The sequence below is a fragment of the Coturnix japonica genome, chromosome 31 (assembly GCF_054131305.1).
Source record: "Coturnix japonica strain WE chromosome 31, WE-NBRP24, whole genome shotgun sequence".
Taxonomy (NCBI): domain Eukaryota; kingdom Metazoa; phylum Chordata; class Aves; order Galliformes; family Phasianidae; genus Coturnix; species Coturnix japonica.
Genome location: NC_140693.1, coordinates 3,867,819 through 3,937,925, shown reverse-complemented (window position 1 = coordinate 3,937,925; position 70,107 = coordinate 3,867,819). Strand labels below are relative to the sequence as shown.

The following is a 70,107-nucleotide window of genomic DNA, read 5'->3' as shown; positions in this document are numbered from 1 at the left end:
GAGATGATGGAAGTGAACTGGACAGGAAGGGCTTGTGCTGTGTTAGAAGCAAAGAGGGCTTCACATAGGCAGGACTTGGTGTATGGCAAGAGCTGGAGATGCTGTGTTCCTTCAGGGTGTGTCTCGAGGTCCAGGCCTGGTGTAGGGTTAGGCTGGAATAGGGCTGGCTGGGACTGGAGAGGGAGGAGGTGACGTAGCCCCATGGTCAGGCTTCTCCTTGGGTCTGACTGGAGGCTGAGTGACTGATTGCTAAGCGGAAATCCTGGGCACTGGGGTTTCATTTTGGGGTGTGGGTGGGGTAATAAATAGAAGCCGAGTCCTTTTGTACGCAATAAACTTGAAGCGAACTTTCTAAACCTGGTGCTGCCTCTTTCAGTAGCTGGTCAGAACGTCCCTCGCTCGGGCTGGCAATCGCAGGGTGATGAAGCGGTCAGCTTCACGTCTCTCCCTTGACACTGTGAACGTTTTCCTACGTTTCCTTGTCTGTCTTCCTAACCTGTGGCCTTTCAGCCAACCCGTAAGTGCTGGTGACAGGCTGTGAGCATCTCCTTACTCTCTGAGGTCCGACAGAAAGAAACCAGAGGAGGGGAAGCAGCCCGGCAGGAAGAAGGGTGTCCCGTGCTCAGCCCCTTGAGTTGGCCTCTCTTCCCTGAGGGCTCCTTCAGCTTCTGATGCACCGTGTGTTGCTGTTTGCCCTGGGAAGCCCAGCTGCACGCTGGCAGCCGTGGCCTGTGCATCAGCCTCCCGTTGAGGCCCAAGGAGTTGTTTGTTTTTATGTATTCAGTATTGGTGTGGCATTTTGTTGTTTTGTTCTGCTTTGAGATCAGGGGTAATTTAACACCGCTGGAAGTAACTGGGGTTCAGGAGTAGCATATGTAGAATGTTGATCATGCAGCAAGTTGTGATTCCTACTGTGTTAAAGAACTGGCACACACATATACGCCTGCAGCCGGAGCTTGATTGACTCTCGTCAATACGGCCTTCCAAAGCCCGGCCCTGGGGAGTTGTCCAAAAATTTTCCAACCTTTTGTATTACCTAAGTTTATTTTAAACAGACAAGGAGGAGTAATCTCTTAAAGGCTTTTTATAAGGCATTGGACTAGGTTTTGATTATCACATCTCAGGAAGCTTCTGCATTCCACCTAGTGCTAATGTGATAAATCAAGAGCAGATTACACAAGAGATTCAGGCCTTGCTGCCAGTCTTTTATGAATCCGAACTTTGTTTCATGTTGCCAGATATTCTGGTTTCCTTTTCAGGAGATTCCTTTGCTGTATAATAAGAAGGCCAACTGCATCCTGGCCTGCATCAGAAACAGTGTTGCCAGCAGGAGCAGAGAGGTGATTGTCCCCCTGTTGTCAGCACTGATGAGGCCGCAGCTCGGGTGCTGTGTTCAGTTTTGGGCCCCTCACTGCAAGGAAGACATGGAGGCCCTGGAACGTGTTCAGAGGAGGGCAACAAAGCTGGTGAGGGGTCTGGAGCACAGGCCGTATGAGGAGCGGCTGAGGGAGCTGGGATTGTTCAGCCTGGAGAAGAGGAGGCTCAGGGGAGACCTCATTGCTCTCTATAACTTCCTGAAGGGAGGCTGTAGTGAGCTGGGGCTCGGCCTCTTCTCTCGTCATTAATGATAGGACCAGAGGGAATGGCTTCAAGCTGCGACAGGGGAGATTCAGGCTGGACACTACGAGGTATTACTGGTCAGAACGGGTGGCCAGGCACTGGAATGGACACAGGGAGGTGGTGAAGGGAAGGGGACGAGGGCGAGGAAGGAAGGAAGGGAATGGGAATGTAAAGGAGGGAAAGCGAGAGGAAAGACATGGAACGAGACGTGAATTTTGGGTCCTTGTCCAGCAGCCACCCCCCCCAACAGGCCCCAGCCCGGCCTGAGCCACGTGACAGTGCCAGTGACAGGAAGTGCTTCCTGCAGGCGGCGGAGAGCACTTCCGGGCCATGGCGGCCATGAGCGGGGCCGGGAGGAGCGGGCTCTGTGCTGTGAACGGGGTCGGGCCTCGGTGCGGGGGCACGGAGGGGCTGTCGGGGGAGGAGCTCGCGGCGCTGCCGGCACCCAGAGGCGGCTCCCGGGCGGCTCCATGGTCTTGCTGTGCTGCGGAGTCACCCGGCCGGCCCCAAAAGCCTGGAGGCAGAGCCTGAGCCAGCCCCGGCCCGGATCGTGTGGTGCGGCTCCGGCCGTGCTGGGCTGTGCGGCAGGAAGATGACTTGCGGAATCAAACTCTATAATGCAGAGATTGGTTATAAAGCAGGTATGTTTATTCCAGCGTTGCGCAGCGCCGGGTGCAAGGGGGATAGCTCCTCCAAACATGCACAGCGTAAGGAGAAAAGTGTGTTACAGATATAGGTTAAGCTAATACATAATCAATAGTCTCCTCCTCAGTTTGATTACATATTCATTACATTCCCTATGACCCCATTCCCTCATTCCCTCTGACCCAATTCCCCGCGACCCTTGCTGTTGTTTTCGGGTGAAATTCTTCTTCTGTTTTCTTCTTGGTGTTATCTGCTGTTATCGTTCTCCCATGTCAGCATCATCTTGCCCGGGGGTATCTAATCCTTCTTCTTGTCAGAGGTCTCCGGACAATTTCTTCTTATCTTTAGTGCCCTCTTCTCTGGTTTTATTTTGACTAAGTGTCTGTAATTCCCCCTATCCCTGCACTTTTATGTGTAAACTATCTGCAGTTACCCTTTGTCTTGGTTTCTGTGAAGTTCCCCTTTCCCTTTCTATAGCAAAGTGTTACCTTGCCTCCATTTAAGTCTTTGGGTCCCCAGGAGGCTCTCCCTGGGGGTGTCCCGATTCGAAGGCAGGATTCAATCCCGCTGCAGCCCGTCCATGGCAGGCAAACGCTTTTCTCATCTTCTCTTGGGACTCAGCAGTGCCAGGGGTTTCACAGCGCACGTGTTGCAGTGGCTGGCAGCCTCCGTGTGCTTTTCTATTGCATAGAGGATCCCATGGTGGAGCCGCGTTAGAAGCAGACGTTGGTGTCTTGTGGCAGGAGCAAGGGCAGTGGAAGCGCTGCCCAGGGCAGGGCGGTGGTGACTGCCATGAGAGCGGAGGTCTGATGCCATCTGTGAGGGATGGGATTTGCATCCGGTGGCTTTTCCGTTGCAGAATGTCCAGCAGCAGAGCGTGAGTGGCCGTGAAATGAAGCTGGGCCTCAGGAGAGCAGTCTGGAGCTGCGTCATGAGCTTCGTGCGTGGCCAGCGCAAGGTAGGTGTGCCTTACTGTAAGCGTGCGCTGAGGCAGTGTTGGTTAAGTACGGCTCACTCCTCTGTCTGCAACAGATGGGCTTTCTGCGCGCTTTATTGCTGTGGCCGTAGAATTCCCTCTTTCTTACCATCTGATCTGTGAAGGCTTTTGTGTGGGAAGGGTTTGAGGAATGAGGGAGTAGAAATTGCTTTAGTCACGAGTCATCTGGAAAGGTTTCACAGAAACGGCGACATTTGCAGAAGGAACGTATTGGCATTGGCAGTTGTGCCAAATACTCATTGGGATAGAGAGGAGGGAGTACCTGCAGAAGATCGTTCTCTTCTTGTTTTGAGGAAGCCGGGGAGGGCTCAGATTGCAGCTTAAGCAATGTTCTTTTGTCACACTCTGTGTCCTGTGTTGCATTCCCCAGAGTTTCATCTCTGCTTTTGATTCCAGTTCTCCTGACAGGTTAGGCTTGAATTCAGCATAATATCTGCTTCTCCCTGGGTTAAGGTTCTTTGGGTCTCCTGCCTGCTTTTTTCCCTTTTCTTAATGGAGAGTGGAGTTTCTACCACAGAGCAAAGTTTCGTGATTAACAGAAACAAATATGGAACATATTAGATGAATACAGCTCTGCATTTTTTTCTTCCTCCGGCTAGCAAGGGAATCCTGTGCTCTCATTAATATCAACAGTGAGTAGATGCTGCCTCCTGTTGGAGCCTAAAATGCTTTCCATAGTTGAGTGGTTGGAAACATAGGGTTTTAACTTAAAATTGTTTGTGCAGGGTGAAGGTTGGGAACACAATTTGAATACAGTTACACACTGCTCTATCCCCAGAACTTTCCATCATTTTTCTTAACACAGCTTACGGTTCATTTCGAAACAAACTAACAAAGATGAACTTGGGTTAGCGTAGCCCATTTTAAATGATCCTTCTGTGTCTTTTCCAGGCTGGTAGCAGAATGGAGACTTTCCTGAGGCGCTGAGGAACAGACACAAGCTTCTTTTGAAGGCTTCAATGAAATTCTGCCCCAGCAGTATCTGCGGTCCTTTGATGCTAAGGAGCTGGAGGTAAAGGATTCTTTGACTATTGCCAGATCCAGGCTGCTACACGTAATACTTGAATTTCAGTCAGAGTCTGAAGAGCAGAGTTCATTAAGGCTAGTGGTTCTGCTTTCAGGATGTGTGAGAGAAGCCTTATGTATCAGGTAGTATTTGGTTACTGTGTTGTTCTTCATTTTCTTCTTTGCAACCAACTTAGACACATTTCTAACGTTAAGATTCTGCCAGCATAAATTTTTTGGCTGACAGTGTTTTTGTAGTCCTTGACAATGTGATTTGCGTGTGCCTAAAGAGTGAGTGACTGGAAAGCAAGGGAGATAAGAACCAAATATCAGCGGATGGTCAAATTACAGAGTGGACCAGGTTATAGCTGCTTTTGGTCTCTCCAAATTATACTCTGCAGCAGAACATCGTATTTCTAGCACAGAATGGTACGGTTCGGCAATGAGAAAGTATGGTTTATATGTCTAAATGCATTCGTTTTCATGACTGGTGTATCTTCTTTGTTGCCACGGATGTTATTATTTGCTGTGGAAGTTTAAGAGTTTAATATTAAAACCAAGCGTTCTGTGATTGTGGGTGCTTTGAAGTACAGTAGTATTTCAGTACAATAGTCTTGCTGTAGAAGCAAAGTAGTAGCTTGTAGTTTCCATGTTTATGAAATTTTTCTTCCCTAAAGGTGCTCCTGTGTGGAATTCAAGAAATTGATCTGAATGACTGGCAGAGGCAATACCATCTTCCGGCATGATAGCAGAACCTGCAGACAGATATTGTGGTTCTGGCAGGTTTGTAGACTTCTTTTTTCCACACAAGAACACAGCAACAGCTTAATGAGCAACAGTCAGAATTACTCAACAGATAAGTAGCATGTAAATGTAAATGATAACTGCTAATCCAGCTGCCCCATGGGGGATGGGGAAGTGAACATTTCAATATTAAACTTGACATCAATGTTAATTATTATTTTTCAGTTTGGGAAATAAATAGATAATGAGAAGAGAATGAGATTTCTACAGTTTGTTACTGGAACGTGCAGATTACCAGTAGGAGGATTTGCTCACCTCACGGGTAACGAGCCCTCTTTAATGCATTTTATGCTCATGTTATTTCCTTTTTTCTTAATAAGGACCAAGCTGTGTGTTTAAGGGTATTTTTTAATGAATTTATATGGAATCTGAGTCTTGCATATTGGTAGAGCTGTGATAGAAAAAGGGATGGATGGAATGTGAACACGCCTTGCATCAGTGACTTGATCCATGGTTTGGATGTGGTCCTGGCAGGGCAGCCTGCTCTGGGTATCCTTGGTTGATCAGAGTGGCAGGACTAGATAAACTCCAGAGATTCCTTCCAGTACCAAACCAACGATGTGATTCAGTGGTTGAGTTTCTTTGAAAACCGCTTCATATTTATGCATTTCACTACGTGGATTTCTTCAGAGGGATGTAGTGAGAGACAAATGTCTTTGTGCTCTGCAAGTAGTTATAGTCTTGTTTTCACGCGCTGTTGTCATGTATTACCTACTGGTATACACGGGCAGTTAGACCTAAGAATTCATTGTTTGATTTTTGTACAGGGAGCAACAGACCCCAAAAATTTTGCATTGAGAAAGTTGGGAAGGAAAACTGGTTACCTGGAAGTCACACCTGGTAAGTATGAAGGATCAAACTCTGCTGTGGGTCTGTTCTTATGGATGGAAATCTACTTTGAGATTTTAGGAAGTGGGTGTGATATGGAAGTGTCTGAGACTGTGTGAAAGCAAAGCACTGGGCTATGGCAGTAAGCTCTGCTGAGTAATAGCTGAACTTCTGAAAAGCAGTTTTGTTGTGGAGCTGATTCCATTGTAAATGCCATGGATCTGCACACCACTAAAAACGTAAAGCTACTTTTAGTACTTAAGGTTGTCCTTTTTTTAAAGAGTTTGGGATTGATCTTTCATTATCACCACACTCGATCTTGGCAATGAAAATAAATAGCCACGCTCATGCTCCCTCTTGGCTGGAGAAAATGTAGCTTCTGCTCAGTTTCTCAGTTACGCTGGTGCTTTGTGAAGATGCTCAGATTTTAAGTTTCAGATACAGAAGAGAGATTAGGTGAGACTTGTTACTAAATACATTGCCAGTTATGGAAAGTTATCGCTGCTCAGGTGCTTGTTGTGCTTTAACTCTCACTTTCATAGACAAGTGCATGTCAAGATACAGGTGTTTTAGAGGGTACAAATGCAGTTTTCCTTCTCAACAGGACAGTTCATATGCCTGTGTTCTTAATGGATATTTGGTGGTTTAAACTGTTGTTCAATACTTAAGGTTTCTCTTTGTTTTCAGTTTCAATCGCTTGGACCTTCCAGCCTATAAGAATTATGAGCAGCTGAAGGAAAAGCTGTTATTTGCAACTGAAGAAACAGAAGGTTTTGGGCAGGAATAGCTGGGATTTGCACCTTGAAGAATGTGAACTCAGCGTGATGTTCTTCTTCGCTTTTTCTGCTTGTTGCACACTTCATAGTAAAGTAGACTTGACTTGGATTATTTAACAATAGTTGCGTGTAAGTAAATGGATGTTATCCTGAGGTTTTATCCATGTAAACTCTGGATTTCTATCAAGCACTTTCAGAAACCTTCTCGCTGGCGGTGAAAGCTATCCTTGCTTCACAGTTTTACTAGGAGGAAGATCTGCCTATTCCAAAGCACTGGATGGGTATTTTACCGTATACAGCTCAGAAGGAGAAGAAAAAAGCCTTATGAATATTCTGTTTATGTTAATTCTGACAGTGAAATCTAGTTATCTAACATATTTACAGGAGAGGTGAAATTAAACAGGATAATGCAAGATTAAGCTAAGACAACTAGTTTGTGTTCTGCATAATGATTTATGATTCACGTAGGGAACCTAGACATGCCGTGGATGTATAAATATCACCCAAAAGGCTTTCAGCCCTGTATTTATAAAACACAAAGCAGTTCTAATTGAAATAGCCTTAGCCCTAGTTCTATAGGGTACAGCTGTTGAATATTTTTATGGTTGAAATGTTTAGTTCAGGAAAAAGGCAGATGCTTGTATATATTTTTGCAGTCTCGGATTCCACTTACTCCATGTTTTCTTTCTTTAATTTAAGTGGCGTGTTTGTGTCTTTCCTGCTGTATTGGATGGGGAAAGTGGGCTGGATATCCCAAGCACCAGAACTTACTTTAATGTACCGCAAACTAAGAGTCAGCTGGGAAAAGCAGTCTGTGAAATGCTGCATTTGGCCAAACAGGAAAGTAAACCTGCCAGTGTGTTCAATTGGCGACGTTCTTGAAGTCTGAAATAATGTTTACTTACACGTTTTGCTTTGTAAGCCAACAAGTCTGTTGGTTTTTCTACATCATGTTCTATAGAAATAAAATGTTGTTCCTATGAACCATTGGTGCACTTTGCTGTTCTTTATGGGGATGTGGAGGAAACATCCCGTGGATGCTGTGGATAACCCCACAGCATCTGCTACCCCAGGTAATATTGGACTTCCAGCTGAGATGAATGACTTTACTGCTCCCAGCACTGCTTGAGCAACCTGGTCTGTGTGAATTCATACTGCATAACAAATACATACTCGTATGTAGCTGCCAACTAATCCCAGTTCTCAAACATGAAAGTAACTTCTGTTTCGTTGATTGCCTTATGAAAATGACATGAAAAACTGAATGAGATGCTGAGCTGCTGATGGACGAATTAACAAAGCCTTATTGCTCCAGGTAGCTCAGGTGTTCCTATATGAAGCTGCACAGTAAATGCGTCATGTCTTCATCTGATCAAGCAGCGGGAGCTGATATTTTAATGTGTTTCTATTCCAGAAAAAGAAAAAAAAAACTTGAAAAAGAAAAGCCTGTTAAAGTTGTCTTGTTTGCATCATTCTGACATGCTGTGCTCTGTCTGTGAATTCAGCTCTTGGTTCTGTTGGTATCTCCAGCCCCTGATTCTTGTGGTGTCTTCATTTTCTTCCAGCATCACTGTTTGTGTATTGCTCTATTGAACAAGGACATGAACAGGGATCAGCAGCACTGGATGGTAAAATACTGTATGAAGTTAATTGTGGAAATTTCCTTGTATTGTAATTTCCAGTACTCAGGAAACTGTAACAGTATCTCTGTAAGTCAAATACTTTTATAAAATGACTCAAAGAGATGCTCGTCCTGTCGTTATTGGTTTGGTGTTACGAAGCACAAGTGTAGAAATGAAGGATTGAACTGCTGCTGGGGGTTGCAGGTAGGCTGGGTTTCTGTCATGTGCTATTTCTGCCTGCTGGGGATGTGAGCAGGCGTTGGGCCCGAGCCCCGCTCGTGTTGGTCACAGCACAGGGGCTGCGGGAAACACTGGGAGAGCAGAGCAGGGAGAGCCGGGCTGTGTGCAGGCTGGGGCATGACATGGAACCTCGGCAGCTGCGCAGCTGCTGAGCTTTTCCCCCAAGTCTTCAGAGTCTCAGGTGATAAGGCTGTGCAGCAAAGCCAGCTGGGCACTGCTGATACTGTGGGCTTAGGGGATGAAGCCCTGCAGCACCTGCATGGCACTCCCTGTAGTCTGCCATCTTTATGTGCACAGCTGCTGTAGGTGTTGTTGGAGCAGTGGAGCGGCAGTGCGGTGCTGCAGGGCAGCTACACACCCCAGGGGCTCTCCATAGGCTGCAGTGATGTGACCCAAGTCCCACACTCACTTTCTTTCCCGTCCCCAAGAATGACATACCAGTAGCAAAATGTTTTCCCCTTTTCCCAGTGTCCAAAGACAAAGATGAGGTGTCTTAGCAAGTGCACCAGCAATGTGTGGAGCAGAACCGCCTTGGGAGCCACTGTCACACCTGAGTTGATCCGTTTTAGGCTTCCCATGGAAATGTAGCATTTTGACTCTTCGTTAGTAAATCTTTGAGGTTGCATTTGACCTGCTGTTGCAATGTCTGCTGCTTGCTCTTCATGCAGCTAGTCCATGTATTTGTTTATGTAGTCAGTGCTAGGGTTTGATCTAGACAGCTCCGTCATCTTTTCAAGAGCTGCACCATGGTCGGCTGTGGAGAGAGGGTGAGTGGGAGGGGACACCTGTGTCCCACAGTGGCTCCTCCAGTCAGTGAAGGTCCTGAAATTGGTCTCTTCAGCTAATAGGGAGCTTTCCTCAGCTACCGTGTGTCTGGAGAGAGGAAGAGCAGTCCCAGGACCTTCAGCTGTGAGACTCTTCAGACGGACCTTGTGGAGACATCTGCAGGTGTAGTCTGGGATGGAATGGCTCCTGTTTGGCTCTTGTTACCCACGTGCAGCATGTGGTTATTGAGCTTATAAGGGAGCAACATAGGAAAGAATCCTGTTCTCATTTACTACCTAATGCTAAGTCATTCCTCCTCACGGGGAAGTGACTAAGCATTGGTCCTGGGTGCTAGGAGAGGAATGTCAGATCTGAAACCAGTGTGAATGATGGACAGCCTTGTTAAACACAGGGCTGCTCTGCAGTGCAGAGGTGCTTGTGAGTTCAGAAGATACCTGCTGAAGGAGAACTGCTTTGCTGTTGGATGTCATCAAGCTGCAATCTGCCCGGGCAACAGCAAAACAGGCAGAGGTGTGTGCTCCAGACTGTGCCAGCCTTTGATTCTGTTCCTGAGGTGAGCTGCGCTTTGCTCGCTGCAAATTCCAACTATATTTGTAGGAATTATTACTATGAATAACACAATGGTGGTGTTTGAGTCGCAGACAGATGCAGCAGAGCCCTTTGCTCTGATCTTTTCAGGAACTCAAGCAGCTTTTTGCCATCCCCACCTGGAGCCATTGAAGCGTGCAGCCAAGAGCTGGACTCAGTGGTCCTCGCAGGGACCCTCCAGCTCAGGAATTCTATCATTAACAATCACTGAGCTTGGCAGACTTGCAAAGAGTGTGGATGTGACAGCAAGCAATTAGCATGGCCAGCATCAGGAACCCATGGTTATGAGCTTAGGGCTGGTTTAGGTTTGCCAAGCGGGGGGACTAATGCTGGGATCCTTCTCTCCGGCCTGGAGGCTCTCACACAGCAGCATGGTTCTGTGTTTGGCAGGTGGGTTGGACCCAGGCTGTGCAGGAATCAACTGGGCTCTGCTTCAGCTGCAGTCTGAGGGCCTTTGGCTGCAGCCAGCTGCTGTTCACACAGGGTACAGAAAGCTCCAGAGCCACACAAGGGCCTTCGGGCTCCAAGTGAAACCCCACAAGCTGAGGGGAAGGAAGTGAACATCACCAGAGGTGGGGACTGCACAGCACTGATGTGTGGTGACAGACTGGGGTGGGCGGTGAAGTTGGGAAGACCAAGAATGAAAGATGAGAAAAGCAGCTGAATTTAAAGGAAGAGATGTGAAACCAACAGGATCATCACCCTGTAATTGCCAGCCCAAACAAGGGACGTTTTCACCAGTGACTGCTCTGATCCACTTAACAAAAGCCACAAAACCACTCCATAAACTTAGAAGAACTGCTCAAAGCCACAAGCTACAGGTTCTGGAGGAGAGCAGGACCTTTGCCCTGCAGTCAGCAGCAGTTTCAGACACACCAAAGCTGACACTGGTTTGCTTCCGTATCTCTTGTGGGACGGCCCCAGCCAAATCATCCCTTCTGGTCTGAGGATGAGGAGGGTCAGATCCTTTCAGAGCACCAAACCTGGCAGCCAACCTCATCACCAAACAAGCAGCCAGGATCCAAACTCCAGCACTCTCCATTCATCATCCCACTTCCTCGCTGCAGTCAGTCCGATGCTTCATGAGATTCAGAAGCAAACAAAATCAATACAGTCATCTTGATCCCTGCAGGAACACGCTGTGAGCAACAGAACACCTTCCTGGAAGAACTACCTCCATGAACAGAGGCAGCGACCACCTCCTCCCCTCCTACAGCCTCATTGCTTTCTCCTTAAGTATCACCACACGGAGCCTTGACCCTCCCTGGCACCCAGGCATCAAAGGGCTCTTTTCATGTTCTTTACAGCAGGCTGGGAAAGAATCTTGGCTTCAAAACTTCCAGAGCAGCAAGAAGGAAGTATTGGTTCTTTTCACAGACAGCCTTGGCTCTTCCGCTGCTGCCAGTGGGGAACATCAGCAGAGAGCATCTCTAAAGCAGAGAGAAGCACATGTATGAGAATGAAAGAAAATTACATAGATTATTCTATGTAGTATTTGAATGAAGAGGTGAGAAAGAAGATGGCAGTGTCAAGCATGAGCTGATGAGAAGGATTAATTCTCATTCAGTAATATAAAAATGCAGCAGACACTGATGATGCTGTTGGATCAGGGAGCAATGGAAGAGCTGCATAATTTGATAGTCAGGCTTGATTTGCCATTTGAAAGTTAGGTGGAAGATACTACTTTACTCCAGAAAGGATGTAATACAGAAGAATATAAGGCTACAACTCTTCTAAAGTCTGGAAACTAGAGAAGCAACTTGGAATGAGAATTTGATCTTACAATTCAGGATCTATGGAACTGAACCGTGCATGTTCCTCTTTTTATGTTTTAATAAAAAGAGGAAATATTTAATAAAAATAAAAGTTTTGTTAATTATCTATAAAATATATTTTTATGCAGTCCAAGACAGTTGCGCTTCACTCAGCATGGCCCAGGCAAGCCAAAAGGTTGGACACCTACGAAAGATGCATGATGGGAATGAAACAGACCAAAAATGAACATTCAAAACAATCCAGTAGTCCAAGTAAAAGAGAAAAACCAACAGTATTTGTATGGTTGGCAGTAATTCAACAAAATAGAGAGCAAGAAATCAGAGCAAATAAACTCATTGGGATTACCTTATTTCTTGCATATCAAATACAGGTCATTGCGAAAGTAATTTCATCTCTTTACAAAACACAAACAGAAGGGTTGGGGGATGGTTAGAATATACTCTGAAATGTTTACTCCAGACTGGAACACTTCAAACAGTATATTAACATTCATGGATATTAGAATTCCCCCTAAATGTATTTGGCTTATTTTTCTAAGTTTATTAATTTAAAGCTGAATTCACACAAGTGAGGGAAAGCATCTTTCTTCCACACAGAGGAATTGGCACCATCTTTTCTCCAAAGAAAATTCTTTAAAAAGATCCAAAAATTAAGTATACACAAATGTATATTCAATACATTTGATTTAATACACAAATGTGTATTCATGCTCTTCTCTCTGCCAGAGTTCTGCTAAGTACACCAGTCACGTGAAAAAAGCAAGCCAGGCCATCCTGAACAAGTACAGTTATTACTGCACAATGGGTAAATAGCAATCAGTCCCAGAGATACTGTTCCTATACAGGGGAGGCAAGACAAAAATAAATAAACCCTTAACCACAATAAAATCCAAACCCAGTTTAAGAAAGCTTGTATTTATTTCAGCCTCAATGGAGTCAGTTTGAAACTGTCAGAGAGACACTGTACACCTATATACAAATTTAAGAACACAACGGAGTAACTGTTACTGTTTATTAACAACCAGTTTTAATAATACGATAAAAGTATGTCCTGAGAAAGGGGAACAAACACGCTTCTTCAAGGTTTTTTAGCTGTTCTGGATCTCAGCCGTCGCTTGATGATCAGATGATCACTTTCCTTCTTTTGTTCCTCAGATTCCTGAAGAAAACATTTCAAAAGTTACTCATCTTTTCACACAAGACTGACAAGCTCTTCCTGACCCACGCAAACATATTTCTTCCCCTAAATGGATTTCAGAATAGCATCTGCTTATTATATTTTATTCAGAAAACTATGGGATACCGAGATCATTTTAATGCAGCTTAATCACAAGGAACAAATATGGAGAATGTACAAAATCCTGTACTGTAAGCCAGCCAAACAAAGAGATCTTTGAGGACAAACTAAAACAGAACAACAGGAAGACCAACAAGAATGACTTGGTAGAATAAAGAAATACCTCAGTACTTTCAACCTCCTCCTGCAAATAGATGAAACCTCCAGTCTGTTTGGACTCCTTAGTAGTTTATTTTAAGCCAAGACTACAGTATAATCGCTTACCGAAGAAGCAGGTATATCTAGAGGGCCAGAAACGACAGTGGAATACAGCTTCCTTTTGCATCGTTTTGGCTTGGTCTCTCCTTCTTCGAGACTTTCAGGTTCGTTTGATTTAGGAGAACTTACTGCTGACATCAGCTTCTTGGCTAGAAGAAATTTGTTTTGATACATAAACCAATCAACTTACTGGTTTTGTGAGTCTTTAAATCACTGAATGCAAAGAAAGCTTCGTAACAAACTTGGTTTATAAATGACACGTAAAATTTAAGTGAAAATACTCAGAAATTGTATTTGTTCATCGAGGTTCTTTATTGCTTCTATAGCTGAAACTGTTTATAGGTTCAGGTACGGCAGCTTAAAGCACACATTAAAATGGAGTATGAAAGACAATCATGGCTCAGAAGTCGCTGGAAGTCAGAAACTTCAGCAGGAGTTAAACAACAGGCCTAACTTTCGTGCTGACAGAAGCACAAGACAGAACCAACTTTCTCTGTATACTTGTAGGTTTTCACAAATGTAATAATGAATCTCTGAAGAGACGAATAAATGCATTTACTTCATAAATCAAAGGACAACTTAACATGGCAGACAAGTCCTCTAAGAACACATACATTAATAGCCTACAGCAGAAACAAGCCATTCTACAATGTCTAGAAAACATGGAATAAAACTTATTCTACACCAACCTTTAGAGTGTATAATAGAAGGAGAGCTTTGAATAAAATCTCCAACTTTTTGCAGTGTTTCATCCTTCTTTTTAGTCAGTCTTGAAGCATGTACTCGCTTTCTCAGGAAGTAGTCTTTTCCGGATTTCTGTTCAACAGAGATGTGAACATGTGAAACAAGAGCATTGTTTAAACTTCATTTTAGTTCAACGTTATTTTAAGTTGACATTTTGAGCTTTACTACTGACACCTCTGTTCATTATGCTGATGATACCACAACGGCAAGTAATGTAGACAATTTTATACCCTTTAGGGAGTTGTCAAAATCTCAGCTATTTCAAGGCATACGTTTCTTAAAGTTTCTTAATAAGGCAGTAGTTTCTTCAAAAGTAGCTCCCAAGCTCTGGAGTTGTTTCTTACATAAGCTGTTCTAATTACATAAAACAAACAAACATACAAAACAGAAGACAACAGATGGGAAAAATCTACTACTCATACTCTGACCATGCCAAGGATACTGCTATCACATGTGAACATCTGTTTTTAATAACTGCCATGCATATTAATGATATGAACCTTAGTTTAATACAAGGGCTTCACTTACAAAAGCACACGATAATACACTAAAGCTTCTCTTCCCAACTATTCAGTGTGCAATATCCTTCCCTCCAAATCATTACACAGTACAGCCATTACACGCTCTGGGGACAGACTGACTTGCCCTTTGGTTAGCTTATGGAATTTAATAGGAAGAGCTCATAAGCATGTAAGATTCCCATTCAGGTATACACATAAGGATAAGACACTGCTTCTTTCGTGTGACCACACAATTACAGGAAGTCCCAAGCTAGCTTCAAAACTAGAACAAAAACCAACCATTTTCTCGTCACTTGCAGAGGGTGAATTAAAAGCCATGACAGATTTTGTATTTTTCGTGTTCTCACTTTTCACAAAATCCTGGGAAAATAAGACAAGTTTCAGCCATGATTCTTTTGGAAAGAACAACAGATGTCACAAAAGTGAACACTTTAAACACTTTTGCTAATAGTAGGGAAGTATCTGCTAGTGGTAACTATTCCACTGTAAATCAAATAATAAATAAGCATTCAATTATAAAAACAGGACATTAAGATATCAGTATTAGACATCTCATGATGTCTAAAAAGCTGATTTATGTTTACAGGTTTCAAAGAAAATACACAATGAAGTTAAGAGAAATTCCCTTCTCTTAAACCATTATCACTGAGCTTGGCTATTAGTTTTGTTCATTAAAGCCGTTCATTGATTAAATTCTTCAACTACTTTACTGAGGTAGAAATAGCATTTTTTTAATGCTTAAATGAGAATGGTAAAAAGGCATCAGATATTTTGTTTTCTGTTGGGTCTAGGTCATACCTCATCCATGTCATCACTTCTTTTCTTTTTTGCCTTAGGCATTTTCACTCCTAAAGGTATCATGCTGCCGTGCTGCTTTATCTCCATCTTATCAGGTTGCAGAGGTGTCAGTGGGATTTCCAGCTCCGGTTTTGGGAACCGACTAGTTTTGCCATTTTCTGCGGACACTCCAGAAGAGTCGAGGACAGTTTCCAAATGCTCCTGATAGCACAGAAGAATTTTAAGTGCAAGTGTTAAGGTAGCCATGAGATTAAAAAGCTATAAAGCATCTGGAAAAGGATATGTAAGCATTCGATTTTCCTGCTGTAAGAACACTTGTAATAGAAGGAGTCTATTTCAGTTACAGCAGAGTTTTACCTTCTTTCCTAGAACTTGTTACATTTAAAATTATTTCCAATCTATGATCACAAAAAAAGTTCTCCATGTTAAACTGAGCCTGATACTTTACAAGTCATTTTTTCTCAAGGGCACAGACAACTATACTTTTTTTTTAATAGAGAATGGTGGTAGAACTGACACGATTTTCTTCATCTCAACTCTGCTGCGTCAGAACTGGGCAGGAACAGGAGCATTTGATTCAAGTGTTCGATTAACTTCCAGCTTAATCTTAGGGAATTTGCCCTTCCTCTTCTACACTAGAGATGTTATTTACATAAGTAAGGTCCAGCTGGCAAGGTGCAAGCCCAGTACAAGTCATTAAAGAACTCCATTGCTATCTTTTCCCTGGAGAGAATACAGACATTCAAGCAATGACACCGTACTTAAGCTGAAGGCTATCATGTACCTGCTCATGGTCAAATGGCAGCAAATGCACAGCTAAGTGACAGGGAAATGTCAGTATGCATTTCCCCAGCAGCACTTACTGTCCACAATCCACCCAATCCTGTTTTTCTCAACAGGAACAACAAAGTCAGAACTGAGATCACCTGGACTCCTCCTTCTCTATGGCAGGAATTCAGCTAGCATATCAAAAATGAGTTCAGATGCTGGTTGAACACATGGAAGACAGGCTGCTGGGGGCATCAGAAAATGGTAGATGGCTGCTTCTACCGCTGCTAGTAACTAGCAAACTCCAGTGTCCCAAACACAGACTAGCAGCTTTTACTACTTACACTGTTCCAACCCCCTGAGGGGAGTCTTCTTCCTCTCAAAAAGTTACCGAAGATTGTAGAAAGACAAAAAGTAGTCAGAGCCACTTTATCAGGCTCTGCTAAGAATCTGAATGGAGTATCACCACCCACTGTATTTCCAAGAGTTAAGTTGGTTAATAAATACTTTGTTTTTAAAATATATGTAACTGCTATTTTATGAAAGTTAGCAATTAAAAACTTATATAGGAATGATTAACATCATCTGCTAACAAAACAATATCCAGAAATCCTGCAGAGGAAGAAAATAAGTTCAATTTGCTGTGCCCGTTTCAGTGGCTCCATGAATTTTTTCCAAGTAACTTATCTAATCATGAGCCACAACATGAACAAAAAGGGGTTAACAAGATGTTAAGTACTGACTTTCTATAAATATAATCATACCTTTTCATTTACAGAGTCATTCCTTCTACTTTGTCTTTCTTCAAGTAAAGGTATTTCTGGCAAAGTCTGGGGGCTACTGTGGTTAATGCGTTGTTTTAATTCCTTTATAAAGTCATCTTTGTCAGCCAGTTCTTTTCTTAACTCTTCTATCACAGTTGCATTATCCTAATAAACAGTAAAAACTGCTGAGTTGTGGGAATGGCAAAAGGAATTAACACACACAAGCAGTATTGCAATTACTTAGTAGCATCAGCTTTAGAATTGCAGGCTAGAACACTTAACTATTCAAGAACAGTAACATTTCACGGATTTGTACGGTCACTGTTACAAGTGCAGTAGTCACAGAATTGCCTGGGAAGTTGTAATACAATATATATTGATTCTTCTATTTTACCTATGCGCTTCAGCCTTCATCTCTCTTAAGATATAATAACCCGAGCCTTTATTTGTTCCCAAATCCTCGGTACTGTGAGAAAGTCGGCAGTTGTAGGGGAAGTTTTGCTATGAGAACATCTTTCTTCTCAGAGAAAGTGAATCCAAACATTCTCAAAAGAGCACAACTCATTTAGTCTTCTGTTTAGCTTCTGAAATTCTATGCTACGGCTTAGATTGGCTATCCTGATTAAAAGCTGGATGTTGAAATAAGAAATGCAACTTCCAGAGATCATCCCCCCTCTGCTTTTTGATGCTTCCCTTAATCTCTCTCCACGTCCCCTTCTGTCTTTTCATGCCATTGTAGATACTACCTCAGAGAAAGCAAAGAAAGTAAGAAACCTGAGACAGAACTACTGTCTGAGTATTGAGCCTAGCTTGGGATCCGGAAATGCTGTGAATTATCGGAAAAAGCTACAGATGTCCAGTATGATTGTAGGATCATAAGCATCAAACTGACATCTGCTTATCTGAACTACTGAAAAAATTGAAATTCTAGTAATTAACAGAAATTCTGTTTCTGAAGAACAAAAATAAAAGCTGGTGCTTTTTTTGGTTAGTTGCACATGATGTCAATACGACAGTGTTCAAGAACAGAACCACACCCAGAATACAAAGAGCAGGTACAGGAGTTTTACAGAATTTATGGGTAGCTAATCAGGTAGGAGGAAAGGAGAGCTGACCTTGCTTGAATCCTTTAAGGCAGATTGTCTCAGTTCTGCTATTTCTGTCTCTTTTTGTATGACATTAGAAGCCAAAGTTTTGAGCTGTTCTTTCAAAGCTTCTACTAACTGATCTCTCTCCTCACGCCACTTTTGAAGATTATGGTCCTTTTCCTCCAGCTCCTATATTTCATGATGAAAGAAAAGCATACACAGTAGAAACAAGCAGAATCTTTAAGACAGCCTAGAATTAATAAGTTTTTCATATAGCATAAATAAGGACTCAAGCTGATAAAAAGAGTTTATGGTAAGACATTTCAATTAACATATCGTGATGTCACTCAACAAGATCAGGTTATATGTATGTATTATATATGTATTTACTATGCAGATTATTGTATTTAAAGCAATCTGCCAGTGCACTGTAGTGATTAATTATTTGAATATCTTTCATGGTCTACCGCTAATTTCAGTTGGCCACTTTCATTTTGCTCCAATTTTTTTTTTTCTTCACCTTTTTCCTGTTGCTTGGAAAACCTGCATCATTCATTTAATAAAAATTAAGAGCAAGAAAAATACCCGTTTAAGTTGTTGGATATAGAAGTCTTTATAATCCAGCTCATCCTTAAACTGGTTATTAATCCTTTCAAGTACATCCATCCTGTTCCTGAGGGATTCCTCCACAGAACGCATCGTGGACACCTGTAATGTAAGCACAGCTCACGGTTCATTAAAAGACTTCTGTAATCCAACCTGGCCAAATACTTCTTTGTTAAATAAAGAGGAATTCACAAACAAGTGCTGAGTAGGAAAACGACAGCAAGTGCAAGGTTACCAAGGAAGACATGAATTCATTTTTAAGCTTCAATTTTCCACCCCAAGCACACCCAATAAACTTTCAGACTAAGATCCTGCAAAATGGGTTTTAAAATATCTACTTGTTTAATAATTAAATTTTAACTATTAACATCACTGAAGCTGAAATTGAAGAAAAAAAATATACATGCTTATATTAAAGAGCCTCTGGAAATTAGTCTATTTCTCTTCAAGTAAATAGCATTCTTCTTCCCAGTTATCAGCGTTTTTTCACAAGACTTAGGTTTTAGGCTTTGGAGTTACAAACCTCGCTTTGTACTTGCTGAATTTGTTTCTCGGCATCAGAATGTTTGTCCTTTAGATCTGCATACTCTTCTTCTTTCCTCTGCAAATCTTTTTTCAAATTCAGTACAAGGGCAGAACTCTCAGAAAGAATATTTTCTAGCCTTATGTTAAAAATAAAGAGACAAAGAACATTACTGTTACACATCTCATGGAAACAGCAATTACAGCTTAATCCATGCCCTGCCTGTTGGTTTCTATTTGTAAATAGACTCTTAAATCTATCTAGACCAGTGACAAGATTTAAACAATTACTTTTGAATTTCAGCTTGCTTCTCATAATCAGATGCTGAAGCAATAAATTATTCAGATGCTATTCTGAGGGATATACAACAAAACCACCAGAAATCCCCATATTATTATTCATTTCCTTGCACACTCCTGTTTTCCCTTGGAACTCAAGTAGCATACCAAAGCATCCTAAAGTAGTAGTTTGGCCATTGATAAGCATGCAGATGCATTAAGTCGAAGGGATGTTCCCATTAACTATTTTTAACTCTAGTTCATTCTCAAAGGGCTCTAAGTTAACTTAGTGGTTACTTACGATTCTATACGTTGCACTTTCTCCATTTCACTCTTTTCCTTTTCCCGAAGAGAGTGTTTCATCTGCTCCAAGCTGTTTTTCAGCTGCATAACTTCTTGAATCAGATTTGCTTCTTTGCTACTTAACTCTTCAAACTTTTTGTCTGCATTTGCAGACTTCTCCTGCAGAGTTGCTGTAACTGTCTCCAGATTAACAATAATAGATTCTTTTTCTTTAAGTAATTCATTGAGTTTTGACACATTGTCTTCCATTGTCTTGGAAGCCTCCAGGCGATATTCAAGCTCTCTTATTTTTACCTCACAGTTGGCAACTTCCTCCTGAAATTGTGCAATCACTCTCTGATCTTCTGCAGTCTTTTCTTCAAAGTCCTGAGTTTTCTTTTCTATTTGCTCATGTAACTGATTCACAAGATCTTCTTCCTGACTAGTGTGAGTTGTAATCTCACATAGCTTCATTACAAGTTGACGATTACGATTTTCAGCATTATTCAGTCCCGCCTTTAGGTTTTCATTGTCTTGAAGCAGTGCTTTGATGTGCTGACTTTTTTGTGAGAAAACATCAACAATATTTCTGCATACTTCCCAAATCCTTTCAAGACTATAGTTAAAGGAGAAGTCCTGCACAAGATCTGAGATGGAAGAAGTCTGTGACTGAATGCATGCAGAACTAATTTGAGATGTCCCTGGCTCATCTTTTTCACAGTCTGAGGAATCCTTTACACTGACAAAGTCAGTACCAATGGCGTGAAACTCTAAGTGACATTTGTATAATTCATCTAATTTGGTCCGCATTTCTTTTACTTGTGACACTTGATCAATTATATATTCTTTGGCAACTTCTATGTTGTTAGTTAGTTGGGCATTTTTGTTTTCAAGTGTCATATTTATAGATTTCTGTTCATCCAGTTCAGAAGCAATTTCCCGATAGTCAGCTTGACCCTGCAGAATTTGTTCACGGAGGGCATCAGCTGTTTCTTCAGAAAAAGAAAGCTCAATACGCAGGCTTGTTACCTGCTTACTGAAATCTTCTTTTTTATTTTTTTCTCTTCTGCATTGTTCTTCAAGCACAGTTAAATGATGTTCCAAGATTTCAGTTCTTTCCCTCAGTGCTAGTACTTCCTTTCGGTACGCGGAGCACTTTTGTTTCATGTGTTCAATTGTCCTTTGCTCTACAGTGTTCTTTTTCTTTCTCTCATTTACAGCTACTGTAAAACAAACAAACAAACAAACCAAAAAAAAAAGGGGGAAAAGGAATGTAGCTCAGATTGATTAAAATAATTATTACATAGCAGTTCACAACACCAAGTAGCAACTTCTAAGTGAAACACTGTCGTAATATGCAAGCCATGACCTCACATCACATAGTATTTGATACTAGTGAAGGAATTAAAGTCCTCTGAACACATAATCAGGTGCCTCAGATTTCTATACAGAATTAAGAGCAAAAGGTTTTCAGTCTGGAAGAACACTTTTACCATGGCACTACTCAAACCTTCCACTCCACACCAGTAGAAAATCTAATTAGATTTAAGAAACATGGGAACGAGATAGATAATTCACAGCTATATTCTTTCTATCTTCCGTGCTTCAGCAATCCCTATAAGGCAGCCAGGAATCACTCCATCTACATCTAAATGGTAGATAAACAGTTCTCTAAGAAATTTCATTCCAACTCACAGTCCTCTTACTTTCAAAAGAAAGATAAAACTCTGGACAAGTTGATCACTTAAGTGTTGATATCTGTCTCTCTCATTCAGTTCATCTCTAAACAAAATATGAGGATTCCTACTTCTGTCCACACTTACTCTTTTGCATATAAAGTTCACTCATAAAGTTGTACAAATTTGCAGATTCAAGTTTCCATAAATATTCCATTAGCTTGGGGCTGTTTTTTTCTTTAACTGGTGAGCAATTAGCTAAAATCACAAGCATTTTCTTTCTATCAAAAGCAACTTCTGCTGTATTTCATCATTGCTTTAGAATCCAGTTATGTCCATTCCATAATATGCATACTTTAAGTATTAAAAAAAATAAATATAAGTCAAGACTTACTAGGGATTGGGTCACCACAACAATATATTCAATGGAGATTCTTGTACAGTCCTTTTATTACTCCAATGCAGAATTTTATAGTGCCCACGTGCAGCCTGCATTACATACAGATTCACATGTACTGCATGGAAGCAGCCTCTTAACTCATCTAAGGAGTTTTATATACAGCCGTCAACCGATTTAAAAGTCATACTGAAGAAACAGCAGTGGCATATTCCACCCCAAACCAGGTTTTGGGTTTTGACTGCTCACCCAGCAACACTAGTGAGGGGAATATGATTTATAAGTAATCTAAACACTTTATGCTGAAAACAACAAGCAAGCACTAAAGCAAGATAAATAAGACTAGGGAGAAGATGTGTAATGTTCAGTCTAGAAGTTCCTTACACAGGAAGTAGGGAAAAAGCATTATCACAGAGCATAGGAAACAAGACCTAAAAGCTCAGAGAATGGTGTAAATACCCTGAACTTTAAGCTGAGATAACCTAGCATCTCCTAAAACACTTTTGCTCGTGCTACTTATATAACTAATTCTACAAAAGAACCAGCACAACATACCTGTGCTCATTGTTCTACTGTGTATATTTAACATAGCTAAAGAATATATATTAAGAGTTTTTTGAAATTGGACGCTATTAATACTCACAAATAGAAGAAAATTTTAACATGATTGAATACTCAGTACTTCTAAACAGAAAACTTCATGCTGACATTGTGACTATCAGCTACCCATTTTAATTCCTATGTGGAGCATTGCTGTCATTAATTTTTAAATGAGAGCTTTGGTCATATGATTAGAACAAACCCACTACTATTTGGAGTATGGAGGAGTCCACATCCCTCCCTCAGTCTCTGGTAAGATGCTTATATGTGATGCCATCCAGTGGTCACATTAGGATTCAATATTTATGCCAAATAAAGGCAGCAGGGACAAATCATCCAAGAACAGCATCTCATCCAAAGAAGGCCTTGACTTTCTCCCTTGCACATATTTTGCAAGAGGAATACAAGAAAGGAAGGGAATACAGCTAAGTTTTAGATTTTCCCTTCTACATTGTATATGCCTTCCGGAATTCTAGGAACACTGATGCTCAGCTGTGCCCAGAAGTGAAGTTAAATGCATCAGAGCTTATCCAAACCATTTTGCTCAAATATTGCCCATGAGCGAGCAATTAGCAGGTCGTCAACAATTTTGATAGTTGCTTCAGGAAAAACAAAACAAACAAACAAAAAAAAGCACTTGAGCAGCTGATGCTACTCAGAAGATCAGCAACAGCAGTTGAAACAATCCTAAAGAAACTGCTTTAAAACTATTACCAAATCTGCAAGTGCATCAACAGATGAGGAAAAAGCAGCAAAAAGGAAAAAAATAGTGCAAAAAACTTTTATTCTTAAGCATTCAAAAATGAACAGCATAGGACCTTCTGAAAAAGGGATATTTACATAACAGTTACTTCTATTTACAGTTTAACACAGTGGCTTTTCTCCTTATACCATAAGGTACGCGCTTCACAGCCTTTTGCTTCCGATCCGGAATAGGAAGCAATTTATTGTTTTGGAAGACACCCTGTTCAATGATGGAAGAAACTGTACCTTTCTTTGGAGGTGGCTCTTCCACAGTAGGCTTATCTTCATCAGTACTGCGCTTCCTTCCCACTTCCAACTCAGTTTTCTCTTGTTTCAGTGCTTTAACTGAAAGCACTGAAAACTGGCTGCTTTCAGTTCCTTTATTAGTGTTCTCTTCTGCCGGTTCTGCTTTAATGGTAGTTAAATGGTAGGTAGTCTTTTCCTGTATTGATATAAGATCAGTTACATTGAAGCTTAAAAAAAGGAGCACTTAAGTCTCAGTAATCTTCTGTAGGCAAATATTTACACAAAACCATACAGCTAAAATATTTACCCGGTGACTCTATAGACATCAGTTACAAATCTCAATAGCAGACAGAACAAGTACACCTTCAGATAATGACAAGTGCAATACTCGGTAGAGTATACAAGGGAAAGCAAGAGCCTAGCAGGTTACAAAGTAAAAGACTTGCACACAAGAGTTTACCAGTTTATCAAAGAATTTCCTGTTTCCAAGAAGTCAACAAAATTACAAACATGGTCAAAGAGCAAATGGTCAGCTCTCATACAAGTTCATCACATCACACTTCTGCTAAGCTGCTAAAATCACTTTCATCGTGACAGATATAATCCAACCTTAAAGCTTAGTCAGCTCTGTCACGCATATTTTAGATTGTGTCCTTGACCACAAGTGAAGCTTCCTTACTTACAAGATGACGATTGTTAAGCCATGCTGGCACTGCCAAGGACTGATTATTCATCTTTAGTAACTTATGAAAAGAAAAGCCTCAGAAGTGTTCAGGCCACACAATCTCACAGATAGAGTTGGAGCCTTGTTCTTGGAAGAAGTAATAGGTGAGGACATGACTACTCATCACAGTCAGCTTTAATACCATGGAAATACTAAGTTGCAGTGATGCAGACAGTCAAAGACTAAGAAGGGTCAAGTTGCTAAGCTTACAAGGTTAGAGATCTGAGTGACAGAATTAACTATAAATGTTTTCAGAGCTACTTCAGGCTACCAAACATCAAAAAATGAACAAAAACCACCAGAAGTGGTATGCACACATACTTAATCAAGCTAGTCTTCACATATTCAGTAGCTCGCAGTACATTAGTCAGAATAAAGTTTTATGGACTGCATAGAACGTGGAGATATCCTGACCATTCATACTTGTACTTCCAACTCTACTCAACATACTTTTACTGTTGCTCTTCCTCTGATGTAGGAGTGTGAGGCAGGAGTTAGTGGAACACGCTGATATTTTTGTTGTTTGTGTTAACAACAACTACCTTCAGATAAATTTGAATTGTTTACAATTTCAAGCGAGTACCAGCTACATACAGAAAATCAGTTTTCCAAAAATGTGTTGATTACAAGCATAGAATTAGTGTTTTTCTTTTTTTGTATAAGGATACGGAGATGTGTAAAACTCACATAATCTTTTACTTTTTCTTCTAAATGAGATTTTAAGTCTTGTAGCTCTGTAATAATGTCATCTTTCTGCACCTTGATTGAGATTGGAAATAAAAAATAAAAAAAATTCAGTCATCAGTTTCTAATGTAGTGTTAAGTAGCTGAATTACACAATGCATTAAAGGCAAATTCAGTTAAGCTAAGCTCAGTAAGAAATCTATTAATTGAGCCTACTGGAATAGCATTTTAAGCTACCACAAGTTGGTATTAATTAATTAATTAATTAAAACAATTTTACACAACATCTTGATAAAGTTACCTCAGTTGCTTCTTTAAGTTGCTCAACAGACTCATCCAATTTAATCATCTGCATTTCAAAGTCTGTAACACACAGAAAAGGTTGTATTACATAAGTAGCCAATAGATAATTTATTAAGTAATCAATTTTTCCAGATATTCTAACGTTTAGGTAGCTTTTGAACAGATTAATTAATTTGCATGTGGTCTTCACTTATTGGGAGTGATTCAAAAGTTTTCTATATTTCTTGGAATGAAAACATTGCATCAACAAGACATAAAGAAGAGTAGAGATTACAATATAAAAGTAAAAATCAAGATATAGACATTTAACCCCATACTTACGAAAGCGTAAAGCTGCTAGTTGCAGTTTAAAGGAGAGGGGGAAAAAAAGAAAAGAAATAACCAAAAACCGTGGAATTGCTGAACCTGAATATACACAAGGAATAAACTATCACTTATCTACAGGCTATGGTTCCAAAGGTAGAACATCTCCTCTAATTCCTACTCAAACTGGTTATTTCTCTTTTAGATTAATGAACTATTTCTGTCTTCTACCTTTCACATCGCATAACTCACCTTTGTTCTTCTGCATCAGCTCTTCTTCAGTTTTAAGTAGTTTGGTGTTTTTCTCTGTTAGCTCTTCTTTGGTCTCCATCAGTTCAAAGTTAGTTTTCTCCAGCTGCTTTTCAAACCAGCCAATATCTTCCTTTGGGTCCCCCAGGGATACAATGGAACTATGTGCTGCCTCAGCTTGCTCTTTAATATCCATGACATCATAATGCACAGAATCAAGAATGCCCTCAGGATCAACACAGGTGTCAGGCACTATGCTATGTTCTCCACCCTGAAACGTAATTTATAATCAGTTAAAACTGGTGAATAGCTGACTACATAATAGCTGTTATTTCTACACATAGTCTGGATAGCCACTATGAAGACAGCCATACAAGAAGTTTTTAATTTCAGCTTCAAAACCCACCTCACAAATTCACATACAACACGACAGTGATTCCTATGGGGGGAAGATAAGTGGCATTCTAGTAACAGCTAATATATTTTATAGTATTTGATGACCACGCTCCCTTTTTTTTTTTTTTTTTTAAATATTACCCCAGATTGTTCTCCTTCAAATTTAACGTACAAGTTCGGACTCCCCTTTTCTTTGTATACAGCGTAAATTTTCATTTTGTGTTGCAGAAACAAGGAAAACGCCCAAATTCCCAAAGCTTTCTGAAACTGTTCTTAAGGCTCAGCAACTATTCCTGCTAGATGAAGAATAGATGTATCTTGCTCATCATACAGCAACACAGCATGCACTTCTTTGTAAACAGCCTTGTGTTTCTACAAGATGTGCCCATAACATTTAAATAGTAAAAAGGAAAATATTTAAGGAAAAAAAAAGAAAAATACCAGGGTGTCATGGTTTAATAACTTTGTAATTCTGCTATCAGTATTCCACATCATAACATCATATAAAGCATGAATAATTTTACTGCTCCCGAACACTTGCAGTGTATTGATGATATTGTTGTGTGGGGCCATACAGCAGCAGAGATTTTCAAGAAAAGAAAACAGATAATCCAAATTCTTTTGCAAGCTGGTTTTGCCATTAAGCGCAGCAAGGTGAAGGGGTCTGCCCAGGAAATCCAGTTCTTAGGTGTAAAATGGCAAGATGGGCATCGACACATCCCAGCAGATGTGATTGAAAAAATCACTGCTATGTCTCCTCCCACCAACAAGACAGAGACCCAATCTTTTCTGGGAGTAGTGGGCTTTTGGAGAATGCATGTCCCAAACTACAGCCACATAGTGAGCCCCCTCTATCAGGTAACACGGAAGAAGAATAATTTCTCATGGGGTCCTGAGCAGCAGCAGGCTTTTGAGCAGAGAAAACAAGAGATAGCCCGTGCCGTGGCCTTGGGGCCAGTACGGACAGGACAGGATGTAAAGAACATCCTCTACACTGCTGCTGGAGAGAAAGGTCCCACCTGGAGTTTGTGGCAAAGAGCTTCAGGAGAAACCCATGGCCAACCCCCGGGACTTTGGAGTCGAGCATATAAAGGGTCTGAGGAGTGCTACACTCCAACTGAGAAGGAGATCTTAGCCATGTACGAGGGGGTTTGGGCTGCTTCTGAAGTAGTTGGGACAGAGGTTCAGCTCCTTCTAGCACCTCGCTTGCCTGTGGCCCCCCTGTCACGGACACAGGTAGATTTTTGTTTAAACCGTGACAACTACCCAGAATGCAGCATAAGGGAATTTTTGCCTAGAACTCTGGAGGACTATTTTTAACTCAGAAAGGTCAGAGATAGAAAGTTCACACTGATTTCTGGGTCACCAGCCTCACCGTACATCAGCATTTTTGGTTTTTAAATGATACATAAAGTTCTCAATGGCACTGCTCTAGTCGGTAGTTCTTTCCCTTTCCGTGCAGCTTGCTCTGTGCATGGCTTGTGAACCGCTATTCAGGCCAGACAGCTGCAGCCCCAAAGACCTGCCATAAATGTACAGATTCTACCAGGATAATGTCTTGGTAGTGGAGAAACAGGATGCGCAGTCATATGGCTCTCACACATACCTTGTACAACCAGCTTGGCTCTGGACTGGGCATCACCAATGTCACAGGTGTACACGTCACTGTCACTTTTCTCCAGATTTTTTATGCTCAGCTGCAGGTCTCGTCCTTTCTGTGCCCTCTTGTATTTCCTGCCAGGCCTGAGCTCAGCAATGCCTTTCCTCCATATGACGAAGGATGCGGCTTTCTCGCTCTGACATGTAAAAAGTGCACTTCCACTTTCTTCAATTTTCACATCTGAAAGTTCCTTGATAAAGTAATTAGGTTTTTCTGGAAGGAAAAAAAAAAGGATGAGGGTGTAGGACAAAGGGATTTGTTACCCCAACAAGTCCCAAGCATACAGAGGTGTCCTGAATCTCCTTTGCCCTCATTTCAGAATATCACATAGAGATGCAAAGAGTCTAAGAAGACCACAGAGTCCACCCATTTACATAGGTTTGATAATTCCAGTAGATATCTGGAAAGTTCAATACCATTATACATGCGCTGGTAGGATCTCATCTGATAAACTGCATATAGTTTTGATTACACATATTCAATATAGACTAATTCAGATTGCCATCTTTTCTTGGCTCACTAACACCCAAGATCATAGAATCATAGAATGATCACAGAATCATAGAGTGGCCTGAGTTGAAAAGGACCTCAAAGATCATCTAGTTTTAAACCCCCTGTCAAGGGGCCACCAACCACCAGACCAGGCTGCCCAGATCCACATCACACTGGAGAATCATTCGGTTTCCAGATTATTTTAAGGAAAAGATTTTAATCCATCATATTTTCTGAAAACTAAGAATTGATCCTGCTCAAGGAAACAGAAGAGAAAAACATCACCCACAGGCTGCAGATATTTACCTCGACTTCTCTACATGCCATCCCCAGTGTGCTTTTCAACTCACCTTGCACAGTGACCCTGGCTTTTGTTATGGAGTCCTCTGTCTCACAAGGGTACTCCCCACTGTCCTTGGCAGTAGAGTCATGGATGATCAGAATGGCCCCAGTTCCCTCCTGCTGCAAGTCGTACTTCTGGCTTTTTCTGATTGCTTTGCCATCCTTGTACCACCTGATGTTCAAATCCGGTTTTGACAGCTCACAGCTCAGGCTGATGTCCTGTCCTGCTGCTGCTGTCTTATCCTCCAGCTGTTTTGAAACCTCAGTAGGTTTTCCTGGAAGAAAACATGCTTTTTGAGTAACATACACTTAGGGTAGGATGCCTCTCTCAAAATACATGCATCTACATGCTGGAGATAAGTTAGAGAGGCACTTGCAACAGACGCCATCCTACAGCCAGCAGTAATCTGCAAAGTACAGACAATAGAATTCCAGGCAGCATATATTCTCTCTTAAATCCACCCAATTGAGGATGATGAACCATGTCTGAAAACTGCCTCTCTCTTCTCTCCACTCATCACACTGGGAGCCTCGGATGATGCTCTCAGATGCACATGCTCTAGATAGGAATTTGTTGTACAGCTAGATGATGTGAAGGCCATCCCTTCAGCTTATACTAAGAGGATATTTGCTCCCACAGTTCCCTCAACAGATCATTCCTGATTTACTGTTAATGGAACAAGCTGTAGTGAGATGCCCATTTCCAACACTACCCCAGTGCTTTGGGTAGTTCTCACATTTGTGTAAAATGTTTTGTCCTTTAACTTATTTTTAAGAGAAATTCTCAGTGCTTCAAGGTTCAAGTAGAAGGTTGCTATTCACTTTAACCATATTATGAGTTAGCTCTCACGACAATCTTATCAGAAGACAGTTGAAGGAATCAGACCCCAGAATCTCTCCCATCTCATTACCTTTCACAGACAGAGAGGCTTTGGAGGTTAGACCACGGGCAGTAAAAAACGACTTCCCCAGCGTCAGTAGGAGTCACACTTTTGATAATGAGAGTATATTTCCGACTCACGTTAGAAGCTTTAAATCGCCCACCATTTTCCATTCTGCTTCCATTCAGTGTCCAGTTGAACTCATCAATGCTTTCATGGGACAGAATGCATTCAAAAGTACAATCTTCTCCCTCCTGGATTTCAGTGGTTTTCAGCTGTTTGGTAATGCCACTATTCAGCTCTGGAAGGTAAGAGATAGGTTAGTATGAGGTTTATATGGAGAAAAGGCATTTGTGACTGACATGAGTAGCAGTACTGGTGTTTTAACTCAGGATTTGCAGAACATGGCTGCATTCCTTACTGATGTATTCTCTAAGACATTCTCCACTCAGAATTACCAGAAAGATATTAAAAAAAAGAGACGTGAATCTCTTGTCTTTGCTCTGGAAGAACTACAATTAGAGCAGCTCAGTCCATGGAGCAGAATGAAGATTCAATGAGCTACAGAGGGAACAACCTAACAGAGAGGACAACTCTAGGATGCTGCGTGAGAAAAAGGGTTTTGCCTATGACAAGAAATTAAATGTTTCTATTAGCTCATTTGTTACCATCCTACCCCTACTGGTGTTCAAACCATTTCTCCATTTTAGGGATGTTTAGAAAGGAAACATTTCCAGGACATTCTTGATGTGTTTGGTGATTTTCATGGCAAAATGACATACATTTACATCAAAAGCAATGGGAATTTTCCAGACATCACTGTGCTAAATTGCAGTAATACACTTCTATTGTAGAAACTATTAAGGCTCGTGGGGGAATAGGTGTAAGACATAGTGACCACACTGAATGTGCTTTCAGCACTCCTTTACTTTCCACAGTACTTACCCTGAATGCCGACCTATGATTTGGCAACATCACTGCCAATATCACAGGTATAGAAACCTGCATCTGACTTCTCGAAGTCATGGATAAGGGGACATAGGGTCTTCCCAGACTGTACCAGCTCATACTTGTTGCCAGAAGGGAGCACAACACCGTCCTTTTTCCACACTGGTTTGACCTTCTCTTTAGAGACTTCGCATTCCAATTTAATCACACCCCACTCCTCACCAAAAACATCATCCAAGGACTTCATGAAGACAGCAGGCTTCTCTGCAATTAAACAGGCAAAACAGAACAACGTGATACAGAAGTTGAGACATTTCCAGTTGCTTTCAGATTTTTAAAGAGGGATAAATAAATCTTTACCAGCACTGACGACACCAATATAGAACCTAAAGCGGTTTCATGTGTGTTGACTGAATGCACTTTATGGAATTCTGAACTAATCAGTAGGAGAATACAGGGAACAGGAGGGACAGCCTGCATTGCTGGTGGGTGGGACTGATATCATATGAAGTAATTGGGATGCAGCTCTTCTAAAGCTGGAGAGCTGGCATTGCCCTCACATGGAGCAGAGCTCATACAGCAGGCCACAGGATTAAGAGGATAAGCTGCTGAACACTTTTGATTTTCCTGTTTTATTGACTCCTTTTATCTCTCTTCTATTTCACACATCAGATGTTTATACTGGGGAAAAAACTTCCACCAAATGCAAAAGAAAGGAGAAATAGGAAATCCTTCAAACTCTGAGCGCATAGAGTAAAAGAGCTTAATTGCTGGGGAGAGCAGATTAGAATCACAGTACCCTTAGAATTGGAAGAGACCCTTCAAGGCCATCTAGCCCAGCTCCCCTGCAATAAAAAGGGACATTCACAGCTAGATCAGGTTGCTCACAGCCTGGTCATTAGTCATCCCAGAGGCAAAACACACACTGAATGATCTCTCCCTGCAGTCATAAATCCTTGGAGACAACAGCATTGACACTGCATGTTACTGAAGCAGTAAAAGAAACTGCTCTTGTAACTCTCCTTGTGTTAAGTAAAATGATGATAAAAAGCAATGGAATGCTTTGGCAGGACACCAAACCCATCCTCCTTCGTTGATATCTGCTGCAATGGAACCTTCCACTGGAAGAAAGCCTCTGATGACTTTTCACCCCAGAGAGGTCAGCTTTAGAAGCAGGATTGCTGCACAATAGAATGAACTGGAGCTCCTTAGCATCTCTTACATCCAGGAGGGGTGTGATCAGACCCACCTATCACCTTCAGGTGCGCTTTCTGACACCTTGTCTGACTTCACTGTCACTGTGCCAGCATCCTCAGGCTTAACCTGCTTCATTGTCAGTGTGCAGCAATTGCCAATGTTCTTGATGTCATTGTAAGTGTTGGTGTAAAGGAGGTTGCCATTCAGGAACCATTCCACGTCCTCGTCATTATGGGACAGCTCGCAGGAGAAGACAGCAGAGCTCTCTTCTTCAATTTCTACATCCTGCAGGTGCTTCGTTACTTCTACATTGCGGGCTGTGGGGAAACAAGGTGAACTGTTACCACTGTTCCTATAAATCATACTGGGATGTGGTAGAATGGTTGGACTAGATGATCTTTGTGTAATCTTCTCAGTGAAGATTATACATTTATAAAGTTAGCAGGAGAGAATGGCAGAAATCAACCTCAAGAAGAGAAATCTGAGGTGAAATAGGACATGGAAGAGGTCACCCTCCCTGCTCATACCTTCATCTGTCAGCGTGGCCTCAGTCTCTGCAATTCCTGCCTTGCACTTGTACACACCAGCATCATCGGGCTTCAGCTTCAGAATCTTGAGCTCTGCTGAATGCTTATCCCTCTTGATCTTGTACTTCTCAGAGGGATCGATGAGTGTGTGGCCTTTGAACCATTTCACAACCTTTGGAGAAGGCCTGAAGTCACAGGACAGGATGACAGAATGATGTTCCAAAGCTGTCTTGTCCTCCAACTTCCTGGTGATTTCTATATGGTAATCTGCAAAGCAGGGGTGGAAGAGAAGAAAGGATGAGGACAATTGGAAGAAGAGGAAAGTCTCTTGCGTGTATTCCATTCCAATTAATGTCAAGTTCACAATGGTTCTTTGAACTACTCTAAAGATAAAACAAACGATTGTCTATAGGGAATGCCATTGACTACATTTCTATAAAGTAATACTGTATATTATCTACCAAATGCAAGGTCCAGCTCTTGTTCTGTGCTTATTAAATTGCTCCCAATTGTTGAGGCTTTTATTCAAATAAGAGTGAGTTGAAAATATAACAAGTACTTTAGGATGTGAATGGAGACTCTTATGCTGGGGACAACAGCAGATAAAAAGCCTGCAAGTTTCTTTCAGATGAAATCAATGACAAACTGCATCAAATTTAGGTGCTACCAAACTTAACCTTGTCTAGTTCAGAAATACAATTAATTTCACCTGATTTGACTTCTTTGGTATAGCCAAGGACAAAACCTCAGCTCTGTAGATCTGAATACTAAGCACACCACAGCTATTCAAACAGATCTTTTACTGAGATGCAGCTGTCTCATTTAGTGTCCAACGACTTTGAACTGGAAATGGAGCAGACCCTCCAGACACACACACAAATTTTCAAAGACCCCAGTGAAGGAAGTTAATTACGTTAATTAATTCTTCATCTTCATGATGTAAACCAAGCCTGGATATGCTACCTCTGACAAGCAGATTGGCTGTGGATTTTGATTTGCCAATTGAGAACTGACTGGTGCCTGTCATATCAGTGGTGGTTTTCGGTATGGTCAGCTGGTGGATGGTGCCTTCTTGCTGCATAATCAAGTTTCTGCCAGCCTGTAAGACTTCCCCACGTAGGAATACCACTTGGGAGGTTTCACAGAAGGAATGGATATCTCGCATTCAAATTTGGCTTCTTCAGCCTCAGTCACATCGTCATCACACAGCTCCTTTACTAGATTAATGGATTGCTCTTTAAGAAGGATGGAACAAGAGAAAGCAGAGATTTAGAAGGAATGTAAAAAACCCTTACATTATCACCCCACTTACTCACGTCAGCATTACTGCACATGAACACTACACCTATCAGCTCAGAATGCCTTGAAACATCATTAAAAAATAATAGAAAGAAAAGAATGTTGTTAAGAAGTCAGACAATAAGACTGACAATCTGAAAAGAACCCAGATCTTCTGATTCCCAGTCCAACATCTAAATCAAACCATGACCTTCCCATCCCAATATCAAACTCCTCGCATTACGAAATGGAAAAGAGGTTCATTGAAACACGGACTTTGATAATTACTTTGGTTAAATACAGCAACTTAGCTCTGAACAACAAGTTTTCTCCTAGTAAAGGTCTCTGTAGCTCAAATGTAATGACTCTACTTAGGAGAAATTCATTTTCCAGGAAGTTCTTGCCCTTATAATTGTAACAGTGGCAAAGCTGGGGACTGAACTCTTGAGTAGTGTGCTAACTCAAATGTCTCCCTTTTCTTTATCACACTTAACATCATATATATACCCTAACATTGTATATATTTAAAAAAAAACCAAAACCCTGTGTTCTTTTCAAACAGCAAGAGAAAATGAAGAAAAGGTCAAGCTATGTTTTTTATCCCTCAACGTTCAAACACAAATCTGAAGTCTAAACGTAGAAAATCAACCTCCTAAGAAAATAATCCGTCTTACTTAGCAAAAGTAAATTCCAAAAGAGAAGCTGGATATTTTGTGGGCAGAAAGGTAGGTAGGTAGGAGTTTTTATTTCTGTGAAAGGTCCTGGTGGTGTTTAACTTCCTTGACATTAAAGCAAAGGATGTTAGCTCGTTTATAACATAAGATAATTTAATCAAAATCGTCATCAGAAGCATAATTACCTTTAACTGTAAGATGGGCACAAGATTCACGAGATTCTGCCTTTTCTGCTACAGATTTTATTTCTGCTGCATCCTTGACTTGGACACGTGTGTAAGTCAGCGAGTAGCTCTTTCCTGAAGCAGAGAACCACAGAGTCACTAAGGCTGGAAAAGACCACTAAGGTCATCTAGTCCAACCGCCAGCTCATCCCTACCAAACTGTGCTCTTGAAAGCAAACCCACAACTACACTTTGCTTCCTTGAGCAAAGAGCTCTGAGGCACATGGCCAGGCTGAGCATCATCCATCTGGTTTCACAGCATCACTGCCTGTTCTCTCATGTCAATGAAACCACCCATTCCCCCACGTCCACATCCCCACCAAAGTGTAATCTAAACATGGCTTCTACAAGGACTGATCAAATGCGGCCACCGTCAAATTCAAAGTACCTGATACAGAAGGATCACACTCACTGTCAGACAAAACCTCTTTGGAGAGGTGAACTGACTGCCCTGTTCACCCTCACTTTGGAAATAACTGCACTCATTTCCTACCTGCTCCCGGCAGTGTGGGATGGTGGGATAGCATCACACTTCCCACACTACGCATCCCACCATGTCACTTGTTCCACCTAAACCTCAGTCCCAAAACAAAAGGGGAACTCCCTTCTGAACCCTCTTCACTTCATTTCAGATGTCTTATATGCTTGATCTCCAACCCACCCCCCACTCAGGAGAAAGATCCCCCTCTTACACCCTACCATCTTGCCGCATTCTGATGTTGTCATCAGCCTTCAGCTTGTTGTCATCTTTGTACCACTGGCTCTGAACCTCATCGTGTGAAATCTCACAGACAAAAGATGCACTCCCATATTCATTCACTTCCACATCTTCCAGTGGTTTAACAATCTTGATATCTCCAGCTGTGAAACAGTAGAGATATATTTGTCAGGGTATTTCCAGAACTGAGTGCAGCATCTTTTCCTTACACATATTTGCATAGAAAATAAGTAGGATTATGTTTTATTCTAAACCATCATCCATTCCTGAGTCATTTCCCTTTTCAACACAGTCAATGCATTATTGCCCTTGAACTAAAAGATAGACTTACTAGCTACAATGGAGCTCCCTGCAAACAGTTTTCATGGAAACCAGAATCTCATTTATTCTAAAACCTTTCAAGCAAAATTAAGGGTAGAAAAACAATAGAACTGACTGAATCTTTAAGGTCATTTAGTTCCAGTCCCCCTGCTATAGGCAGGGACACCTCCCTCCACACCAGCTCTTCTCCTCAGGGTCAAGGCTTCTCTCAAATCATTCTCCTCTAAGCCTGTGCCTGTGCTTGGGATTGCCCTGACCCAGGTGCAGGGCCTTGTACTTGGCCACACTCAAGTTCATGAGGCTGCCAAGGGCCCACCTCTCCAGCCTGTCCAGGTCCCTCTGGGTAGCATCCCTTCCCTCTAGCACATCAACAGCACCGCTCAGCTTGGTGTCATCTGCAAACTTGCTGAGGGTTCATTTGATTCCACTGGTCATGTTACCTACAAAAATGTTAAATAACACTGGTCCCAACACCACCCTCCACCTTTACACTGAGCTATTGACTGCAGCTCTCTGAGTGTGACCATCCAGACAGTTCCCTATCCTGCAACTGGTCCATCCATCAAAACCATTTTTCTCCAGTTCGGTGACCAGGATGTCATGCAGGACGGGATCAAATGCTCTGCACAGGTCCATGTAGATGATGTCAGTTGCTCTCCCATTATCCACTGATGCTGTTACTCCATCATGAAAGGCCACCAAGTTTGTCAGGCATGGCTTGACCTTGATGATGCCATATTGGTTACCACCAATTACCTCATCTTTATTTTCCAAACTATGCCAAGGAGAACTAGACAGAACTCTACAATGTCGTGTCACTACAAACCTGTCTGAACCATTGGCTTCTCTGCATGCTCATCACTAGTCTCTCCTTAGCTTGTGTGCCCACAATGTATGGGGAATGTCAGCCACAAATCTTACCTAGGGGACATCTTTGCTTCGAAGTCCCTTGAACATCACACAATCCCTTTTAACTCTCTAGGTCTGCACTTATTTATGTCAGAATCAGACCATATTTCTGTGCTGCTATTTCCCTTTCCTTCTGAAGGGCCTGGATACAACTTAGATTAACCTCAGGAGCAGAGTTCCTGCATAAAACAGCCAGTACTGAAACAGCAACCCAACCTGGTTGCAGACTGAGAGAGAAAATGAGAGTTCACCAAAGTCATGGGACAGGACAGATGTTCATGTTCATGCTAACACTGAACCCAAGTGGCCACATGAGGACAGCAGCTAGTAGGAAATCAGAAAAAAAGCATCCTTTCAGACGTCCCTTAGGAAAGTGGAATCTACCATGAACCTTTAGGGTAGCTGATGTCTTGTCTTCAGCTGCTTGGCATGTGCATGTTCCCTGATTTTCATATTCACACTAGTGAATAATAAGACTTCTCTTATTTCCCTGGGAAGTAATGCCCACTTCTTTTACTTTGACGGAGCTCCTTCCAATCCTAGAAGGAAAAATATCAAGTCAGATCTCCATGAGTCCTTCCATCTCTGCACTGAGCAAAGGGAGCCTTCAGATCTATGCTTAATTCACCCACTCCCCTAGAATTAATGGAACTGTGCTTACTGGAACATATGCTGAAGCTTAAGCACAGTGCAGTGTTTTCAACATGTAGGAATGGCTATAGAACATGCATAAATTCTGGCTGACCTATGACAGCTTAAAGCACTGTGGAGGACTGTTAACAAGCCCGTTTGGACATCACCTTGAATAAATGACGTTATCCCCAAGTAAGGGAAGGAACAGCTGAGCACCGGGGAGGTACACAAAGTGCCAGCGCAAATTCTCACACTGTCAGGTGCAAAGAAAACTCAGATTTCACCCTAAAACCCAGTTCACAACAAGGCTACAAAATCCTGGCTGAGAATTTCTGTGTTAGAGTTGAAGCTCAAGACTGTACTCCAACCAACAATATTTTGTACAGCAAGACCTCAGGAGTTCACAAGAAACCTAAAACAAACTTCCATTTCTACTTGATAAATGAACTCAGGGCATAATAACAAAGAGTGCTGATCTGGGCAAGTAAAAGAGCACAAAGAAAAGAGAGCAATGCAAAAGCTATCAAGCAAAAGCTCAGACTCGCATCCCTTGGAAGTGAAATTAAAGGCTCTCATTCATTTCCAGAGAAGTCAGAAAGGAAAATACCATTACATGCCATACCTTGAACCACTTGACGTCCACCTTGGGCCTGGACAGCTCACACTCAAATGTGACCTTGTCCTTCTGAGTGACGCTAATGTCTGCCAATGGTTTGCTGATTTTCACAGGCAATTCTGAGAAGGAGAAAGAAGGATGTGGATTTAGTTGGGAATGAGGTCTCTAGGAGCATCTGGCATAAGGAATAATGAAAGGCAGTGCCTACTCTCCATGCTTACTAGAACTTGTAATTAACAACAAAAAAAACTATTCTTTTGAGCACATTATCATTACTTGTGCTAGGGACAATAACGTTCCAACAATCCTCTTGATATCTGAGGGATATTCTGGTGGCAATGGCCCAGTGCAAAACATTCTTTGCAGCTGGAAGGAAAGCTGGTTCTGCTGTTCAAGTAATCTGGGACAGGAGCAGATAATGACACCTTGCACCAACCAATACCTGTCACAGTGAGCCTCCCCGAGGAATTCATGCCTTCTGCTTTCAAGGAAATGAGTCCTGCATCTTCAAGAGTCACAGAAGAAAGTGTCAAGGAATGTTTCTTCCTCTGGACACCCATCGTGATATTTGGTGCAGGCTTCAGCCGCACGCCGTCCTTCTGCCAAGTCCCTTCCACATCCTCATGGGACACCTCCACCGAAAAGGTGACAGTTCCCTTCTCAGGAAATTCCAGGGGCTGCAGACCTTTCACCAGCTTCATCTGCGCACTGAAAGACAACGGGGACAGGTTGGAGATCTCACACCAGCAGCTGAGAAATAGAATCATCAAAGGAATCAGAGAAAGGTTTAGGTTGGAAGGGACCTTTGAGATCACCCAGTTCCAAACCCCCTGCTGTAGGCAGGGATGCTTCCCTCTACACCAGATTGCACAAAGCCCCATCCAGCCTGGCCTTGAATGCTTGAATAGCATCAGGACTTCCAAAACAAGTTACTTCCCTCTTCCTCTCCCAGGTACAGTATCTGCTAATTAAGCAACAGCCTTTGCAAAGAAGAAAACTTGTTCATAACCAGGTCCATGGGTGCTCTTAAATGGATCCTTCCAGATGGAAAAAACATTTCAGGTGGCCTCCTAGAATTTACCTCTTTTTGTGTTGCACACAAGACTGAAAAAAGAATTAGTTTTGCAAAGTTCTTCTTGTCATAAGGAAACAAACATTTGGGGAATGGCAGAACCAGGTAAAGTTTACCATCACATCAAGAAATTTGAAATTTCACTCTCATGTTCTTGGTGTGGTTTCTGCAATAATTATTTGGATTAATTCAGCTTTTCCTTGATGAAAGCCTAGAAGTATATCACAAGAAGGACCAACTTACCCATGACCTTTTATTTGTCTTACTCAAGCATCTCCTCCTGACCAAAACTGACAATAAAATATTCAGCCAGACTACAGGTTTGAGCAGCTGAGTTGTTTCTAGGATCTCCTGTAATCTTAAGCATGGAACACACACTTGTCTTTTCACTAAATGTCTTTTATAGCGCAGTAAAACAACAGGTTTTCACATGGCTATTCCTCATTTACCTTGCTCTGAAATCATTCTCAAACCATGCGAGATCGATCCAGGGAGAAGGGGAGGAGAGGGGAAGGGAAAGGGGAAGCCCACTGTCCTCTAAAATCAGGCTTCTTAGCCTAAAGCTCAACAGCAAATAGCAGTCCACTTCCCCACACTGCTAGACTCCGAGCATTTAAAGAACATCAGCTGACCTCATTATGAGATCTAACATAGCCAAAGGAATTAATATACTCAAATATTCTCTTGAGTGATGAGAAATATGGAGCATAACTTCAGACTTCTGCTGTTCAACTCTCACTTCTATCATCAACCAGGGTAACAGTTCAATGCTGTTTTAGATGGAGGACTCATATTTTAAATAATTTATCTCATTAAGGCTTGGATTCCCTACTACAATTAGCTAAATTCCAGTTTGGATCATGCTTCACCTTGGATCACTTACGGCTTCAGCCACTTAATGGAACTAACTCAGTTTGTCTACAGAGAAGCTGTTTTGTATAGCAACAATAAGCTGTGTAAGTACAGTGAGGGTGGGCTGGGGTTGGACTCAGCTATCTCAGTGGTCTTTTCCAGCCTTGGGTGCAACTTGTAAGAGGGAATGAAGCAGCAAACTGCCCAGCACTGAGCTGCATTCTTCTGACACGTGGTATCAGTGAACTGCCGTATTTCCCTATCTTCTCTGGAGCTATTCATCTAACCTAACTGAAAAAGTAAGCCTGAACCTAGATATAAATCAGGATCATAGTCACCCATGGTTGCTTATATATTCAGAAAGACACTCTAGAGGGTAATTCAGTGCATCTAGAAATTAAAGTAGAAGTTCCTTAGTCAAAAATATTCCACAGCCACATTTTCACCTCGCTAACACTACATTAAAAAGGAAAATCAAATTAGTGGTGTGGGTCATTGATATTGTTCCAGGGGGAATTGTGGCTGTCCCATGCCCACAGGGTAGAAGACAGCCAGTCTTCCTCTAAGCCACATAAACAGCTGCTTAGTGCTCCCAAAGCGAATGCTCACCAGTTGTTTCCAACTTGAAGGTCATCTTCTGGCCAGCAGCCTCGCAGATGTATTCTCCAGCATCTTTCTTCTCCAGCTGCTCCACAACCAGACGCCGTGTTTTGCCCACAGATTCCAGTTTGAACTTCCTGGAGGAGGCAAGCAGTCTTCCATCCTTGTACCATTTTACTTTGGTTGTATCCTGTGCTACTTCACAGCTGAGGGAGGCACTTGCTGCCAGGGCAGCACTCACCTCTTTCTGCACCTTCTCCCGGTTTATAAACACAGGTTTTGGCTCTGAGGGAAGAAAAGAAAAAGTATTGACTGAGGGACTGAAATGAGACCATCTTGCAGGTTTGTATGTACAGGTTGGAACAGGTTTAGGTTACCACTTGTGCCCAAACTAATAGCCTTCATAGAGAATATCAGCTCTTCTGTTGAAACAAAGTGTCAAATCTAGGCAAGAAAGAACCTAGGAACTGAAGGAACCAAGAGGGTCCTTGAACACCAGTCCCATGGTTGCAAGTCACTATGCAAACATATTGAACCCAAAAGAACATCTGACCTGCAGGCAACCAAAACCTGAGTTCCTTTTGCTTAAGACCCACTGTGAAACATCAAAACACATAAACATGTGATAGTCAAACCACTGGCTGCCTTTTCATGACCCAGAACAGTACTCCTGGCTTCCTGAACAGACTCCTCATGGCCTCTACCATTGCCACAACTGTGACTGTCAAAGGCACAAAGGAAATATGCTCACCAACGCAGTCCTTTCTTCTTTGTGTGTGATTTGCAGATATCTATTTTGCTTTGAGCTCTGGCAATAGTCAGCTCTACCAGGTCTCTTACTGTGACTAGCAGACTCACCTATCCAGATGCAGCCTCCAACATAAAGGCATAGTAAAAAGGCAGTGTACTACTAGGAGAAGTTCCTGCTTCTCCTGCCATGAAAGGCTGCACGTACAACATGCACTCCAGCCTCACTGCACATACTTCTCTTAGTCAAATGTTTCGGTGAACAAGAATTACAGTTTGGGATCTCAGGCACAGGAGAGATTTGAATAATATCTTGAACACTGCTTCCATTGTACATATATCAGTAATTATTATTCTACAGACAGACTGAAACAGGTCTTTGTGCCATACTAAAACCAAATACTTTCTACAAACCCAGGCAATCAAGTATAGGGAAAAAACCTCAGCACAGACTACTGCACCTGGATCACTGTATAATGGAAACTAGATTTTACTTTACTGTTCTCTGCTGTATTTCAGACAACACCTGTCTTACCTGTGACATGAATCTTGAAGGTGAGTCTCTGGCCAGTAGCCTCGCAGCTGTACTCCCCTGCATCTTTCTTCTCCACCTGGCTCACCACCAGCCGACACTTTTTGCCCTCTGACTCCACCTTGAACTTCTTGCTCGAGGTGATCAGTTTCCCCTCCTTGTACCACTTCACCTCCGTCTTCTCCTGGGCCTCCTAGCAGCTCAGTGTGGCATTTTCTGTTGGTTCAGCCTTTACCTCCTTCTGCACCTTCTCCTTGTTGATAAAAGCATCTTCTGCTTCTGGAATTGAAGGCAAATGGGCACATTTAAGACATGAATCTTTTCTACACAGCCTTCCCCAAATGCCCAAATTAGTCTTTGGACTGTACCGTTGAGGACAGCTTTCCCACTCACATTTCCTGACAGTGCTATGAACTTGTATTGGCAGTAACTATGCTGGTACTAACAAGGATAGCAATTACAAGCAAAATGGTAGAAATACAGAAGATATAAGGAAAAGGGAACTCACCAGAGCTGAGGCAATCCTCCCTGGCGAGCGATCTCCAAGAGATGCTGCCTCAGTGAGGGTCAGCCCTTAAATGAGGTCTCAGAGGAGGTGGAGTTGAACTCCACCCCTCCAGGGAGCACAGCTACATAACTTTCACCTGTGCTCCCACAGCTGACCCCACACTTGCCTCAGCTGATCAATCAGTGGTTCACATTGTGATCTCCCATACACTCCACCCCTTCACAACGTGAACCAATGATTAGGTGAGTTCCCCTTACTACAGAGACCCAATCACGACGCTGATACTATCTCCCGTCGCATTAGATGTTGATATTATTCAAATGATGATGATTGGATGGGTGTTCATGATCTTCCATGGGCCAGTGCTTGATAGATGTTACCGGAGACAAATCATCTTGAAGTGCAGGTCCGTCTGCGTTTCATCAGTCCAGAGTAATGGTCCTAGAGGCTTAGAATCAATCTTAAGGGGAGTAATATAGATGTTTCAAGGGTACTAGGAGGGGAAGATCCGCCCTCCAGGGCAAGATACAGGCCGTATTCTTATCTTGGGTCAATACTTCTGCTTGTACTGGATTATGTCCCGGCCTCCGATACCATACCCTCTGGCCAGATATCTGTGGCTGTATAACTATATCTGGCACCAGAGGAGGAGTCTTGATCTGCCATAGGGACATAATAGGTGTTCCTTTAGCAATAAAGGCCGGAGTATTGACCACGATGTCAGTAGGCCATGTACCTATCACCGAGGGGGTGACTGAACCTCCCACCTCCAATAATCTCCCCGAAGGTGCAAGTAGGCCACACCATTTGGGTCCTACCTGCACCTTCCAAGGCCAATTTATCTTATGGATTCCCGGTTCTAAATTCTCAGGGGCAGGTAGCAGAAGATTATTTTCAGTACCAACCTGCGGTTTTACCTTATTATCGGTGCCTGTAATTTGGATCCTAAGAGGGGAGGCCCATATAGTTTGTAACATTTTCAGGGCACTGAGTCTGCCATCCCGAGGTCTTTCATTCAGGTCCCGCACAGTTTCATATAATCTTTTTGTCCACCCCTGCAGGGACTGAGAGTCTGTCTTCAGGGCAGCCTTAAGGATACCATTATAACGTTCAATAAGGCCTGCCCCTGTTGGGTTATATGGCAGGTGGAATCACCATTCAATGTTGTTTTCTTCTGCCCAGCGCTGTATCATCGCTCCAGTGAAGTGAGTCCCTTGGTCACTCTCGATAACTTGAGGTGTCCCGTATGCAGACATCAGTTTAGTAAGTGCCTTAATTGTGTATGCTTGATTTGCCTTTGGTACAGGATAGGCTTGCAGCAGTCCACTTACAGTGTCAACGCAGGTCAGGGCATATCTCGCCCCCTCAGACCGAGGGAGGGGCCCAATGTAGTCGACCTGCCATCTCTGAAGAGGACTATATCCTCTAGCAATGTGGGATGTTGTTTCAGGCAACGGTCTCGGTCTCATCTTTGAGCAAGCATCGCAATCCTGACATGCTTGAATGATATCAGATAGTTGTACAGGCAGCCCCCATGCTTTAGCGGCTGCCCACATTATCTTCTGTCCAGCATGCCGTAGCTTCTGATGTAACCAACGGGCAATATTTTCAGATTGTGAATTCTCAATCCATCGGATTCGGGCCAGTGTGTCAGCTTCATCATTTCCTGGTGACTGCAAGGGTTGATGACCAGAGACATGGTAGACACATACTGTCCTGTGTTTGACCATATTCCAAATGTCTACCCACATGTCTTTACCCCAAATCGGTCGGGCGTGGATAGTCCATTCCTGGGTAGCCCATTGCGTAATCCACAGAGTGAGCCCCCGGTACACAGCCCAACTATCTGTACAGATGTTCAGGACGCCGTCACCAGGTTCTTTAGTTATAACCATCCACACGGCTCGCAATTCTGCCCATTGGCTGCTTTGACCATCCCCCTCATCAAACCAGATGGTCTCAGTAGAGGGATGGTATGCTATTGCTCGCCACTTGCTCGGGTTGCCTCTGCTGGACCCATCCGTATACCAGGCATCTTCAGGAATAGGATATCTTCCTTCCTGAACGGGACTCTTCTCTGGTGGAGCAACCATCGGTTCTTTTGATGTATCACTGTGATACGTCACTGGGCCTAGGATCTTCTGTAGTTCTTCTTTAAGTGGAGATGAAGACAGACTGCTTCTCTGGCTTAGATAGGCGACCCATCGTGCCACCGTTTGTGCTTGGGCCACCCCCGTCTTAGGAAGGTGAGTCAAATCTCTCACCCACCCCTGGATTGGTAATGAAGTCTTAACTATGACCTCTGCTGTTTGCGTTATCGGCTCTACTGCTTGTAATGCCGAATAGGCAGCCAATAACTGTTTCTCAATCATGCTATATCGTTCTTCTGCTCCGTGTCAAACCTGAGACCAGAATCCAATGGGGGTTCGAACAGAACTCTGGCGTTGCCACAGGCCCCAGCCAAAACCATCTTGAGTAACATGAACATCTAGTTCAGCTGGGAGGGTCGGATCAAATATACCCAACGCCTGAGCTTGTTTAACTGCCAGTTTTGCCTGTTGGAAAGCATCCTGTTCTATCTTTCCCCAATTCCATGTTTGACCCTTCTTTGTAAGCTTATATAATGGCCTTAATAGCTGAGCTAAATGAGGTATAAAGGAGCGCCAATACCCCAATATACCCAAAAATTCTTGCAATTGTTTTGATGTTGTAGGGACTGGAAACGCTTGGACTTTATCTACTACCGCACTGGGTAGTACTTTGGTTTTCCCGGACCAAATTACTCCCAGGAATTTTACAGATAGCCCCGGACCTTGCACCTTCTGTGGGTTTATAGCCCACCCTCTTTTCTGCAGATAAGCTATCAACAAATCTGCTGCTTGTCTCACCGCCTCTGACGAATCGGATGTTAACAGGAGGTCATCAATATAATGATATAAATTGACATTATTTGGCTTTTCCCACTTAGCCAGATCACGTGCCACTAAATTATGACAAAAAGTGGGCGAATGTACATACCCTTGGGGTAGGACCTGGAAAGTCCATTGCCTCCCTTCCCATGTAAATGCAAACTGATCTTGCGATTCTTCGCTGATTGGAATACTGAAGAATGCATTCGCCAAATCCAAGACACAGTGATATGTTTTGATTTCCCTGCTTAGTGTGTCCATTAGGGAGGCAATATTGGGTACAGCCGCATGAACAGGTGGCGTGACCTTATTTAATTCCCTATAGTCTACTGTCATCCTCCATGTTCCATCCGGTTTTCGCACTGGCCATATTGGGGAGTTATATGGGCTATGTGCAGGCCTCATAATACCCACTCTTTCTAATTCCTGCACCGTCTTTGTTATTTCATCCTGCCCACCCGGGAGTCTGTACTGTTTCACATTAGTAATCCGGCGTGGCTTCGGCAAACAAATAGGCTCATGTTTTGCATGGCCTCTCAATATTGTCTGGATTGCCCGGATACAAATACATCTCTGCTGCAACCAGAACTCTCCCACTGTTGTATGGAGAGCCAGACCCCACAGGATATCAATTCCTAATATATACTCTGGAATTGGGGCAATGGATACCTTGTACTCCCGTGGTGGAAGACGCCCGACCCCCAATTTTACCCAGGTTTGGGTGACCGGAATGGTTTGTCCCCCAAAACCTCCAATCATCACTCTAACTTTAAATTTAGTTGGGTCTCCATATATTATAGATGTCTCTGCCCCGGTATCAACTAGGGCCATAACCTTCTGTATATTCTTTCGGGACCAGTATATCGTCAGTTCCACATAGGGCCTCCGGTCCCGTCTAGAGGCCCTAGGGGGACTGACATCCCTCGTCATGCCATGAACTGAGCCAGATTCAAGTCTTTTACCTCTGATACCTCCGGTGTCATAACCCGAGGCACCTGAGGTGGCTTCTTTTTCCTATTTGGAACTATAAAATCTTCTAAATTCCATGTTGTTGTTGGTCACCGCTCTATAAATCTTATCCCTGGCCTTTTGGGTTTATTCTGAAATTTTTGTTCATCCTTCAGTTGCTTCCACAACTGAAGGAGAACCTGATTGGGCTGCCCATCAATTTTTGAAAACTGAACGCCTGCCCGGAGCAGATCATTAAACATTTGTTTCCGGGATACCCTAACAGGTCCTGCCCGAGAAGTTCGCGGGGCCGATCTTCTGGCTCGCACTATTGGAAAAGCCTCGGCATCCTCAATCACCCTGATATTGCACTTAGCTCGTAAACGCTCAGTTTCTCCGAGGTCTGCTACCAATTGGGCGGCTTGTTGGACTACTGCCTCTGCGGATACTACTGGATTAAGTATGGAAACCAAGGTTCCATACATATGAGAGGGTGCTTGCTGTAAAATTAGGTCCCTCATTCCCGCAGAAAATTTAACCATATCAGGGCTATCGAATGTGTCTTCGTAGATAGCCTCTCTCATACCTAATTTGCGTATATAATTTTGAAGGTCTTCCATAGAAGACCACATCCCTGTGTTTACTGGCATGTCAGTTTTATTTGTCCACACCATGCGGCAAGCAGCCATTATCCATTCTACAATTGAATGGTTTTCTTCAGGGAACTGAGTCCCAGCATACAGTCTCTGCCGAAGGGCATGATGTATTGTTATTGTGGCCAACTTAGATACTTCGGGGCCACTAACCAGTACACTATCTGCCCCTGAATCCCATAACCGTAATAACCAAGCCGGAACACTTTCCCTTGGCCTTTGCCTAAATCGTTGCACTAGGTCCATGAGTTCAGTAGGCATATATGGACGGGCTGTTACATGTAAAACAGATTCGGCAGGGGGCCATTGATCAGGAGGCACTCCTGCTGGTCGATCTTGAATTTTCTTTGTTTTTTGAGTTATTACTGGACGGACTTCTAGTGAGTCCGTCTCAGATGGTTTTTCTAGATCAGATTTAGTGATCTTATTTTGATTCATTTCTTCAGGATCCTGATCGTCATTAAATGAAATGTATCTAATTTGAGGGTTGGAGGAAGAAAATGACGGTTTTTTTCCTGTCAATAGATTGATCTCACCCTCCAATTTTTCAATACGGGCCTTTAACAATTCATTTTCACGTGCAATGTTGTTTGATTTTATCTCTGCCAGATTTAAGGCATTTAATAATGGCCAGGCTGCCATAGATGCAGCCATTCACTTTTCTTTCGTAATTAAGATATCTTTTTGTAGTCCTAGAAAGTAGTCAGTTAGACAATAGGCGTCCATGTTATTTGGTACTCTTAAAGGGCCCCATTGTTCAATAATTGTTGCTAATTGGTAATATGGGGATGCCTCAAAACCTGGAACTTGTCCAGGAAGGCATGTCCCTAAGGGGGTGGACTTCTCCCCCTTGTACCAATTAAAGATTTTCCATACAAAGGACTTTTTTTTTTTTCCCTTATATTTCTAGATGCCAAGTCAGTGGTTCCTGGCTAGCTCGCCAAATGTATTGGCAGTAACTATGCTGGTACTAACAAGGATAAGAATTACAAGCAAAATGGTAGAAATACAGAAGATATAAGGAAAAGGGAACTCACCAGAGCTGAGGCAATCCTCCCTGGCAAGCGATCTCCAAGAGATGCTGCCTCAGTGAGGGTCAGCCCTTAAATGAGGTCTCAGAGGAGGTGGAGTTGAACTCCACCCCTCCAGGGAGCACAGCTACATAGCTTTCACCTGTGCTCCCACAGCTGACCCCACACTTGCCTCAGCTGATCAATCAGTGGTTCACATTGTGATCTCCCATACAGAACTGAATGCCAACATCTGAACTATATCAATTGCCAGTGAAGAACTTCCTCCCTGCCAGACCAAAACAGTTTAGATAGCCCTAAACTTGTTTTCATTTCCACCAGTATCATGTTCCAAAATCTTCAAAAATTAAAAAACACCCCTTTCCCCACTGTCCAGCAGCACACCAGCATACGCAGTCATTGAAAAGTCTGTTTCATACAAGGGGACAGGCATTTAATTTTCCAAACAAGCTGACAGCTGTAAGTTGCTTTGCCAGCAAAAGCCAGGTGAGGGTCAAGGTTAAATTCTGTTTGTGATTAAGTCATAGTGAGGAAATGTATTTTTCTCACCTACTTATTTCTGAAAACAGTTCTAATATCTCCTGAGTTTTCAGAGGCAGTAATAAAATGGTTTCCCCTATGGAATCATAGAACGGTTTGGGTATAGAAGGAAGCTTTAAAGATCATCCAGTCCAACCTCTTGCCGTGGTCAGGGACATCATTCACTAAATGAGGCTGCCCAGGGTCCCCATCCAGGCTGGCCTTGGACACTCCAATGATGAGTCACCCACAACCTTCACTGGACAATCTGTTCCAGTGTATCACCACCCTCATCATAAAGAACTTTTCTCATGTCCAAACTGAGTCTACCCTCTTCACTTTTGAAACCATTGCCCCTTCTTATGTTGCTATAGACCCTGGTAAAAAGCCTTGTTCCACTTCCTTATCAGACTCTCCTAATAAATGAACGCCTGTCTTCCTCCATTTCTGGAAAGAAAAGCACCAGCTTGAAGCCTTTCTATTTTTAAGCATTTCTTTTGTACCTGCTATAGAGAAGAAAACAAAAGAAAATACGGGAAAACCTTTTTAGTTGAAGGTTTCTTTAATTTAATAGAAACCACCAGTGCCGCCTTCTAGCATTGTGACCAAATGCTGTCTCTGAGACTATTTAGGAAGAAGCATTTGCAGGGGTGTGCTTGTGCCCTGAAGATATCTTTAATAACCTTTAATTTCCCCTGAAATTATTGACTTCTCATTTTGCTATCATTGCATCTACTTGAGATCCCCAGGGAAATTCCCAAATTATTTCCAGCCTGTCTTAAGCTGAGGCTACCCAAGTCCTCTGCGTTCATAGCTTCGGAAGGCAAACAGAAAAGCACATGAATGAAACAGAATTTAAGCACCGTCTACATCACTGAATGCTGGGGTTGAATGTGTCAAACCACTTAAATTTCCCCTCCTTCTTTGTTGGGGGGTTCAATACAGTCAAAACAATTTCTCTCACCTGTGACATCAATCTTGAAGGTGAGTTTCTGGCCAGCAGCCTCGCAGCTGTACTCCCCTGCATCTTTCTTCTCCACCTGGCTCACCACCAGCCGACGCTTTTTGCCCTCTGACTCCACCCTGAACTTCTTGCTCGAGGTGATCAGTTTCCCCTCCTTGTACCACTTCACCTCCGTCTTCTCCTGGGCCACCTCGCAGCTCAGCGTGGCATTTTCTGTTGGTGCAGCCTTCACCTCCTTCTGCACCTTCTGCTTGTTGATAAAGGCATCCTCTGCTTCTGGAACTGGAAAACATTGGGTAAAATATACATTAGATATGAACAGCTTGTGACTAGAAGACATTAAAAGTTGCTTCTATGTTGTATTGGACCATTTCCTGGAGCAACACTGCTTCACAGTGTTTATCACACATTATAATGCATCCTCAGCACAGTCCCTGTGGTCATCCCATCCCTCTGGGTAGTCTTTACTATCAGCTAGGACTCCTAATTTTCAGTTTTCTTCTAATGAAGACAATGACAGATCTTCATCTGTCTGTCTTTTTGATATTGCTGCACTCTGCACTGGATATCAGCCAAGTACAGCTCAGTTATGAAGACCTCAAAATCAGGAAACCATAGAAATTTAAGAGCAGAAAACCATCTTTTGACTCTACCCTATGGTAATGATATAGCCCTTAATATGGTGAATATTTGGCCTACATTAGGTTTTGTAGCTCGGTTTTATGCATAAAGCATGGTTTTCTACTCTCAGCAACCTCTGATTCTTCAGAGAACTGGCTGAGGTCATCTCCTCTTAATACCTAACACATATAGAATAAAGTGTTTAAAGCCCACCTTACCCTTTGTGTCAACAAATGGAGTTAGCATCAGAAAGATATCAAGTTAGGCATACACACTTCAGTTAAGGTGATTCAGTTAATCACTTTGCTAAGTGGGATCGATTGATACATTGAATCTTTTATTGATTACTTTAATGACTGTTTTATCTGATTCTCCTTTTACCAACAACTGGTTGCTGAGAGCGTTCATGCTAGTTCATATTTGAGACATGGGAGAACAGATAAACCCTAAATAAATGGGCTTCCATTTCTATTCCATTGTTTGCCCTACAAAAGGCTGTAGAAGTGCAGAATATTTCTGACGCACTTACATCATGGACTTCTCTAGTGCTAGCCAGCTTCTAACAGCAGAGCAATTTTGAATAAGCTTCCTATGCTTGTTTGGGTCCCAGGAAAGATCCCAGGGTCCTGATGCTGATACCAAGTCAGAGGCTCCAAGCATGAATGCAGGACTAGCAGGTGTGAGGAGGATTGACATTGTCTTTTATTTGCAGTGGAGACATGGAAGACCACTCATTCAGATCATTCATGCAAGCATATTCAGGCATACCCAGCTCAGGTGACCGGGAAGGCTCCTGCTCCCCAGCAGTCATGGCAAACCCTTCCAGGACCTGTCCCCTATCTCCTTCCTCCCCGCTGTCACTCTGTGAAGCCTTCTGCTGCCATCCCTTTCCCTTCCTTCATGACTTTCTCCTCTGCATGCTGTCTGAATTCTGAGTGGCAGCAGCTGCCCAGGAGGGTAAGTTCAGCTCAAGTTCCTGTGCTGCTGACCGTTGCAGTACGTGCAATCCCAGGATTCACACCACAGCTCTACCACCAGCACTGCAGTCCACTGAAGGCGAGGGAGCAGGGCAGCAAGCCAATGCAAGAATGCAGTTGATACACTCTACATTTGATCTCCCTGCTTGTATTGACTGCAGAAGCATCATTCTCTCCACCCATCTTCAACAGCCCCTGTTCTGACTGATGATTTTCAGGGAAGGTTCAAGTTGGATGTTAAGAAAAACTTCTTCTGAAGAGGAATGGTGATGTGGTGGCACAGCTTTGCAGGGAGGTGGTGGGGTCACCATCCCTGGGAGTGTTCAATAACCATGGAGATGTGGCACTGAGGGACGTGGGCAGTGTGCATGGTGGGATGGGTTGAGGCTGGATGTGGGGATCTTTGTGGTCTTTTCCAACTACAATGATTTGATGAAGATCAGAAGGCTTGCTTATTAGCAAGACAACAAACATGGCCTAGACCAACCAGGTGATGCAAAACTTCTCACAAATGCAATGGAGCTTTGGCCCACTTCAAATAAGGATTTCAGCGTGCACCACAAATACTGAGATAATTAGATGGCAGAATCAGCCCTTTTTACTCTAGTTTTCTATAGGTTTCCAAGGTGTACAGCACTTGTTTCTTTTAAGCAAGAAGGTCTAATCTGCGTCCCATAATGCTCAACACTCAGCACCTAACATTCAACATGTCCTTAAAATGGGATTGTTCTGTGCTACCAGTGGAACCCTGGGGTAGAGGAACCCTGAAAATCTTTCTGAGTGCAATGGTAAGAGGACAAATTAAGACTCAGGAAGCCATTGCACTTTGGGAGAAGCTAGTAAGATGAGGATTTCTGTAGTGAAAGAGCCAACCACTCCAAGAGTACTCATAATCCCTCCTGACTTTCACACCACATCATTTTGCAGTGAGTGCTGGACTTGCACGTCATGTTACAGTGGTAAACATGAGAAATACAGCAACGGTAGCTAGGCAAGCACTCTCCACGTATGGCAGAGGAGGAAGTATTACATTACCCTGTGTAGCCATGAGCTCATCCGGTCTGAAAGAGAACAGAAAACCTTTGGTTTCTGAGGCAAACAGCTAATAATAGCCCTCAGCTAGCAAAATTCAAGTGTAAAAGCACTACATTGCTGGGTTTTCTCCCTACGCCTCTGCAATAAGATGTGGGCTGGCTTTGGCTGCTGAGGATTAACTTGGTTGATTCCAGCTGTTGCCATAGTCTTTCTGTAATCGTTCATATTTCATTTTCTCTGACAGATAACTCCCAAATCTACCCTTTCTGTAATACACTCTTTGCTGAAACTGCCAGTTTCCTGAGCCAAAAGCATGAGCTACACAACTCACGGAACAGATCCAAAGGCCCCAGAATCACATCCACGTGGTGTGGGAAACGTAAAAGCTGATAGCTTAGAGTCTACACCACAGGCAGCAGCAAAACTGTCTACTGCAGGAGCAGAGATATATTGCACACCAGGGACTGAAGGAGCAGAATGCCCCAAGATGGAGAGAGCAAAGACTGCAACCTTTACAAGGGAACAGAACGCAAGCTATGCCCTGCAAGGACACCAGGTCTGTGTGAGCAGAAAGGCAGTAGACTCCCAGTACAGTTGCTCCTCCACATAGCTGATCAAATGCCAAACCTTGACCAGGATTAAGCTCCAATGTGTTCACTGCCATAAGAAAGAAGAGGAGAAAACAGATTCCCTGTCCTGATCAGCTCAGAATACAAGACGAGAACTGTAAAGTTAACAGAGAACAAGTTGACTTATGAGCAAAAACCAGTAGAGTGCAGCTACAAATAAAACAGAAGACAAACCCTCGTCATCAGCCAGCTCACTAATGGTCACTCAGAATGCAGCTGATGTGCCCATGGCTATCTGGAGTCTAAGTTAAAATTTACTGGATCTTGTGCAAAATATACTGACACCAGAGCAATCTCTACTGCAGCTGGAGTGAGAGATCTGCCTCTGTTCTAAACCCTCAGACTAATGAGAAATGTACAATTAGAAAGGTATCAATGGATTCATGACTGGTCATTACATTTACAGAACATGGAACGAATGGTTGTCAACGTGGGATTCAACAAACCAAAGGCAAGTGCAATGCCTCTGACTAAAAGTTCTTAGGACACCAACAACCAAACCTCAGTGCAGCCACAGTAGAGATCTGTAACTACTACTGTTGAAATATCAACTGGTAGAGCAGTGTTGCACATTGTACAAATCACAGTTGGACATCCATGGACAGCTGATGATAAAGTAGTTGTAGGGGAAGAGCTGGATGAAACACTGTTAAAAACAAATAATCATTTTAGCTGCACGTTTGTAAGCATTTCTTTTCATCCTCCCCAAAACAGTTTCATGGCAGAATCAAGACACATTCACACAGACGTTTCCACAGCCAGACTATGGAATAATCAAAGAATATCAACCAAAATGTGTTTCCTACCAGTTACATGAATCTTGAAGGTGAGTTTCTGGCCAGCAGCCTCGCAGCTGTACTCCCCTGCACCTTTCTTCTCCACCTGGCTCACCACCAGCCGACGCTGTTTGCCCTCTGACTGCACTTTGAACTTCTTGCTCGAGGTGATCAGTTTCCCCTCCTTGTACCACTTCACCTCCGTCTTCTTCTGGGCCACCTCGCAGCTCAGCGTGGCATTTTGAGTCAGTACAGCCTTCACCTCTTTTTGTACCTTGTCCTTGTTTGTAAACACATCTTCTTTCTCTGCAGGGACATCACAACAGTCACACCGTTTTGCTGTAGTCTGCTGCAGAGCTAACTCCAGTTCCCCGTTTTCACTATACTTGCCCTTCACAGAGAGCATCGTGATGCCTCATTAAGACAGGAAAATACTTTCCCCTCTATTTTGCCTTGGGAAATGATAAGCATATCATTTCATTTCATATCATATCACATCATATCACAAAGCTAAACATTTCTCAGTCTGATAGCAGATTTGGACATGAGATTTAGAACACCTGCATGCACTGCTGAACCTCCTCCCTTATCTTTTTTTCTTCTGATGTCTCTCTACATTTCCAGTAAATCAGAAGGGAACGGCCCTCTAGAACAGGTTGCCCAAGGAGACTGTGGATGCTCCATCCCTGCAGGCATTCAAGGCCAGGCTGGATGTGGTTCTGGGCAGCCTGGGCTGCTGCTTGGCAACCCTGCACATAGGAAGAAGGGGGTTGGAACTGGATGAGCACTGTGGGCCTTTGCAACCCAGGCCATTTATGAGTCTGATTATTGGCATTTTCCACCTAATTGTGTCATTCAAATTTTGTAACCAGATCTCTTCAAACACCTCCCCTTTTCTCACTCCTTGCATGCCTGGTGTGCTCTTGCACTGTAACCCTGCAGACACCAGCTGACTACAAGAGCTGCACAAGTTACCCTCCTTGCCTATTGTTTGTTGCAGTAATTCATTCCTCGATGGAAAAGCACATGTAGAAAAGTGTTGTTATGACACTAGATGACAAAGAAAGTCCTATAGCCAAAATGTTTTGCACCAGAGAGGCTGTCAGTTGATCCTCCAAATGCAAGACACACCAAATGAAGCGTTCCTTTATCTCTGGGTTTCCAAGCATTTTCTCACCTCTGACTTTCACTTGGAATGTTGCTTTGTCATCTTTTGTTTCACAGCTGTAGCTCCCTTGGTCTTTCAGGGTCACATTTTTGACCCTGAGCTTGCGGTGCGTCCCCTGGGAGATGATGGTTGTCCTCTGGTCCTGCTTCACCTCTGTTTGATCTTTCTTCCATATGAAAGCTCCGCTTGCAGCTGACACCTCACACACCAGCTCCAGGCCTTCAGAAGGACTGACTGATATTTCTGGAGTCGTTTTGGGCTTGTTGACAGAATTAATGGCTTCATCTGAAGAAAAAAAGAGAAAGTGGTTTACATCCTGACTCAGGCTTATTCAGCACAGCATGAAGATACAGTTAGAACTGATTGTAATGTCTCTGCTCATTACATTTGGGTGATCGAGTTTCACCTCTGGAGGTACTCACATACAAACGTGTGCTTGATTCTCCTGTGTAAAGGAAAGAGTAAGTTCTATGCAGACAGTTCTTATTTCTTTTAATCAATTCTGTATTCTGCACATGTTCTTCTGAAGCTAGAATGAAGGCAGCTAAGTAACACGTTTGCAATACATGAACAAACCTATTTAACACCTTGTCTCTAAGCTAACAAGCAGCGTTTGATGAGCACATCAGTATTTCATGCCCTTCATTCCATCCAGACAGAACCTGCCTGAGGAGCAAGCTGATGGCTGTCAGCTACAGGCAGACCTAGCTTAGTATTGCATTTCTTAGAGCAACAACTGTTGCTTTCAGTCACTGAATATGAATCCTTGGGACCTGATGAGGTGCATCCATAGGTGCTGAGGGAGCTGCTGGAGGTCGTTGCTGAGCCGCTCTCAGTAATCTGTCAGAGGTCTTGGAGAACTGGGGAGGTGCCTGAAGACTGGAGGACGGCCAGTGTCACTCCTGTCTTCAAAATGGCAAGAAGGAAGACCCGGGTAATTATAGGCCGGTCAGCCTCACCTCTGTCCCAGGGAAGGTGATGGAACAGCTTGTGCTGGATGCCATCTCCAGACAACTGGGAGAAAAGGAGGTTATCAGGAGTATTCAGCATGGGTTCACCAAGGGGAGGTCGTGCTCGACCAACCTGTAGGCCTTTTATGAAGATGTCACTAGCTGGGTGGACAGGGGGAGAGCGGTAGATGTAGTCTACCTTGATTTCTGTAAGGCTTTTGATGCTGTCCCCCTTGACATCCTTATAACAAAGCTGAGGAAGTATGGGATAGATGAGTGGACGGTGAAGTGGGTCGAGAATTGGCTGACTGGCCGAGTGCAGAGGGTTGTCGTTGGTGGTGCGGAATCTGGCTGGAGGCCTGTAACTAGCGGCATCCCTCAGGGGTCTGTGCTGGGTCCGGTCTTGTTCAACATCTTCATCAGTGACCTTGATGAGGGGATAGTGACCACCCTCAGCAAGTTTGCTGATGCCACGAAGTTGTGAGGATTGGCTGACACACCTGAAGGCTGTGCTGCCATTCAGAGAGACCTGGACAGGCTGGAGAGCTGGGCAGTAAGAAACCGGATGAGGTTTAACAAAAGCAAGTGTAGAGTCTTGCACCTAGGGAGAAATAATTGCATGCACCAGTACAGGCTGGGGGAAGAGCTGCTGGACAGGAGCTCTGCTGAGTGGGACCTGGGCGTCCTGGTGGACGACAGATTGACCATGAGCCAGCAGTGTGCCCTTGTGGCCAAGAAGGCCAATGGCATCCTGGGGTGTATTAAAAAGAGCATGGCCAGCGGGTCGAGGGAGGTGATCCTCCTCCTCTACTCTGCCCCGGTGGGGCCTCCTCTGGAGTACTGTGTCCAGTTCTGGGCTCCCCAGTACAAAAAAGACAGGGATCTCTTGGAAAGAGTCCAGCGGAGGGCCACTAAGATGGTGGAGGGCCTGGAGCATTTCCCCTATGAGGAGAGATTTAGCAAACTGGGTCTGTTTAGCCTTGAGAAAGGAAGGCTGAGAGGGGATTTGATCCAGGTTTATAAATACCTGAGGTGTGGGTGCCATAGTGGCGTGGCTGGTCTCTTTTCAGTAATGTGTAGGGACAGGACTAGGGGTAATGGGATGAAACTTCAGCATTGGAAGTTCTGCACGAAGATGCGGAAGAACTTCTTTACGGTGAGGGTGACGTAGCACTGGAACGGGCTGCCCAGGGAGGTGGTGGAGTCTCCTTCTGTGGAGATATTCAAGATCCGACTGGACGCCGAGCTGTGCGACGTGGTGTAGGGAGCCTGCTTTCCAGGAGGGTTGGACTCGATGATCTCTAGAGGTCCCTTCCAACCCCTGCAATTCTGTGATTCTGTGAGGCAACCACAGCCTCACTGGGAAGACTGTTCCAGTGTTTCACCACCCTCACAGTAAAGTTCTTCCTGGTATGTATTCTAAATCTACCCTCTTCCAGTTTAAAACCATTTCCCTTCATCCTGTCACTACATGCATTTATAAAAAGTCCCTCCCAAGCTTTCCTATGCACTCCCTTCAGATAGTGGGAGGTTTCTATAAGGTCCCCCTGGAGCCTTCTCTTCTCCAGGCTGAAGAGCCCCAGCTCTCTCAGCCTGTCCTTCTAGGGGAGGTGCTCCAGCCCTCTGATCATCTCCATTTCCCTCATCTGGACCTGCTCCAACAGCACAGTGTCCTTGTGTTGGGGTCCCCAGAGCTGGACGCAGTACTCCATGTGGGGTCTTACGGGAGCAGCGCGGAGGGGCAGAGTCGCCTCCTCGACTCGCTGGTCACACTTCTCTTGATGAAACCTGGGATATATTTGGCCTTCCAGGCCGCAAGCGTACACTGCCACCTCGTGCTGAATCATCTGAGACCCCCAAATCCTTCTCCTCGGTGCTGCTCTCAAGCCATTCTCCACCCAACCTTTATCTGTGCTTGAGATTTCCCCAACTCAGGGCACTTGTCCTTGTTGAACTTCATGAAGTTGACATGGGCCACCAAGTTTGTCACGTCTGACTTGCCCATGGTGAAACCATTTTGATTACCACCAGCCACCTTGTCTTTATTTTTCCGTGTGGTGCAGTAGGGCCTTCAGTTGGATCTACCCCGCGATCTTACCAAGCACAGAGGTGAGACTGACTGGCCTGTAGTTCCCTGGATCTTCTTTTTTCCCGATCCGGAATAGGGGGGTTATGTTTCCCCTTTTCTGATCAGTGGGAACTTCACCAGACTGCCATGACCTTTCAAATACGATGCACAGCAGCTTGGCAAGTTCATCCACCAGTTCCCTCAGAACCTGCGGATGGATCCCTTGGACTTGTGCAGCTTCAGATTCTTTCGATGGTCTAGAACCTCATCTTCACTTACAGCACTTACAGATCCACCTTCTCCAAGTTTTACTGTTGCTTTCTGCAGTTTGGGCTCTGGGCCTAGAGCACTTGCCAGTGAGGCCTGAAGCAAAGAAGTCATTGAGCACCTCAGCTCTCTCTGTATTCCTCATGACCAGGCCTCTAGTTGCCTTCCAGAGAGGGCCCACATCCTCGCTTACCTTCTTTTTAATCACTGATATACCTGTTCCCCTTTCTGTCCCCAGCTAGATTTAGTTCTGCCTGGGTTTTAGCTTTCCTAACCTGATCTTTGAGGTTCCCATACTACTTGGAAGAGGAAGTTATCATCAGCACATTCCAGAAACCTCTTTGATTTCTGGTGCAATGCTGTGTTGTCCCTCCCACAGATATCAGGGTGGTTGAAGTCCCCTGTGAGGACCTCATCCTCCATGTCCTTCTTGTAGTGAGGAGCCCAAAACTGAACACAGTACTTGAGATGCGGCCTCACCAGAGCTGAGTACAGAGGGATGATCACCTCTCTGCTCCTGCTGGCCACACTGTTTCTTATACAGGACAGGATGCCCTTGGCCTTCTTGGCCACCTGGGCACACTGTGGGCTCATGTTGAGCAGAGCATCGACCAACAGCCCCAGGTCCCTTTCCTCTTCACAGTCATCCAGCCATTCTGTCCCAAGCCTGTAACACTGCATGTACCCCCAGCAGAGAACAACTACATCCCCCAGAGGATTGCTTGCTGCTCTGTCACCCTTTATGTTCAGTGCAAAAGATAAAAGCCATCCGTATATCACTTGATCTCCCCTTTCCTTTTTGATCCCAGCAGCACGAGAACTCCCTGGGTTGTCTCACCTCGGCTTTAGAATAAGGACTTCAGTTTTCGGACACACTTTGTAATGTTATTTTTTTAATTTTTTTTATTGGTTTTAATTCTAATTCTGATACTAATTATGATATATTGTACTGTAGTGTGTTATCTTGCATTCTGGTATCATCTTTGGTCAATTAATTAAACAAATTAAAACGAATTAAACAAATTAAAATTAATTAAGCCAATTAAAACTAATTTGTTGCCACTGTTTTGGTTTTTGGCCAATCTCTCTACTTGTTTTCCCCTTTTTTTCCTTTTCCCTTCACTGGGGCCTGGATGCTTCTAGGGACTCTGGAGTTTGTTTTTGGGTCAGAAGCAGTACGAATGCTTCCGGGGAGTTTGGAGTTTGTTGTTGACGCAGAAGTAGTCTGGATGATTCTGGGGACTCTGGAGTTTGCTGTTGGGTCAGAAGCAGTACGAATGCTTCTGGGGAGTTTGGAGTTTGTTGTTGACGCAGAAGTAGTCTGGATGATTCTGGGGAGTTTGGAGCCTTCCCTGCCCAACGCAGGTTTGGGTGACTTCTCAGGCAGCTTCATTGCACGCCCTGTGCTCCATGAGTCTCCCTGAAGGCCACGCTCCATCAAAGCCACATTCCTTCTGCATTGTCCAGACAGAAGATTATAGCATGAAGGAGAGGGGCCAGCTGGTTTATGAAGCATTGTGGGTCTGATTTTCGAACCCGCAATGTAATCCACGGGACCGGGCTGGAACTTGTCCCTGGCCATCTGTAGTCTGTGGATCGATTTCTTCAAATTGGAAATCTCCCAAAGAAGCTCATCCTGGAAGGGAACAGAGGGTTTATGCTTGGTCTTGTCTTAGAGAGTGCTTCCCACCCTAAGTACTGCTGCTTTACGCAGAAGAGGGCAAGCACACTGCTTCAGCCTTGCAATGAGGGCAGAAGAGAACGGCTGCCACAGTGCTCTGCTTGTAAGCAAGCAACTTTCCAGGCTGCCTTCACACCAGCACGCTGTGCTAGCTCAGCTCTGAGCTGAGCTGTCCTTTCCATGCCTCAATGCCTAGACCACCAGCCCGCCCCTCACCTTTTCTGCTTTCCCCATCTCCCTCAGATCCATCAAGTAAAGCCCGTGCCCTCAGTGCCATGCTGCTGACACGTGCCTACCAATACTGGGCTTTGCCTACCTCTTCTCGCCTCTTTGCTTGCTTTTTCTCCAGCTTCAGCCTGGTCAGGTACTGCCTGTACTCGTTGAACTCCTTCAGAGTGCAGACAACCTACAGAAGAGACAATGACAGATGGCTGTAGTGTCAGGCCCCTGCCTGGCAGACTGGAAAGCCCTCCTGAGGAGACCCGTGTTGGTCAGCCCAACAGCCAAACTTACGTCGCCATCCTCGGTGACCAAGCCCCGTTTCTTCAGGTTCCGCAGGTTGTTTTTGCGGTTGTGGAACTCCCGCAGATGCGGGTCATGCAGGCTGTTGTACTCTGTGCACAGATTGCGACTGTACGGATCTCTCAGGTCAAACTGAGGAGAAGGCTGGTGGAGCTGGAAGAGATGTGTTGTAGAGTGTGAATGGGGAAGGAGAGAGCAGCAAAGAGACAGAGACACTTCCAAGCTGCTCACACCCACAGGCTGGCCTCTTGCCTCTTTCCCAAACAGTCATGTCTGGGTTTTCCTAAGTCCTCCAAGAGGGAGAGCAGAGGGTTGCACCCTCCTCCAGGAACGACCCGGTCTCCACATTTCTGTGCCTGATGGGTGCCTGGCCCCAGCATCCCAACACATGGGATTGGCATCCCAACACAAGGCCTCCTTGGCATGGCGGCAACCCCAGGAAACAAGAGCCCTTTTTGACGCTTCCTTACTCCTCTCACCTTTTCCCCCAGCTTTCTCCTGGCGAAAAGGAGCTTGGTGCCGGGCTGCACAGGGATTTTAACCCCGAGTGGAAGGTCCAACAGCCAGCTACCTCCTGCTCCAACTTCCTGTCCTCTGGGTCGGAGCTAGAAAGACAAAGACACGCTTGGACACTCAGACACTCCATTCGCCTCTCCAGCCCACCTCCGCTCCCTTTGGCAGCTCCCTCCCCACTTCTGTAACCGATGCTGGGATGTGCAGAGAGGTGCGATTCCCTGCAAGCCTTCTCCAGCACCAGCATGAGGAGAAGTGTCCCTCAGCCTCTGGAGAGCATCTACAGCCCCAGAGCAGCCCTGCATACCCCAGGCTACTGCACTCAGCCCTCTCTTGATGTAGCAGCGCTCACCTTTCCGCTCTTCCCCGCTCTGCTCAGAAATTCATCTGGATTTCGGAATCCAGCACTGCAACAGCACTCCATGGCTCCTGGTAGGAACTCTCTGAGAGCTGCAACCCTCCGCTACCACCTCTTGCTCCAGCAGCAGCGAACTGAGGCCACCCCAGCCGGAGTTCCAGCCTGCAGCTTTATGTCACGCTCACCCACTGTTGCATCACAATGACATGCAATGACATGCGGCAAGCCTGCAGCTGCATGGAGGCCCTTCTGGGTGCACTCGTGGTAAGCTGCTCCAGCTGGCCCTGCTTTGAGCCAAAAAGGCTTGCTGAGTCCTGAGGCCTGCTGTAGGCTTCCTTGGTTTCTATCACAGGTGATGCTGCACGTGGAACAAATACCTTCTCGGGTTGTCCCAGAGCTTGTTTTATAAGTAAATGACACTGAAACAATGTGGGAGAGCTGGCCTGTTTTTCTGTCCTAGAATCTTAGAATGGTTTGTGTTGGAAGGGACCCTTAAGATCACCTCGTTCCAACCTGCTATAGACAGGGACACCTCGCTGTAGACCAGGTTGCTCACAACACATCCAGCCTGGCCTTGAGTGCTTCCAGGGAGAGGAGGGATGCTGAGGAGGTGGAAATAGTGAACGCCTTTTTTGCTTCTGTCTTTAGTGAAAGGGCTCTCCCTCCGGAATCCCAGGCCCTGGAGGTTAATGAGAGAGTGTGGGGAATGGGAGATTTCCCTTTAGTCAGGGAAGAGGTGGTCTGTGAGTGCCTAGGAAACATTAAGGTCCATAAATCCTTGGGACCTGATGGGGTGCATCCACAGGTGCTGAGGGAGCTGCTGGAGGTCGTTGCTGAGCCGCTCTCAGTAATCTGTCAGAGGTCTTGGAGAACTGGGGAGGTGCCTGAAGACTGGAGGACGGCCAGTGTCACTCCTGTCTTCAAAATGGCAAGAAGGAGGACCCGGGTAATTATAGGCCAGTCAGCCTCACCTCTGTCCCAGGGAAGGTGATGGAACAGCTTGTGCTGGATGCCATCTCCAGACAACTGGGAGAAAAGGAGGTTATCAGGAGTATTCAGCATGGGTTCACCAAGGGGAGGTCGTGCTCGACCAACCTGTAGGCCTTTTATGAAGATGTCACTAGCTGGGTGGACAGGGGGAGAGCGGTAGATGTAGTCTACCTTGATTTCTGTAAGGCTTTTGATGCTGTCCCCCTTGACATCCTTATAACAAAGCTGAGGAAGTATGGGATAGATGAGTGGACGGTGAAGTGGGTCGAGAATTGGCTGACTGGCCGAGTGCAGAGGGTTGTCGTTGGTGGTGCGGAATCTGGCTGGAGGCCTGTAACTAGCGGCGTCCCTCAGGGGTCTGTGCTGGGTCCGGTCTTGTTCAACATCTTCATCAGTGACCTTGATGAGGGGATAGTGACCACCCTCAGCAAGTTTGCTGATGCCATGAAGTTGGGAGGATTGGCTGACACGCCTGAAGGCTGTGCTGCCATTCAGAGAGACCTGGACAGGCTGGAGAGCTGGGCAGTAAGAAACCAGATGAGGTTTAACAAAAGCAAGTGTAGAGTCTTGCACCTAGGGAGAAATAATTGCATGCACCAGTACAGGCTGGGGGAAGAGCTGCTGGACAGGAGCTCTGCTGAGTGGGACCTGGGCGTCCTGGTGGACGACAGATTGACCATGAGCCAGCAGTGTGCCCTTGTGGCCAAAAAGGCCAATGGCATCCTGGGGTGTATTAAAAAGAGCATGGCCAGCGGGTCGAGGGAGGTGATCCTCCTCCTCTACTCTGCCCCGGTGAGGCCTCCTCTGGAGTGCTGTGTCCAGTTCTGGGCTCCCCAGTACAAAAAAGACAGGGATCTCTTGGAAAGAGTCCAGCGGAGGGCCACTAAGATGGTGAAGGGCCTGGAGCATCTCCCCTATGAGGAGAGATTTAGCGAGCTGGGTCTGTTTAGCCTTGAGAAGGGAAGGCTGAGAGGGGATTTGATCCAGGTTTATAAATACCTGAGGTGTGGGTGCCATAGTGGCGTGGCTGGTCTCTTTTCAGTAATGTGTAGGGACAGGACTAGGGGTAATGGGATGAAACTTCAGCATTGGAAGTTCTGCACGAAGATGCGGAAGAACTTCTTTACGGTGAGGGTGACGTAGCACTGGAACAGGCTGCCCAGGGAGGTGGTGGAGTCTCCTTCTGTGGAGATATTCAAGATCCGACTGGACGCCGAGCTGAATATACCAAGGCCAATTGCTATGCCAGGCACATTTATGGCATCAGTGAACAAATAATGCCTTAAAAATTGTAATAGACAGGAGCCATCTATTCTTTTAAAACTAGGTGACCAAAGAAGAACAGTCCCTCTAGAGTCAAGCTGTTAAGAACTAACAGCATCAATCAATATCACATAGATAGATTACTTCCCTGCCCTAAGACCATCTTGTGACCATTTGGTGCTCCTAATTAAGCCCTCTTGATGGCATTTTGTCTGAGCCATGTGACATTTTGTGATAGGAGTTACTGCTAGTGTTCCCTTAACCCTACACCAAAGTAGGAGGTATCCATTCTCAGGGAATCATGCAGGCTTCCTCTGTATTTGATGCTCAGAGACAGCCCCAGAACTTTTTAAATCTTAGCTTAGCTCTCATCCAATAATGTTTATCAAACAGTGCAACTTGTCCTTTGGGGATGTCCTTTGTTCTGCATCAACCAGTTCCAACGGAGTCTTCTTGGCTTGTTTTAGATCAGTTTGTCAACAGATAAAGCCAGGGTCTTTGAATTACAAAGTGAAATTGCAGAATGCATGATTCTCAACCAAACAGAACAGGAGGTGGGATGCAGGGTGAATACCTGAGCCAACACCACCTGCAAGCAATCCTTCAATATCTTAGGAATCTCTAGCCATCCCAAATCCAGTGTTGTGCTTGATCTATCATCTCTGCTGAGTTTTTAGCTAGCTGATGGTGAGCATCATGGTGGTGATGGGTGAGCAGTCGGACTAGAGGGTCTTAATCAACCTTAAGGATCCTGTGATCAGAGGAATGTGAATGTGCTGTTAAAGGTCACAAGCGCTGCGCTGCAGCATGAGCATACACAGCGAAAGGCTTTCAGTAGAGCTTCAGTTCATAAATGAGGACTGGGTTATGGAAAATAGGCTCAAGATAGAAACCAGAAAACAGATCTTAACGCCAGGTTCTGTGAATGCAGCCAGCTGAATTTCACAGATATTGAATTTCAATGACAATTTCTTGTGTTATTTTACCCTCCAGCTCCACCCTGAACAGGAACATGTCAGTGACAAGCATTACTCCTCCAGGCTTGACCTGACAGTGCTTTACTTGTACTATGAGCTAATGCCAGGAAGAGCAGGAAAAGAGTTTCATCCACGTGCCTTCTCCTTCCTTAGTAAAACCAGTGTGAAACTGCAGCCACGTCAGGCTGAAGGAGACGTCTCAGATGTCCTGCCTGGATGCAGGAGGTCACGTGTCAGAGGATGTCTGGCACGTCAAGTCTCATGGCAGTGCAGTGCATGACAAACTGCAACAACACTTTCCTGTGGGCTCCTTTGGGCACGAGGCCCAGCGGGTGACACACCTCTGGCTGCAGCTGTCATGGTTTTGTAATTTTGTAATTTTGCTATCAGTATTCCACATCATAACATCATGTCAAGTATGGATACTTCTGTTGAATGTGCAGTCCACAGAAGAAGACTACATATCCCAGAGAACAACAGGAGTAACAATAAGTCACGGGACCAGGACTCTATATAATCTCGTTCCCAGGCTGGAGTGCCCTCCTTCTTCTCTCGAACTTCTCGGAGAGTGGGAAGCGTTCCAGCCGTGTCGCCTAGAGTTCACAGTAGGCCTCTCGGTTTTCGGAGACTCTCTCTCTCTGTTTCGTTCGATTTTGTTAGCCTTAATTATATTATATTGTGTTATCTTGTATTTCGATATCATATTTAGTAAAATAAGTTTTTCCTCCTTAGATTGTCGCTGTTTTATCCCACTTCCCTTTTCCCCCTCCTTTCCAGGCCCCGGAGGGGGGGCGTGGGGTGGCTTCCCCTGTCACGGGCATAGGTAAATCTAAGTAACCCGTGACAGATTTTTGGTGGAGGATGCGGGCATAGAGCTTTTTAGCTTTTAGAACAACTCTCTCTTTGCTCTTAAAGAGCTTCGTTACGGGAGTGTTGGGAGTGTTATCTTTCCGTAGCTGCTCACGGAGAACGTGACCTTGAAATACCAGACAAATTGTCAACATTAAGGGCTGCTGCACTTTCTCAGCATTGCTATCTAACTTTTGTGTAGAAAACAAAGGGATTTCTTTCTCCCTTAGAGCAAAGCTAGCTAGCTCTGACTTTTACAGAGCCTGCCAGCTATGAATCCACTCTTCATCCCAGTTGCTCTGTTTAAGGGATTGAAAGCAATTATGATCTTCTTAAAGTATTGGTCAACTATTAACACCATAATTTGGTGTTGTGGAATTGTGCAGATATATAGCCTAATAAGGTGGATACTGATGGAGACACCTGCCTGGTACTTTTACGAGATGTGGTATGGTCAGAATTTTGGCACCTACATCCCAGATGGAATTGTGAATCTTACAAACACTTGCATCCCAGATGGAATTGCGAATCTTACAAGTACTTGCATCCCAGATGGAACAGGCAATTTTACAAACACCACCATGTTTAATTCATTGTACAGGCTAAAAAAACCCTTTTTATTTAGGTTGTACTCTCAGATTTCCACACGCCTTTCAATAACTGAGATAGGGTTCATACTTGCATCCATGTTATCACTATTAATGAATGCATATATGTTCCTATGCATTCGTTCTATGCGGAAGTCTCCTCCAGAACCAGAGAATGATGACTGGCAGGGAATATGGAAAGGTTTAGGAAAAGTCTTAGAAGCATGGGGACCCGCAGTGTCATGGGATTTCACTTTTGAACACCTAAGGGACCCTAAGAAATTAAGTGAGTATTTGGGTCAGAGGTCTAAGGAGGTAAACCTTATGTGGGGTTTGGCTTATGCATACCGTGCTTTGTATCATACTATTCTGGAGAGAGAGAGTTTCCAATCTGAGATTCAAGCCCAAGTTAATTCTGATCAGTCACAGGAGGCATCAGTAGCAATATCAGTTGCCCCTGTGGAAGGCAAGAAATGGAAACGGGTGTCCACGCGTCTAGAACGAAAAGAAGGAGAAGCACAGGGGGGGGTTGCAGAAGACCCAGGTGCCGGGCATGGAGCAGTACCGAAAAAAGCAAAGGCAAAAACCAAGAGGCATGAAGAAGAGACTGATGATGAGGAGGAAATCACCTATTGTCGACCTCTGAAGCTGACTGAAATCCAAGGCTCAAGAAAGGAGTTCACACGGCGTCAAGATGAAGGTATCCTTGCTTGGTTGCTTCGCTGCTGGGACAACGGGGCCAACAGCTTGTCTCTAGATGGTAATGAAGCTCGCCAACTAGGAAGCATTGCCCAAGATGCAGGTATCGACAGAGGGATTAGCAGATGTTCGGATGGAGCTGCCACTCTCTGGTTGCGGCTGTTAGAAGCCGTGAGAGAAAGGTACCCCTATAAGGATGCTTTGAAGCCTAAATTTGATAGTTGGAATACCGTCCAAAAAGGTATTCAGCGCCTGAGGGAATTGGCCATGGCGAAAATGTTGTACAGCCCTGATCCAAGCGAACTTGACCCTGAGAGAGTGAGGGCCGATCCTGACATGTGGCAGAAAATCACAAGTACAGCACCAGAGAGAATTGCACAGTCATTGGTATCAGGATCTAAAGGATTCGTGGACAGATGGCCCCGAGTTGTTGAGCTGATTATAATGCTTCAAACCACCGATCAGCAGCTCCCCCAACTGCATGCCGCAGTTTCTGCCATCTCACGGCTAGAAAACCGAGTAGATGAAATGTGCAAGAAATTGTTTCCATCAACTAATTGTAATGATCCCGTAATAGTATCAGAAACAACTGATGAAGGTCAATCCTCGTACGGGCCATCAGGTCTAATGAAGGATCTGATCAAACTAGTCCAGTCCTACTCCCCACCTGCATCATCAAAAGTCTCAGCTGTTAAACGCACACGCTTCCCAGCTCGAGGAAAGAACAACAGTACGATCGCACCGCGTGTTTCCATGTGGCGCTACCTACATGACCGTGGAGAAGACATGAGGAAGTGGCATGATCAGCCCACGTCTGCACTACGAGCACGGGTGAAAGAACTACTAGACATACCAACCACCAGTGGAGTTGCTCCAGTCATCACAGGTAACCAATAGAGGGGCCCTGCCCTCAGTCAGGGGAGGGAAAGGGATAATAGAGTTTATTGGACTGTGTGGATTCGATGGCCTGGCACATCAGAACCACAGGAATATAAGGCGCTGGTGGATACCGGCGCACAGTGCACCCTAATGCCCTCCAGTCATGAAGGGACAGAATCAATCCATATTTCTGGAGTGACTGGGGGCTCTCAAGAATTGACTGTGCTGGAGGCTGAAATAAGCCTCACTGGCAAAGACTGGCAAAAACATCCTATTGTGACTGGCCCAGGGGCTCCATGTATACTGGGTATTGATTACCTCAGAAGGGGGCATTTCAAGGATCCTAAGGGGTATCGATGGGCCTTTGGGATAGCTGCTGTAGACATGGACAACATTAAGCAGCTGTCTGTTTTGCCTGGCCTGTCAGAGGACCCGTCTGTTGTGGGGCTGCTACGAGTAAAAGAGCAGCAGGTACCGATTGCTACAAAGACAGTGCACAGACGGCAGTATCGCACCAACAGGGATTCCTTGCTCCCCATTCATGATTTGATTCGCCAGTTGGAGAATCAGGGAGTGATCAGTAAAACTCACTCACCTTTTAACAGTCCCATATGGCCAGTGCGTAAAGCCAGTGGAGAATGGAGGCTGACAGTAGACTACCGTGGCCTGAATGAGGTCACACCCCCATTGAGCGCTGCTGTGCCGGACATGTTGGAACTCCAGTACGAGCTGGAGTCAAAAGCAGCCAAATGGTATGCCACCATTGACATTGCCAATGCCTTCTTTTCTATTCCTTTGGCCGCAGAATGCAAGCCACAGTTTGCCTTCACCTGGAGGGGCATTCAGTATACTTGGAACCGTTTGCCCCAGGGGTGGAAACACAGCCCAACCATTTGCCATGGGTTGGTCCAAACTGTACTGGAACAGGGTGGTGCTCCTGAACACCTGCAGTACATTGATGACATTGTTGTGTGGGGCGATACAGCAGAAGAAGTTTTCACAAAAGGAGAGCAGATAATCTGGATTCTTCTACAAGCTGGCTTTGCTATTAAGCGAAGCAAAGTAAAAGGACCTGCCCAGGAAATTCAGTTCTTAGGTATAAAGTGGCAGGATGGACGTCGTCACATCCCAGCAGATGTGATCGACAAAATCACTGCCATGTGTCTCCACCAACTAGCAAGAAAGAGACACAATCTTTCCTGGGTGCAGTGGGCTTTTGGAGGATGCACATTCCAAACTACAGCCTCATTGTAAGCCCCCTTTATCAGGTAACGCGGAAGAAGAATGATTTTGCATGGGGCCCTGAGCAGCAGCAGGCTTTTGAACAGATTAAACAAGAGATAGCCCGTGCTGTAGCCCTGGGGCCAGTAAGGACTGGACAGGATGTAAAGAACATCCTCTATACTGCTGCTGGAGAGAAAGGCCCCACTTGGAGTTTGTGGCAAAGAGCCTCAGGAGAGACCCGAGGCCGACCCCTGGGATTCTGGAGTCGATCATATAAGGGGTCTGAAGAGTGCTACACTCCAACTGAGAAGGAGATCTTAGCCGCGTATGAGGGGGTTCGGGCTGCTTCCGAAGTAGTCGGGACTGAAACACAGCTCCTTTTGGCACCTCGACTGCCAGTGCTGAACTGGATGTTCAAAGGACAGGTTCCCTCCACCCATCATGCTACCGATGTCACCTGGAGCAAGTGGATTACGCTGATTACACAGCGAGCGCGAATGGGAAACCTCAATCGTCCAGGAATCCTAGAGGTAATCATGGACTGGCCTGAAGATAAAAAGTTTGGAACATCACCTGCAGAAGAGGTATCACGTGCTAAAGAGGCCCCACCATACAACGAATTACCAGAAAATGAAAAGAAATATGCCCTATTCACTGACGGATCATGTCGCATTGTAGGGAAGCATCGCAAATGGAAAGCTGCTGTGTGGAGCCCCACACGACAGGTTGCAGAGGCCACTGAAGGTAAGGGAGAATCAAGTCAGTTTGCAGAGGTAAAAGCTGTCCAGCTGGCCTTAGATGTTGCTGAACGGGAGAGGTGGCCAATGCTGTATCTTTATACTGACTCATGGATGGTGGCAAATGCCTTATGGGGGTGGTTACAGCGGTGGGAACAAAATAACTGGCAACGGAGGGGAAAATCTGTTTGGGCCGCTGAACTATGGAAGGACATTGCTTCCCGAACAAAGAATATGGTTGTAAGGGTGCGTCATGTGGATGCACATGTGCCCAAAAGTCGGGCTACTGAAGAACAACAAAACAACCATCAGGTAGATAAAGCTGCTTGAATTGAGGTGGCTCAAATCGACTTGGATTGGCAGAATAAGGGCGAATTATTTCTAGCTCGATGGGCTCATGAGACCTCAGGCCATCAAGGAAGAGACGCAACATATAAGTGGGCCAGAGACCGAGGGGTGGACTTAACCATGGACGCTATTGCGCAGATTATTCATGATTGTGAAACATGTGCCATAATTAAACAAGCCAGAAGGATGAAACCTCTCTGGGAGGAAGGGCGATGGCAAAAGTATAAATATGGGGAGGCGTGGCAGGTTGATTATATCACCTTGCCACGATCTCGCAGTGGTAAGTGTTATGTACTCACTATGGTAGAGGCAACCACTGGGTGGCTTGAAACATACGCAGTACCCCATGCAACTGCTCGAAACACCATATTAGGTCTTGAGAAAAAAGTCCTGTGGCGACATGGCACCCCAGAAAGAATTGAATCTGATAATGGGACACACTTCAAAAATTCTCTTATAAATACTTGGGCCAAAGATCATGGCATTGAGTGGATTTATCATATTCCCTACCATGCACCAGCTTCTGGTAAAATTGAACGATATAATGGGTTGTTGAAAACTATGTTGAAAGCAATGGGTGGTGGAACATTTAAGCACTGGGAGAAGAATCTGGCAGAAGCCACTTGGTTGGTCAATACTAGAGGATCTGTCAATCGTGATGGTCCTAGTCAATCTAGCCCCCTACACACTGTAGAAGGAGATAAGGTCCCTGTTATACATGTAAAGAACATGTTGGGAAAAGCTGTTTGGGTCCTTCCAGCTTCTGGAAAGGGCAAACCTATCCGTGGAACTGTCTTTGCCCAGGGACCTGGGTGCACTTGGTGGGTAATGCAGAAGGATGGGGATGTTCAATGTGTGCCACAAGGGAATTTGATGCTGGGGGAGTGCAGTCAATAATTTTATGTATCTATATATATATATATATGTTTGCATGTGTAGTGTATTTTAGTTATTATAGTTGTACATTTAGTTATGTTACATGCAATTCTACTATTTAGCTATCACAATTTTACATACGTGTATATATATGTATATATATGTATATATTAACCATGATGTAATAATGTAGAATAAGGGGTGGAATGTCATGGTTTTGTAATTTTGTAATTTTGCTATCAGTATTCCACATCATAACATCATGTCAAGTATGGATACTTCTGTTGAATGTGCAGTCCACAGAAGAAGACTACATATCCCAGAGAACAACAGGAGTAACAATAAGTCACGGGACCAGGACTCTATATAATCTCGTTCCCAGGCTGGAGTGCCCTCCTTCTTCTCTCGAACTTCTCGGAGAGT

At 44.1% G+C, this 70,107-nt stretch overlaps 3 protein-coding genes, 4 long non-coding RNA genes and 1 pseudogene across 15 annotated transcripts in view; 2 read left to right on the top strand and 6 right to left on the bottom strand.

Moving 5' to 3' along the window:
• Positions 1-291, top strand: part of LOC146755651 (protein MANBAL-like) — a 9,883-nt pseudogene extending 9,592 nt beyond the window's left edge.
• LOC146755650 (uncharacterized) overlaps positions 1-7,659 on the top strand; it is a 21,112-nt gene extending 13,453 nt beyond the window's left edge. For 2 of the 9 annotated variants that reach the window (XR_014937982.1, XR_014937983.1), the window contains exons 2-8: positions 3,125-3,223; positions 4,154-4,274; positions 4,945-5,050; positions 5,237-5,333; positions 5,839-5,911; positions 6,587-6,804; positions 7,375-7,659. This is a non-coding gene — a long non-coding RNA (uncharacterized LOC146755650). Of the gene's footprint in view, positions 1-507; positions 1,689-1,935; positions 2,585-2,958; positions 3,224-3,715; positions 4,024-4,153; positions 4,275-4,944; positions 5,051-5,236; positions 5,912-6,586; positions 6,805-7,374 lie in introns of those variants that run through there. The other 7 variants (XR_014937980.1, XR_014937979.1, XR_014937978.1 and 4 more) reach the window with 7 other exon arrangements.
• A 4,926-nt stretch (positions 7,660-12,585) lies between these two features.
• Positions 12,586-14,036, bottom strand: LOC146755649 (uncharacterized). Its single transcript, XR_014937968.1, has 3 exons — positions 13,931-14,036; positions 13,248-13,390; positions 12,586-12,929 (listed from the first exon to the last, which is right to left on the bottom strand). It is a non-coding gene; the product is annotated as an uncharacterized LOC146755649 (long non-coding RNA).
• A 4,440-nt stretch (positions 14,037-18,476) lies between these two features.
• LOC146755648 (kinesin-like protein KIF20B) lies at positions 18,477-24,759 on the bottom strand. Its single transcript, XM_085525353.1, has 5 exons — positions 24,688-24,759; positions 23,277-23,472; positions 19,633-20,836; positions 19,054-19,192; positions 18,477-18,632 (listed from the first exon to the last, which is right to left on the bottom strand). The coding sequence occupies exons 3-5, from the start codon at positions 20,778-20,780 to the stop codon at positions 18,477-18,479; spliced, it is 1,443 nt and encodes a 480-aa protein (XP_085381479.1). The 5' UTR covers positions 20,781-20,836; positions 23,277-23,472; positions 24,688-24,759.
• A 3,678-nt stretch (positions 24,760-28,437) lies between these two features.
• On the bottom strand, positions 28,438-29,634 carry LOC146755647 (uncharacterized). Its single transcript, XR_014937972.1, has 2 exons — positions 29,341-29,634; positions 28,438-28,704 (listed from the first exon to the last, which is right to left on the bottom strand). It is a non-coding gene; the product is annotated as an uncharacterized LOC146755647 (long non-coding RNA).
• A 1,386-nt stretch (positions 29,635-31,020) lies between these two features.
• LOC146755646 (obscurin-like) lies at positions 31,021-33,184 on the bottom strand. Its single transcript, XM_085525352.1, has 4 exons — positions 33,177-33,184; positions 32,760-32,764; positions 31,983-32,249; positions 31,021-31,772 (listed from the first exon to the last, which is right to left on the bottom strand). Exons 1-4 carry the CDS (start codon positions 33,182-33,184, stop codon positions 31,498-31,500), a joined length of 555 nt encoding a protein of 184 aa, XP_085381478.1. The 3' UTR covers positions 31,021-31,497.
• A 1,674-nt stretch (positions 33,185-34,858) lies between these two features.
• Positions 34,859-37,580, bottom strand: LOC146755645 (uncharacterized). Its single transcript, XR_014937973.1, has 3 exons — positions 37,362-37,580; positions 36,498-36,645; positions 34,859-35,019 (listed from the first exon to the last, which is right to left on the bottom strand). It is a non-coding gene; the product is annotated as an uncharacterized LOC146755645 (long non-coding RNA).
• Positions 37,581-59,252: 21,672 nt separating this feature from the next.
• On the bottom strand, positions 59,253-60,386 carry LOC146755644 (fibrous sheath-interacting protein 2-like). Its single transcript, XM_085525351.1, has 3 exons — positions 60,250-60,386; positions 59,864-59,989; positions 59,253-59,537 (listed from the first exon to the last, which is right to left on the bottom strand). The coding sequence occupies exons 1-3, from the start codon at positions 60,319-60,321 to the stop codon at positions 59,253-59,255; spliced, it is 483 nt and encodes a 160-aa protein (XP_085381477.1). The 5' UTR covers positions 60,322-60,386.
• Positions 60,387-70,107: the final 9,721 nt, after the last annotated feature.

Bases quoted from the DNA above. Each gene is read 5' to 3' on its own strand.
- LOC146755648 (XM_085525353.1), bottom strand. From the start codon at position 20,780: ATGAAACAAAAGTGCTCCGCGTACCGAAAGGAAGTACTAGCACTGAGG. The intron at 19,193-19,632 runs GTAAGTAACCAC...TTTTAACATAAG, and splicing joins AAAGTGCAACGTATAGAATC to GCTAGAAAATATTCTTTCTG. The intron at 18,633-19,053 runs GTTTGTAACTCC...CTTACATTACAG, and splicing joins TTCAGCAAGTACAAAGCGAG to GTGTCCACGATGCGTTCTGT.
- LOC146755646 (XM_085525352.1), bottom strand. The intron at 31,773-31,982 runs GTATGAGCAGGG...GTTTCCCCACAG, and splicing joins GGCCACGCTGACAGATGAAG to CCCGCAATGTAGAAGTAACG.
- LOC146755644 (XM_085525351.1), bottom strand. From the start codon at position 60,321: ATGGAGTGCTGTTGCAGTGCTGGATTCCGAAATCCAGATGAATTTCTG. The intron at 59,990-60,249 runs GTGAGCGCTGCT...TTGTCTTTCTAG, and splicing joins GAGCGGGGAAGAGCGGAAAG to CTCCGACCCAGAGGACAGGA. The intron at 59,538-59,863 runs GTGAGAGGAGTA...CATCTCTTCCAG, and splicing joins GGAGAAAGCTGGGGGAAAAG to CTCCACCAGCCTTCTCCTCA.